Raw genomic sequence first — 67,500 nt, forward strand, 5'->3', positions numbered from 1 at the left:
GAAGAACGACTGACATTTTTCTAGAATCTGATCTCAGGTCAGAATGGATTAATCAGACCAGTGTGTGTCCAGTGGAAACCTCGTATGAATCTGATCTCAGGTCAGAATGGGTTAAAGAGAAAAATCCACACAAACCATGAAATGCACCTACTGGTAATTATATGTAGGCTATGTACCATGTACCATGTATGTACATGTAAGTATGTACACGCAATGTGTCACTGCAAAGATGTGGAATAAAAAAATGTAAAAAAAAAAGGAAAGGAAGAAGAGACAGAATACATTTATGAACTCAATATCTCTTTATGAGTGCATTATATGATACCCTGATGTACTGTATACTGTACATGTTATTATGCTTCAATTCAAGTTTAAAACCAATATTATAACCAATTAAATCTTGAATCACTAAAAAGGGAAAAAAAAGCAACACAGCAGAAAGATCTCAGTCATTCAGAAATAGTGTTTGTTCATGAGCTGGTCACTGGGCTCTCACTGTATCCAATGCATTCCACCGGACTTCCGGGTGTAGTTTGGCTCCCATAGAGCAACGAAGTCTGACGTCAATATTGGTAGAGGTCAAATGGAGAGCTTAATAATTCACACTTTAACTTCTGAATGTGGCTAAAAGACAAGAGGTCTGAGTGTCTTACCTGCTTCAATGTAGAAATCCTAAGAAAGGTCTGCTTTTGTATAAATCCTGTGGATTCTGTCCCGAGTCTGCTGATAAACACTTGCATTGAATGAATATGAAGACAGACTGACACGGCTCTGGTGTCCACTTCTATTATAATATATGATATATAGTATATTATATTCCTTCAATAGGGGGAGCCAGAGCCATGCCTTTTTTCTGGCAGATTTTGTCTGGTTTCCAGGTTAATGTTTGTTAAAGCATGTACTGCCTTGTACATACGTGTTAGTGTTAGGGTTGTAAGCAAGAAATCATAGAACCAATGGAACATAGATTGGTAGTAGGTGTCAGGGGTCATCAACAAGTCCGTACACAAAGATGTGTCCATGTCCGCGGCAATGTTTGAGATTTTTTTTAAAGAAATTATGAAACATTACATTTATTTCATTATAATGATTGTATATAAAAATATGTCTTCGCAAAATATTCACAATCGAATATTTCCTGAATGTGTATGAATTTATAAAGTGACATATTCAATTCTAGTCATTAATTGCCCCGCACCAACATCAAAGCACCTGTTTGATTGCCACATACCGTGTGCTGAGAGAGAGAGAGAGATAGAGAGAGAGAGAGAGAGAGAGAGAGAGAGAGAGATTAGATTCCTAATAACTGGAAATAGAAATAGTAAATTAAATTAAAACGGATCATTACTGCATCAAAAGTAATCAACAAACTATAGCTACTATGTATAACAACTTGTCAAACATTGGCCGAATTCAAATCAATTCTAATCAAATACTGTATAAATAACTTGTGAAAATAGACTATAGGATCTACAAGCGGGTACATTAACGATGACCATGTGGGTCCTAAAGAAATAGCCTATAGGTCCTATCAAATATCCTATTCGCTGCCTTCCCCATTCTCCGCCTATGGTTTCTGGTCATATTATTGACCACTTATTGTTTTTTTATAAAATGTCCAACACAAGATGGGATGGCGGTGACCCGTGGTAGGTGTAATGATACATCTTAACAGCGATACGATACGGATCACGATATAATGCGATACATGGGCAATATTGATACGATACGATAGGCAATTCAATTCAACGATTCAATGATTTGAAATTGACGGTAACTAGTTAGCAAATTACATTAAATATGAGTGAAACTTTGGTGCACCTGCTGTAGTATGAATCTGTGGATAGGTTTTTTAACTTTTTCTCTGCTTTCTAGTCTACGATTATAATCGTAGCTGAAGGTACTAAAGGTGCTGTCTACGTGCATGTTCGTAGACAACCGTATACTTATATGAAAGCGGTGACCGTCAATTTACCTTTTAGTTTTGCTCCAGTTGCTATGGAGAGCCTCTGTCCCCACCACCAGCTATTGGATTTTTTTTAATCCAGCTCCATTGAGCCTCCATTATAACAGGATCAATTGGTAGAGAATTCCAAAGAGTAGGACCATAATGACTAAAAGCACCATAACCTGATTTAGAGTTAATTATTTTTTATAGTGAGGAGACCTTTGTTGGATGATCTGATCGGGTTCTGGGTGGCAGGTATGGGTCGAGGTATGGGTCTGTCAGAAACATAAGGAGCTAAGCCATTATAGATTTAACAAAGTAGGAGAAGCACTTTAAAATCAATTGTTTGTTTCACTGGGAGCCGGTGAAGAGAGGATAAAATGGGAGTAATATGGTCAAATGTGGCTTGAGTCATACGCACATCTGTCCCTTTGTACGTGAAGGAATTTATATATACAGTACCAGGGAAAACTTCCATAGAAGAGGAAGGGACCGCACACTCCAGAGATGCTCAGGACAAGATTATTTTTGCTTCATTAGTTTGCACTATATTATTTGCACTATAAATATAGCTGCAAGCAGCGATGAGAGGTGCCAAAGAATGCAGCAATAAGAACAATATAATATGCAATATGCACAATACGGCAGCCAGCTGTGTTGTTGAGCAGCCTGCACCGCTCAGTTCACACGGGTGTGATGTGTCAACACCGGTGTCAAACATTTCAGTGAGAGAAAAGTCTGCCATTTAGTGTACTACAAAACGCCCAAAGGACATACCTGTTCACTGAAACAGGAAAAACAAAAAAAAGTCATTACAATAATTTAAAACTGAACAACAACAGACAAAATGCAATGCAATGCAGACGTCAGGCACATACTGTAGCCACCATAAAGCAAGGAGCAAATGGAACTGGAACACTCAAAAGCTCAACGGTTAAGGATTAAACTGTGATTTCATGCCGTACTTTTTATTTGTGTTTTCTCTATTCACTTGGTCATTAAGGTCCACAGAATGAGAGGCCTGCTCTGCCGAAAACATAGCGAAAAAAAGTTATGGCCATTTTCGTATACCACACCATAGACAACAAATATAAGGCAAAATCTCCCAAATTTCATCATGCTTTCTACGTGAAAATGTGACAATTGTCAAACTAGGGGGTTATTTCTAGGGGTGGGACGATATGGGTACCTCACGATACGATATATATTGCGATATTAGGCCCTCGATAATGATAATATCACGATATTCGATATATTGCGATATTTGCGATATATCGATATACTGTATTGTATGAAATTTCATCAATGATATATCACGATATCTGCAACTACAAAATACTTGGAACTGAAAAAAACTGTATTTTCGTACACACATAGCTGTCTATAGTGGTTGCACCACTCAAACACTAAATTAATACTCAATAAACTCCCCCTTTGCATCATACCCTCATCATAATACCTCACAAACACCACCAACTGACCATTATCACTGGCTATCATCATAATACCTCACAAACACCACCAACTGACCATTATCACTGGCTATCATCATAATACCTCACAAACACCACCAACTGACCATTATCACTGGCTATCATCATAATACCTCACAAACACCATGACCAACTGCCCATTATCACTGCAGGTATCATCATAATACCTCACAAACACCACCAACTGACCATTATCACATGGTATCATTATAATACCTCACAGACACCACACCACCAACTGACTATTATCACTGTCACCATCCAAATCACCATCCAGTAATTCAGTACTTCTGGTTGCTGTGGAATCTGAGAGTGGGATTTGCTTTATTTTAATAATCGATATTGATTATTTATCGCGGGGGGATGTATCGATATATATCGCAATATCGATATTTCAGCACACCCCTTGTAATTTCATGATTCTGAATCCATTCCAAGCATTTGTTTTGCACGAAAAACACTCCTTGGCCTAAAAACGGCCATAGCCGTCAGCACAAATGTGATGAGGTCAGCACATTTGGGCACATTTTAGTAGTCTCAGACTCAGTAGCAGCAGGTAAGATTACTTCTGCTCTCCCCACTCCACTTACACTCTTTACAGCGTCCCCAGTCTCCCTCAAGACACCAAAGACGTCCCAGGAAGGAGGCAGCATGTGGCGGGTGAACACCAGACGTGCCAGCAAGGAGGCAGAGGGAATGATGAGTACGGTTAGCAATGTTATTAAAGACCTGAAGGGAAAATACTGGTGGATGTCCCCCGTTAACTCATCCTCCCTCCAACCGGGAAACATCAGGACAGGGGGAATGTGGAGTGCAGGCTCCCCGCTCAGAAATCTGAAGAACGTCCCCAGGACGAAGCCAGTGGTCGCACCGTATCCGTTAGCGAAGGGACAATGCAGGACACAGATGATCTGCGGGAAGACTATGCAGTACAGCAGGTCTGCACTCATCAGCCACAACGCCATGACGCCTTCCCCAGCGAAGGCCATGCCGGTGCCAGCCAAGCCCACTAGCAGCACACTTAGCCGGATCACCCATGCACACTCCTTTTCTGATGCCTTGAGAGAGAGTGGAAAAATCGTGTTATTACAGAATGACGACATAGCTGAATTCATCCCCTATGCCCCATATAGTGTTTTATGGGGGACTAACCATAGATCCGAAGTCCCGTTTGTCCGAACATGCACTGCTCCCGTGCTTGCGGTTAGGTTTAGGTTAGGGTTAGAGATTTCGGACCAATGAACCTTCGGACTAATGACATGTTACCTTTATGGGGGTTCCGTCATTTTGTATTAGTGTCCGAATGTATAGTGTCGTTTCAATGTCGGGTGGATAAAACGTGATGTCTGTATGCATACATGTATGAATACATGTAATATCTTAATTACGTCACCAACAGCGAGTTATAACCCGACATTGAAACATATCTTAATTACGACTTTTGAATGGTATCAGTCAAAAGGGAGACATCGAAGAAGAATGACGGATGGGGAAGGAACAACATAATGGAATGTCAGAACAGGACAGCTCCATATCTGGAGATCTAAGGGTTTGAGGTTTGAGGTCAGATGTGCTCGTAGGGTATTCGTTTCACATTCGGGTTCTTGGAAACGCCCCCGCGCCACTGCGTTAGTTTTACTGAGGTTAGGTTTAGGTATAGTTTACTGTGGTTAGGTTTAGGTATAGTTTTACTGAGGTTAGGGTTAGGGTTCGGTTTAGGTATAGTTTTACTGAGGTTATGGTTAGGGTTTAGGTACTACACTCCCATATAGGGAGTGTAGTGTCCGAAATTGTCACTACTATAGTCCACTGCATATAGGGAGTATTGTCCAAAATCTTCACTATTATATTATAGTCCATTAAATCTGGATCCCCATATGGGGAGCAGGGAGTAGCTGGGATGAGTCACTGCATTCGGACATTTCCAGGTCTATATGTACAAATCACAATGCAATAGAAGAGCAGATCCAACCACTGTTCTACAGTAGTTATATTATATTATTAACACACTCTACTCATATGGAACTGTCAAAATAACGTTTTACTCAGAAAATATGGACTGCAGCTTTAATAGAGCACCTATTGCTATCACAGAAAAATCTCTTTTGCGTTGCTGAAAGCCCTACAGGTCCCAGATCTGTGCTTATAGACACAACAATGCTTTAGCATTTAAGGAAACAAAGTATGACTTTATTTCACTTACTCACTGCTGCATGCATGAAGACACAAACAGAAGCATGTGTACACATGTACACACAGACACATTGTTACATAATAGTTATAGTGCACATACAGCACAGTTTCCAACCTGCTTCCTGAGGTAGCTCTTGTAGATATTCTGAGTGAACATGGACGCAGAAGAAAGCATGGCAGAGTCCACGGAGGACATGACGGCTGCAGCCAATGCCCCGATGCCCAACACCGACACCCAGGACGGGGCGAGGTGTTGCAGGACCAGTGGAAGCACATTCCCTGCCTCCCCGCGCTCAAACGGAGGTGGAAGACCATACTCGGTCTGGTTCCAGTCTGAGAGGGGGATCCAGACATGCAAAGTGATGAGAAGATGAACTTTAACATTTTGTCAGTGGACCAGCAGAGGGCATCCCAATGACACATTTTTCATCATTGAGCAGTAAGTTGACAACATGTGTGAGATATATTCTCCTTTGTAGTTTGGGGAGTTTTTGGTAGTTTAAATAGGACATTCATGGCATAATATTTATATTATTAATAATTCCATGGAATTATCAATAATAAATATCAAAATGTTAAACTACGTCACTGTGATTGTGATGTGATTCTGAGAGGGTAAGTAATACATGTTTCGTAATAAATACACTGTAATTGTCAAACAATGAAACCAAAAGAGTAAATAAAACAGGAAAATAATACTTCAAAGGGCTGCATCAGAACAAAAAGGGTGGTGGACGCATAGATGTTTTTCACCTGGCATTAGCAGGAAATAAAGTAATCTCACGTTGAGAAACTCATTTTGGAGTGAATGATGTTTCTCTTGAACCCGCTGCTTTAAAAGAGAGTTCCGCACTATAGCCGTGTTTTACTGAATTCTGTTGATAATGTGTATATTAACATAATACACACGGCTTGTGTGGAATCCGCCTTTAAGAGAGACCGGGCCACACTGGAGAGAAACCCTATGGTTGTGCAGTGTGGACAACACGTCTCTATGATGTCACACCTTAAAAGCCACCAGAGAATTCACACTAATACTCACATTTTCGGACCCCCGCAGGGCATTTCAGTATAATCGACAGTAGGAATTGGCTTAAAAAAAACCACACACATTTTCTCTGTTCTGTTTGTTTCAGAACAAACATCAAATAATGGCTCATTTTCCCAATTTTATAACCCACAAAAAATCCGGAAAATGTCATTCGTATTTTGACATTAAATGATTCGTAAACTGTTAATGTTAAGACCCCCTCCAATATTCAATGTTATAGCCCACAAAAAAATCATCATCATCACTGTCACGTAGGTCACATCTATCTATCTATCTATCTATCTATCTATCTATCTATCTATCTATCTATCTATCTATCTATCTATCCATCCTTCCATAAATGCACCAAGTCTCTGTCTGACATTTGACACGCGCGTTCCACGTCGCCACATGGGGTGCCAGTGCTCGGTGTCAAGTCGGATGGACCCCTGGTTGTCCAGAACCACCACAAAAGGCCTCTGCCCGGGCTCTGGACAGGCCCAGGGTCAATATACTGTATATACTGTATGAATCAATATACTGACTGTAATATACTGTATGGAGCTGGCCTGTTCTGGCATCATTCTGACGTCTGCATAGACTCCATATTTGGCCATGCCTGACAAGGGACACACAATTACAAATGTTCTAATTGTACGTGCTCAATACAGCTTCACGTCCAAAAGCAAATGCTTCACACATCCCCACAGTGGCAAAGAGATGGCAATAAGAGAATAACATGTTCCACCACTTTTGTCGTTGGTATCTTATCAAATGGTATCTTATCAAATGCTGAAATGCCCCTGTGGCTTAGAGCCTACGTTGGCAAAACTAGAAGAGCCCTTCGCACACGTATCAGTGAACATAGGAGCAATATCAGATGTGGCAACGAGAGGAATCCAGTCACAGCCCATTTAGAAAAAAATGGGGCACAATATTTCCTCTTTAAAATACTGGGGTATATAGAGAAGGTAGAGAGACCCCCTCGCGGTGGTGACCACAATCGAGGGCTGAATGAGGAATTTGATGTCAAACCGTTTCTGGGTTTACGTTTTATCCTTTTAACTTTTGTGTATACTGTTGTTATTGGCATTTTTGTTGTCCTTATGCTATGTCCTCATTATTTTGTACTGTAATTGCAGTAGTACCTTACTATATGGTTTGCTATTATATTATGGTCTCATCTTGTAGGCAGTATTTTTTATCATTTGCAATGTTTATTTTGGTTTGCAGCTTACTATTAATTTTGTCTGCACCTTTATCAACTGTCTGCCCCTACATATCAAGTCTGCCCGCTCCTTAGAGGCCTTTAAGTATTTACGTAAAACCCATCTCTTCTCCCTGGCTTTCAATGTTTGACTGTGTACTGTTTGTGTTGCTTTGATTTTGTTTTGCTATGCTACTTGTGTTGATTGTATGTTTGCCTCATGATCGTGTACAGCACTTTGGTTGACCTTCTGGTCTTTGTAAATAAAGTTTGATTTGATTTGATTTATACTTTCCTTTTGGGTTCTAAAGAGTTGGCCTTAGAGACACTATTTCCCTTAGTCCTTAGCTTGACATGCCCTATTTGCTGATTGCAGCCTCATCCTTTTAGATGCGGTTACCGGTATCTTAAAATCTTGCTTGATTTTCCTCATTGCAACAGAGCTTGTTCCATGTTGACCTGCCCATATGCTGTTCACCCCACAAGGGTGAACGTTGTTCAATAACGGATTTCCCTGGGAGCAGAGAAACAGTGTGCGGACATCCCTTCCTTTTCATTGACAAGGGACACAGACATAATATCTGGGTGGGGCAAGCATGTCCAACTTGCATCGTTCCAAGTAGGCCAGTGCCCAACGGGCACCTCTGAGAGGTATTGTGCGGTGCAGCCATGCAGAGCCTAACCCTAAATTAATGAGGGTACATAATGTACAGATACATTTTATGAACAGGCAAAGTGCCATATGTGCTCATTTGGATTTAGGTCAGGGGAACAGGAGGGGCAGTCAAAGGCATTGTCAACCAGGACTAGTGCTCTATGCACAGCATCCACATCTTGTTATCAGACACTGGTTGCTGCAGTAACCTAGCTACCACTAGATACAGCATTGACTAGGTTTTGGAAATGTAAGCTTGATATCCATGTCCTCGGGCTTCATCGGACTTCCCATTCTCATCTTGGATGAGAGGATTTTACTTTGTACCTACTGGTGCAAAGGATATCACATATTATCTAACTCAAAATAAAAGTTTACAGAAATAAACGTTACTCTAGGGCAGTAGGTGACATAAAAATGGACAAGAACAATTGTCTGGTTGCCTACAGTAACCACACTAATAATTATTATTACCAGTAAGACGCCTGAGGTCGCGTGCACTGGCCATATATGGAGTGTGTCTTGAGTGTACAGGGTGTGATGAGGTCAGATCAAGATATGGAATGTCATAACAGGTCAGCTCCATTATGGAGAGTTTGATGAGGGCCCAGGTCCGGGCCTTAACTTTTGGGCCTGTCTAGAATTTGAATGGGCCTGTTGAGAACACTAATTCCCTTGAGTGTACAGGGTTTGATGAGGGCCCAGGCCAGGCCTAAATTTTCGGGCCTGTTGAGAACTCTAGTTTTCGCCGGCTTGTGGCCAGCTCGCCACACGTCGGTGCGGCTACATAGGTAAAGATGCGACTGGGCCTCTTACAAGCAGGCTGATTTGTCTTAGAACATCGGTAGAAATTCGGAGTTCGAGGTCTGAACCCTTAGTGGGACAAAAGTTGTGGATTTCAGCTCTAACATCATGTGTTTGTGAAGTACCTGCAGAAACAGCCACCGCTCCTATAATGACTGAGGGAATGCCCAAGATGACGACAATGATCGATGATGCAAAGCTCATGATTCGGGCCTGAGCAGGTGATGCAGCAGAAAGGACCCTCTGATAGAATGCCTGGCAGGACAGTCCTCCGAGAGCCTGCAGCAGGCACGCATGCATGCGCACACACACACACACACACACACACACACACACACACACACACACACACACACACACACCATAAAATAGGAAGTTGGACGATGCCATGGTCAGGTCCTCTGCATCAAACGGAGCTAAGCCAGTGAAGATACAGGCGATTGAAAGAAACATAATAGAATGGGTGTTTATGGTGCCGACGATCCAAGATGGTGCGACCCAGTGTTATACAACCCGATGCTAACGTACAGAAAGTAGCATTATGACTTGATCGCAATAAAAGCGCAATTGCCATTAATCTATTTTACGGCAATGGCGTTGAGGGTTTTATTAAATAATTAGCTTTAATTGACGTAGATCTAGGCCAATGACGGCAAGTGGGTTAATTGTTCAAATTGAGCATTTAAAACAAGTTATATGTAATATGTAGGCCTAATAGTAATATTAATGTATTCATTACTCTTGCTCAGACAGTAATATGTAATACAATATATTACTTTAAAATTAAGGTAATAAGTAATATATTCCAAATATAAAGTAATGCACCCAACACTGGTCTTAACCAGCCACGCATGTGTCAGACTGTTGAATGTCGGACCAAGACCAACGTATGCTCCCCCCCCCCCCCCCCTGGGGTGACTTACTGTCCCAACATAAAAATATGAAATGTGGACATTGAAGGATTCTGTGACTGACAATGCAGATATGTAAACACATATCGGCATACTGTACATGAATAGGATTTGGCGGGAAACAACAACTAACCAATAAGAGGAATTCATCGATCCATTTTCCAACATCCTCCGTCTTGAGCTCCCCCAGCCAGGGTGGTGAGTTTACAGGTGTGAGAGTCACATTAGATGATGAGGATGATGATGATGATGATGATAATGGGTGGATAATTACAAAGGGAACACACATCCACTGGGAAAGGCAAGGTACAACAGAACAAGGAAATAGGTAAACAGAAACCGCCAGTGAAGAAGTACTAATGCTATCAGGGATGGGGGGATGTACAGTAGATTGCATTAACCCTTCCCTTGTGTTAGGGTAATTTTTTACGCGTTTACAAGTTTAAATGCGTAAAAAATAGTCTCTAGCAACCGAACATGCTAGAAACATAATTCTATTTTCTGTGTAGAGACGTGCAGCTTTAAAGAAAAGAAAGAAATAAAATAAAATAAAATAAAAACAAAAACAGGAGATCCAGTGCATGATCTTTCGAACCCAAGACGCTCTGCTTCCGATCCAGGCTCTCTACCCATTCAGCTATGCCACCCCTGAACATCCATGTCTGCTCTCACCAGACTGATGAAGATGATCAACAGCTGGATGACATCGGTGTAGGCCACTGAGTACAGGCCTCCCAGCAGTGTGTAGGTGATGGCAACACCTGCAGACAGGACGATGGCGTAGGACGAATGAAGATCAAGAATCACACTGACTGTCCCACCTGCAGAAACACACAATACACACGTGTCCATAAGCCAATTGAACCCTATAGCGTCCCTACCAGGGGTGAGCTGGCGGTAGGGCTGATGGTAGTTCAAAGTCTACTGTACTGCCGCAATCTGGAAGAGTCAGGTTACCCGGATCAGCGAGCACCGGTCTAATATCAGATGCAGGGATGAAATAAATTATTATGTGACTGGCTTTGTGTATATGGACTATTTCTGTATAGGCATGTCATATGGTTCCATTTGGTGCATATATATTTATGAGTGCCTTGAATATTCTATGAATATTTGACTTATTCTGACACATACCAGGTGATCATTAATCGTCAATTTCAACCCTAAATTAGGGCGGAGCCAGGTTGCTCCACTCACAAACTGACGTGAGTGACACCACTTGACGTCGTCCTATATATCCCAGCACTTAGAAGTGCTGTTTCAGTATACCTGACGACGGCCCCTGAAGCTGAAATGTCATATTGTTTTCCGCTCTGTTGTCAATAAATTGTTTTGGGAGCTTTTAAAATGGTGTGCGGATCCCCCCCTGCATTTCGTACATGTATATATGGACATGGGAGAGAAATAATTAAACACTAAAACAAATATTTGCCCATTATGCATGTAAATAAAACTTATTTTTATATACAGTATATTGTGGGTTAATATTAGCTCTGGTTCATAGGCCTAATGCCCTTTGCTGCCGTTGCATTAAGGCTCTGCCACTCTTTGCTCTGAGCCCTCGCATGAAATGCAGACCAGCCTCTTGTCTGTAGCGGAAATATAAAAAACGCTTTACCTACTCACCAATACAAAGGCGGCTTGTGTAATTAGAAAGCCTACTTTCCTTAGTGGACACACTCTGAGCCCCCCACCACACGGATAAAATGTACTTTTTGGCCAGAAATGGATTGTCCCTGGAGGACCTGATGTTGATAAGCAGAGCTATAACGTATGACTGACCCAAGGCAGCCAGGATGCACGCCACCCACAGAATGTCACTGAGCAGACTGGGAAGCAGAAGGACCGTGGTGAATGTGTTGCCGTAGCGTTGCTGGAATGGATCCATCATCGTCACGTAGCGCTTCGACCTCATTTGTTTAGAAAAGAACAAGCCTCCTGTTGGGACACAACAGGAAGGTGATGCATTAGACCACGGGTTCACAACCTAGTGGGGATCGATGAATAATGTGCAACATTGTTTTTTCACTCAACAGTAAAAGTATGTAATTATAATGCCATGATTCACATCTGCATTCTGGTAAAACATATTCAGTCAAAGGTAGGATTTCATGCAAAACCAAATATTGTTGCTTTCGGTGCATAAATCAGTGCTACTGAACACCCTTTATGTTTGTGTGTTGATTAAAAAAAATATTGAACCAATGAAAAGCATTAAAAAGCACTTTGGACAAAACCTCTTAACTCCATTGGCCCCTCAAACTGTCTCCTTAAACAGCTAACGCCACGACCTCTACCCCTCTCATGGAAGAAATTGACAATAAATAAAGTTACAACAAATGTAAGGCACTTTAAAATGCCAACAGCCAGCATGGCAGCTGCGCATCCGACACAGGAATTGCAGAACATCTCAAATTGGCTCGAGTCGTCACAATTAACTTTAGATGTAAAAAAAAACAAAAAACAGTTTCAATGTGTATCTCAATCCGTAACAGGCTTGCTACGGATACCTTTGAGGTATCAAAAATGAAACTAGTTGACATGAGTGAAGTAAAATACTTAGGAATTATCTTGAATAAAAACCAAACATTTGAAAAACAGGTAAAGCATATATGCAAGAAGGTTAAACCAAATTAAAATTGTTTTTGTCATATGTGACCCCTTACAGTATTTTCACCCACAAGTCGGCTCTAATGAAACTGCACAATAGACCAAAAAAAAAAAAAACACAGTTGGAATGTTAAAGAATGTTTCCATCGGAAAGTCGTTTTAGTGTCATTAAGTCGTTGCAAAAATGTCTCTCTAAATGAAAGATTATTTGCGTATTTTGGGGGTGTGAACATTCCTGAACGTATTTACATAGAGTCGTTTGGATTGGATCTTTGTTCTCCAGCTCAAGCCGCCCGAGATTAGTTGCAGTGTGTTTCTGTGACACAATATTAAACACACCAACATCATTATTGTTAACTTGATATGATGCTGGATCTTGTAATAAAAGTATAAATTAAGTGATTACCCGTCGTCGTCCACTGAAGAAAAAAAAAGTTGCTGCCAGTTTTCTGTTTGTGGTCTCCACACCACACACAGCTGTGCGTTCTGACGAGATTGTTTTAGTTACTTGTCTATTCTCTGCCCTTTATTTCAGTGCACATGTAGCTATGTGTGGTTTAGCACTGTGTTTAAATCTTTGTAACTTTATTACCGTTGCATGCTGCTGCCTGATGATCAATACTGAACGAGTAAGACGCGCAAACGCGGGAAGCGAACGCAGATCGTAAATTGCAATAACAATTAGAACAAATTACGAATTAGCCATAACCAACCATATAAGGAGTCCCCAAAGCAGCTATACGTCCAAATATGGAGTGTGTTGCATCAATTACAAACAAATCACTCAGCTCCATATATGGGCACAAAAGCGGGACAGACAGACAGACACACAGACAGACAGACAGACAGACATGATCTGCTAGGTCTCATAGTTAGTGCTCACTGCGTTCGCAATGAATAACATTGCGTGTCCGCATGGTCAATATCGATATCCGACAATTATGCACTCATGCAGGGTCAAATAATCCAATTCCGATATATTACATTATTGCGACCGAAGGTCGTGTTTAATTAGAAAACTCACGTCACTCACATCTCCATATATGGTATCGCGCCTCATGACATCTCGTGCATGGAGACACTTAGATCTCCATACATGGATCTGACACCGTGACATCTTGTGACATCTCCATGATGCCCATGGAGACCCTTAGATCTATATGGTTGTCAGTCCATATGTCAGTCTGACATCATCAAACCCTCAAACACTCAATACATGTATATTAATATATATATATTGCCATGAACCCCTGGCCATACCCGTTTTTCCATTGTGCGATTTTGGTCAAAGTTCATCCCATGCCAAAGCGACAGCACTCGCCCAGCAGTCTGCCGTCACCCAGGCGGATGCATGCACGCGCCAATCTGCCCCAGCAGAGCGACCTCCACACTCTCACGGTATGAATACAAAAAAAGGTCCACACATGGGCATTCCCAGCCGATGCCGTTATGCCCATCCTTGGTTTGTCATCGATATTAAGCCCACATATGGGAATGTCAATATGGCGATAGTCTCATGATAACCAGTGTGGTTCATGCCGCGACGCGAGTCACACTTGCAAATGAACCAATTTGGTGCAATACATGGATTTCCATAATGTGGAGCTGATAGTCAGCTGATAGTCATGCCAAAGCGCCAGCGCTCGCCCAGCAGTCTGCCACCCAGGCGCATGCGCGCATGCGAAGTCGCTTCTCGCCATCAGGGCGTTTCACTGGTTATTGCGAATTCAGTGAGCACTTACTATGAGACCTAGCAGATCATGTCTGTGTGTCTGTCTGTCTGTCTGTCTGTCTGTCTGTCCGTGTGTCTGTCCCGCTATCCAAATATGGAGTGTGTTGCATCAGCAATCACTCAGCTCCATATATGGGCACAAAAGGGGCCAGGTCCACTCAGCTCCATATATGCGCACAAAAGGGGCCAGTGATTTGTTTGTTGTGGACCTGGCCCCTTTTGTGCCCATATATGGAGCTGAGTGACACTAATTCGTAATTTATTCTAATTGTTATTGCAATTTACGATCTGCGTTCGCTTCCCGCGTTCGCGCGTCTTACTCGTAGTATACATGTATATTGAGCTCATTGATTCAAAGCCATTTCAGTCAGAAAACTCTTATGGCTCGTACACACTGCACGATATTTGCTCCGCTTCTGCCGATCTGACGCAAGATCGGGCTTTGATGATCGCAGAGGTTTTGCTCGCTGTGTGTGAAAGGCTCTGCGAGAAGCTATAGCGCCGATAAAAGCACTCGCCGACGCCTTCCCGACCGCATCTGAATATCAAGCAGGGTTGTTATTTGGCTCTGTCGAGGACTGGACATCGTACAGTATGAAATGGGTTGCAATCGCGTCCAGAGAAGTCCTGTATTACAGCTAATGAGAGCACAGGACAGCTGTGCTCACTGACAATATGTCTGTCTGTCTGTCTGTCTGTCGTGTCGACTGTATCGATAGATGATCAGATGGCCTATATATAACCTTTATTCCTTGGGTAAATCCCTGTGTCGTACATGCAAGATAATGATATATTATATTATATGTTGCTGTCAAATAGTCTATAAAACCAACGCATTTCACTTGAATAATGTTGATAAAAAGTAAAAACGCATCGGAATCAACAGTGCAGAGCAAGCTTTTGTACCTTGTGCGCTGTGTGTGTTTGTTTGTTTGTTTGTGCACGTGTGCACGTGCACATACGGAGAGAGGTTATTTAATGAGTTATTTAATGAAAATCAAGATTTAACGCCCTGTCTCGCTATAGCGCACGTAGGCTATAGGCTATCACAAACATTTCACCCTGTGTAGCCTGGCTATTCCTGTGTGTGTGTGTGTGTGTGTGTGTGTGTGGCGTGCATGCAGAAAGAGAGAGAGAGAGAGAGAGAGGTCTCACGCTTGTATCACGATATCCTGCACGTGCGTGAGATGACAAAATGAAAAATGAAAAACAAATGATATAGCCTATATGTATCGGGTCTGGATCGCATCTTGGTGAACTCTTGCAGTGTGATGCCTTGTCGGCGACCAATCGTTTAGTGTGAAAGTCACAATGATATAATGACAGACGATTAAAAAAAGGTCTCCTCCAGTGTGAAATACATAACGATCTGATGACTCGCCGACAACTTTAAAACCCCTACAGTACGTGTAGGGCCATTAGAGTGAATTTAGAATATATATTTATTGAGCATAGATATATGAAGCATAGTTGTTCCCTGTAACATTCATATTTTAGTTAAATTATTAGCCAAGTAGAATTACAGGGAATGAATAAGACCCCCATGCATGCGGGGATCTAGAAACAGAGCCTGTATACAGGTGGATGCTGGGGAGGCGGTGGGATTTGCAAAAACGTCATGAGCAGCAGGTTGGCAGCAAGCGAGGCAGGGAGACAGTAGCAGCATTATTCACCTGATCACGTAGGCACGCTCATGAGTTGCCTGCCTGAACTAGCTCCTCAGGCTTTGCATCATTAACGGTCACATTACATTATTATTGCGTCAATATCGTTCAATACTGGTGAAATATCGGTCACTATCGGCGAAAAAATATTGGAAAGATACATGCTGCTTCTTACCTACGAGGAAGGTCAGAAAAAATGAAGGAGGCGCCATGGCCCAGATGACGCCACGGGAGGGAGTGTAGACTGCCTCGGCAGTACCCATGATATAGGCTCCTCCAACATAGGTGGCTGATGGTAAAGATAAAGCAGTTAACACAAAAGAGTATTAGCCACAGGCTCTTAATACTTTCCATTGGTTAAATATTTACTGCAGAAAACCCACATGGAAGACCACTTTCAACCTGGCATTCCTATTTTGGCAAAATGCTTAGCTCACAACGCATCACATCTTTTCAGTACTTTTGAACGACGCTCTCAAACGACGATGCACAAAGTACCAAATGTGTTTAATTTTTAAAGATGAAATGCAGATACTTTCATGGGAAACGGCAATCTCACAGAGAATTGTTGTTCTACCTAAAGCTAGGACCTGGCTAAGATATGTATGCACTTAATTTAGGAGAGAATATCTCAACTGTTCTTGGCTAACCCCCGGGAATAACTTGGGAACTGTGAAATTTCTATATCTGGGGCGAAATACCCGAAATACCACGCCCTTTTTAAAATGACACTTTAGGTGCTCAAAATACTAATGTTTGTTGATATGGTGTCCAAATCCAATATGGCCGCCAGTCCACAAACTGCAAAAGGTTTTGTCTAGAACTTTTGAACCAAATGAGCTACGTATGAATGCAAACTTGGAGTCTAAATCATGATTTTTAAATTAGAAACATTTTGGAATGCTTATCTGTATGACTGGGTGTGGCTGAACTCTCTATTTTGCATATTTCAAAGATGGTGACTATCTAACAATTTGTTTTACTTACCTTAACTCTGTCATTTTCTGCAAACTTGGTGTCAAGTTTGTGCTGTTTGAGCATTATAAACACATTGGAATGCTCATATTTATCTACCATCTAGAGCACTCTGATTTGCTTATTACAAATGCTGTATGGCCTATATAAAAAAAAATGTAACATGAAGTTTCATCCGGATTTGAGTGTAGAGTTGTTGGAGTTAAGATCAAACTGGAGAAAAGAAGCCACATGTGTCTTCTTCTTTTTCTTTCGTCTTCTCCCTTCAGGGGTTACCACAGCGAATCGTCTGCCTCCATCTAACCCTGTCCTCTGCCTCCTCTTTTCTCACACCAACTAACTTCATGTCCTCTTTCACTACATCCATAAATCGTCTCTTTGGTCTTCCTCTAGGCCTCCTACTGGCAGTTCCAACCTCAACATCCTTCTACCGATATACTCACTATCCCTCCTCTATATGTGTCCAAAGGTTGGACACATATGGGATAGTGAGTGTATCGATTTATGGTTACTAGCCCTTACCCGTTGTGAGATATTTGCCCCCCTCTTGTGGCCGTGGGGGGTACTGCGCCCGGGCGCATTGCCCATCGTGTGGTGATGTAAAAACAATATTTGTACAGTAAATATGACAGTTGCGTCTGTAAAAAGTAGCCTAGCCGGTTTCTGGGAGCGTGCAGGTTTTTATTGGCATGGAGAGATGTGTGCTAATAGTGTGGCTCGGTCGGAGATAGACCACGGATAAACGGCTGTAAACGGCTGTTTTTATTCACTAATAAATTCATTATTAATCATTAATGTGTCAAATGGGGAAAAGGGCTCCGTTAAGACCTCCATATAATTATGGTCCATGCCTGTGTGAAAAGTGGGAGTGATTCGTGCAGTTAATGATGAGATAACGCGCTGTCAGTGACATTCATTCAGACATTCTTTCAGACATTCGCTGAATTATAGTATGATGATATGTATATGGTCCAAACCACCAGGCTCAGTCTGGCCTCTCTGGCTTTATTTCCAAAACATCTGACATGTGCTTTCCCTCTGATGTACTCCTTCCTGATCCTATCAATCCTTGTTAGTACTCCCAGAGAGAACCTCAACATTTTAGTCTCTGCTACCTGCAGCTCTGCTTCCTGTCTTTTCCTCAGTGCGACTGTCTCTAAAACGATGTAATTTTATTGAAACAATAGAATAATAGCATAAGAGCATAATACTAGCTTAATAATGTATGCTGAGCATTAGTCAAAGGTGTATCAAATTTTAGCAGTATATTTAAATTAGAAACGCACACTCGTGCACGCAGCCGCACGCGCACACACACACACACACACACACACACACACACACACACGCACACACGCACACAGACACACACACACACACACACACCAAGGCTGTTGCCGAACATTCGGGGTTCGAACCTTCGCTCGTTAGGGTTGGCACTCAAATCTTAATTAATGCAGGGCTTGAACCTTTTTTTTTTACTCAAATATTTCACGGCAAGAATGCAATATGCATAATAAGAGTAGGCCTACTATGTTCATGTTGTGTTTACATGTTAGATGTTTAGATGTTATTAATAATCAGGGGGCACACAACCGATGCACCAGTGCGCATATGTCGTCAAAATGTTGTCTGCGCGTAGATCAAAGGCATGCAAGGCGCATTTGCGCACCAACAGCTGAGACAGTATGTAGAGAAATCTGACAGGCATTCAAAAGGAACTAAAATGTGATGTTAATGTCCTGTAAGCAGACTTAGAAAAATAATCACACCCGTGTGAACCGAGTGGTGCAACTCCCCTCTGTCCCCCCCCCCCCCTCCTCTCTCTCTCTCTCTCTCTCTCTCTCTCTCTCTCTCTCTCTCTCTATCAACAGTGCAGCACTGTCTCTCTCTCTCTCTCTCTCTGTTTCTGGCGCTCCTACTGGCCCCTACTGGTACATACTCGTGCTCATTAACGTCACTGTCGTCACATAGGCGGACACAGAGTCACAGAGATTGCTGTTCCTTGGAGTGGTTGCACCACTCAAAATGACTAATCATTACGTGGCTCTTATTTTGAAGAGGAAGTTAGTGCACAGGAAGTCTGTTTCAGTTGTAAACAAGCTACTATGACACTTTCCAAACGTTACGTTTCCATGTCCAAAGATTGGCGTATGGTCATCATCATAGCAAGAGCTGTAGCCATAGCAAAGTAGATGAAGCCATACAGTGGCTTTCTCAGTCCCTCTATGACAGGGGTGCCCACACTCTTTGTACCTGAGGGGGCTTTAGAATAGCAGCACTGGCGTTACATAATAAGACAAACACACTTGCCTACATATTCTGGCCAATCTTTGGACATGGAAATTGGAGTTGATCTTTTCAGGCTCCAAGGTGAGCGTGGGGTTTATGTGAGATTCCTGCACTCCTTTCCCATAGTCAGGGAAGGCTGATGTTGGTCAAACAATGGTAGCAAGAACCTTCCTCCTACTGATTCAGTTTGTCTAAAGGCCACTACATCCCAAATGTCATTACATTGGGCTGGTCAGTGACTCCACGGCTAAAATTTAGGAACCTTACTGGACTCATCTTGTAGATGCCACGTCATGCCAGTAAAGCTTGCACCATCCTCCTCCACTAAGGCTGCAGCAGTCATGTAGGCCTACTGGACACAAAGCAAATTCAGCAAGTTCTATGATCAGGACAAAACAAAAAAGTCGGAGCACATACAATGTGTGTGCCCGTGTGTGTGTGCGTGCGTGCGTGCGTGCGTGCATGCTCTCTCTACACTCAAATCTGGATGAAACTTGACATTTTTTATATAGGCCATACAGTATTTGTAATAAGCAAATCAGAGTGCTCTAGATGGATTGAGTCATAAATATGAGCATTCCAATGTGTTTCTAATGCTCAAAAAGCTAAAAATAGACACCAAGTTTGACAAAGTAAAACAAATTATAAGATAGTCGCCGCCATCTTTGAAATATGCAAAATAGATGTTCAGCCACACCCAGTTATAGAGATAAGCATTCCAAAATGTTTATAATTGTAAAAAAAAAAAACATGATTTAGACACCAAGTTTGCATTCATAGCTCATGTGGTTCAAAAGTTTTCAGCTGGCGGACTGGCGAGCATATTGGATTTGGCCACTAGGATGACATGTGTTGCTGGCTCGGGCACAGATTCAACAAACATGAGTATTCTGAACATTTTGAGCACCTCAGGAAATCTGTAGCTCCAACGGTTTAGATAGAAGATAGAGCCATGTTTGACGTAATCATTTTAAAAAGGGCGTGGTCATTTTCGGGTATTTTGCCCTGGATAGAGACATTTTTCTCTGATGTATGCCATACAAATTGTCTCACCTGTCATTGTGAAGATGCCAGTCCAAATGTTGATGTTGCGTCCTCCTATCATGGTGACTTCACTTCTGGATCCCACACATTTCTTCTCCTCCCTCCTGGATTTCTTAGAAGCCCAGACCCCCATCCCCAGGATCAAGGCATAGAAGACCAACGTTGCTACCAACCCAGCTATGTTTAGAGCCATCGTGAAACTGTAACACACAAATGCAAGCAGACAGCATGTGTTAACCCATTTAAGCCTGACGTCGAAATTAAAAAAAATCTTCGAAATCCTCACAGTTTTCTGAAAATCCATATGTTTCTGTATCAGTGGTTCTCAAAAAATGGGTTCCCGTACAGAATGGGTTAACATAATCGAAATGTCCTTGAGGCAATATATTGAATCCATACTGCTCCTGTTGCTGCCATCCATGGCTGCCGCTGCCACCTGTTACTATTCAGTGTAATGATAAAATGGATCTCAGAAATGTCATAATTAATGCTGATAAAAGCAGTAAATTCCATGTCTATTCACCGTTTCTTTTCCCCTGAGAGGACCATATCTGGAGAATGCATGGGACTGTCGTTAAACTGCACTGCACTGAATCAAAAGTAAATAACCTATTTTTGAGGGGCGCCCCCCAACGTATAATTTTCATTTTCATAATGGCTTCATGTGGCATGTGTCGCGATTATTTTTGACAGAGGGGCGGGGGCATTTGAACATGGGGCTAAATATTTGATTGAGCCCGCGAATTATCGCTGCCTTTAAGGGCAGCCGTGCGCTCTCCCAGACCCCAATGACAGGAAGCTACTCCTGTCCGTTGGTTAAAGGTGCTGATTTATTTATCTAAATGGAAAACTTTGTGTACAATGTACATATTCTCATAAACTCTTCACCAGAGCCTGCGGGGCAGCTTATGTCAATCTTGGTCACAACCAGTTATTCCCCTATTCCCAGTCGAGTGGTTCACTAAGACTGTGCTCGTCAATAGTGTCACCATCCACCTCACTCCCTCGGGGTAGAGTGCATTTTTACTCAGCACACACATGGCTTTTTTACTCAATCACTCACCAAGAGGTAATTCAGGGTAAAGGCAGAGCATATGAACATTTTCCGTCTCAGGCAAACAATATGGGAGGCAAAAAGTTTCACAGAAAAACAATCTGATGCAACGGTAGATGGACGTGGCTTGTCCCGGCTTGTCAGACCACCTAACGACTTTCCAGTCTCAGCATCTGCCCACTCAGCCCCAGGCTAAACGTATGTTCTGTAATCTATGCATTAGAGTAGTCACATTGTTTTCAGAAAGTATATAGGCTACCTAAAAGTTAATGCAAGCAGTTGACAGACATGTGAACAGTCAAGTGCACATTCTGCCTCAGATGGAAACCTATAGCTTCCTGCCTGACTGTCATTTTGCGCTAACGTTGACAAAACTATTTATTTTATTATTTTCACATTATTTATCTCGCAATATTTTGTAACCCATTTTTCATCAGGTACCAGTTGACTCGGCGCTACTCTCCCTCTGCCAACCTCAGAGGGTTAATTTATTGGAGGGGAGATGATAGTGGAGACATACATTCCTTCATACAGATAAGTCTAAGTACTGAATTTCTACATTTGTCCCTGTGCAGTCCATTGGGCTACTGATCCTCTCCACACAAGCAATGTCTGTGGAAAAATGAAGTTGTTTCATTGAGACACAGGTGTTACAGTAACTTCATCAGCAACTGTTTAAGTGACTAATAGGTCGACTCGAATTGTAGGCAAATAAAGAGCTTATCAAATGAAGAGCTTAATTCACACTAACGTCTAAATGTGTCTAAATGACAAGAGGTCTGAGTGTCTTACCTGCTTCAATGAAGAAATCACAATGGTCTGGAGAGACAGAGAATTGTATAAATCCTGTAGTTTTTGTCATGAGTCTGCTGATAAACACTAGCATTGCATGAATATGAATACAGACTGACAGACACGGCTCTGGGATTCCTTCAATAGGGGGGAGCCAGAGCCATGCCTCTGGTGATAAACCCACCCCATATTTGCATACAGGGCCCTTTTTTTCTTCTTTCAAATTATTTGTTCGGTCAAACAAAATGTATTCATAGTCATGATTTGTCAATTTGGCTGTTGGCTTTGTCCGAGGCTTAAATGTCTTTAAATACATTATTTTTGAAATGTCTACAGGAAAAATCTATGGGGAATTAATTCCTGGTGCCCTCGTCGTTCTGAAAGGGGCAGGACTGCAACGCTCTATACTGCCTCGCACATAGGGTTGTAAGCAGGGAACATAGAACCAATGGAACATAGATTGGTACAGTAGGCCTATAGTCGACTTGCCAGCCCATAGAGCCCCATTGTGAAACCCAGTTGAGTACACCAAAGTTTTATGTCAGAAATGTTGATTATGGGTTCCCAGCATGTAGAAAAAAAATGCTAACTTGCACATGTTGAGCAATTTTCATTATTTGCATAATAATTTTCTTTAATTAGCATATCACATAATATGGAAAATATAGGAATAGTCCCTGGCCTTACGATATTTCCGTGTATAATCGTTCACTTTGTGATGCAAACATGACATTCGGCACAAATACTCTGAAAAGACCACTCTTATGGAAAAAGCTGCTGGCCACTATTCTTTCAAAATGGCCACCACCTAAGCGGAGCAGATGGTGATTAAACCTCGTTCACTCTCTGATGACTCTTTTTCAAGGGTATTTAGGTGGGACTTCTCTCTGTTGTAGAGACCAGAAGAACACACACAATGGTATTCAGCTCTTTTGCTATATGGCATCGCCACCACTCAGTTTAGCCCAATAGTTTGCCATCCTTTACAACTTAAGGCACATTAATGCAGTCTGTTGTTCAGATTCAATGACTGGGTTTCCCAAAGGAAATATGCATAGTGAGTGGGCGAGTGGTTCTTCTCAACACAACAACACCCCGTTTCACTGTGAACATAGATATTCTATGCATAGATGTGCCACGCTATTGTAGGCCTGAGGCCTGGTATGGTACGCCTGAGGCCTATGGTAGGCCTGAGGCCTATATTGGTAGGCCTGAGGTCTACCATACCAGCCTGACTGGTCAATAAAATAATGCTGAATAAACTAGCTTGTATTGGTAACTTTAACTGCACAATAGCCTTCATTTAACTTCCTTGTGTATGCCTCTATTTATTAACCCACAATCAAATGTTATTCCATTTATTCACTTGCACAATGGGACAGTATAGCGTTTTCATATGAGCCTACATTTACCTTGCCGACATCACTTCGGTAGCTGACAGTAGGCTCTCTTATAACTGTTAAATAAATCAATAATAATATAAACTATATCCATGGTCGTTTTCAGTCGCTTGTGCAACACAAAAGTACCATTGTTTTGGTAATAGCCTACTGCAGGCGCAGCCATGCTGATTCACGTAATCGTGTTGGACAAAACTAACCAACGCTAATGGCTTAATGTACCTAGGATCCGCATTTTTTTTTTCAAACTGTCCACAAGTTGCGACGGACTCGACGGTACTATAAAACATGTTGTGAGTGATTATTGCAGCGCGCTGCGTCTGAGCCTCCTAGCTAGACACTAGTGCGTGTGTGCATGCGTGCAGTGTTGGGCAGTAGCTAGCTACAAGTAGCGACGCTACATAGCTTAACTACATTTATCAGTAGCTTGATGGTAGCGTCACTCCTTTTGAACCAAGTAGCGTTTTCTGTAGTGTAGCTATTTTTAGACCCAAGTAGTGACGTAGCGTCCACCAAACGCTATACGTTACAAATTGACTGTTAAATAAAGATTTGCACCTTTTTTTTTTCACCGCGGAACGTTTCTCACTGGGCGCATTGCTAGTAGTGATGCGCAAAAAGTACAACAACCACTCCACTCTCATTGAAAATCCGGTAGAGTACGGTTGTAAGGAGATGTATAGCTCCGTGTCTCTGTAACAGTAACACAGAGGAGGAGTAGACACAGAGCAGTGACAGTGTTGCCAACTTAGCGGATTTGTCGTCATATTTAGCTTCTTTCCAGACCCCCCTAGCGACTGAATTAGTGAAAAGCTTCTGGCGAGAAATCTAGCTTTTTTCCCCTGGTGAATTGGGGACAAATCGTGTTGACAGGCGCCAGATATGCGCCAGAGATAAAATCTTTTTTTTTTTTTTTCTCAGCCTCAAATCCGCGAAATTGGCAAAACTAAAAGTGGTCGGCGCGTCTAGTCTGGCTCACAGGTCACAGCAGGCTCAGTGGCTTCCTCGGCTCGGTTATGTGCACACTGCACAGACTGTCTACCAGTGCTTCCTCCTTTCTTGCTCTGCCTACTTGCCTAGGCGAGTGCGCTCCGGTGCGGTATTTCCGAACGCGCCCCTCGAGCTCGACAGAGCAAGAAAGGAGGAAGCACTGGCAGCTCAGTTTAGTCTGCTAGTAAAAATAAAATACACACTCGGATGCATAAAGTATTAACCTTCTAATTCCTGTATGGATCGGAACAAAATAGCGTTCTAAACATTAGTTGAATTGAGGTATGTTTTTTTTAAATATTACAATGAGTTTAAACGATGTGTTATCAAATGAAGAGATGATACAAACTAAGTGCACATAAATGACAAATGTTTTTCTGGGCTGGCTACATATTTTCGTTGCTAGGGGCGCCTAAAAGTCGCTAGGGACGCAAAAAAGTCGCTAGGGGCGGCGCGCTACGCGCGCGCATATCCCACCCCTGGCGACTTTTAGCGACTTTTCGAGGAGCCACTAGCTACTTCCGTTACTGGAGAGTTGGCAACACTGAGCAGTGAGAGCACGCTCTGCCTGCTCCTCCCTCCCAGTTCCACACACACGGAGTAAAGTGAGAAAGGACCAGGGCTAGAAGGAGTAACCTTGTAACCTAAAGCATTGCTGTTTTGCATCAACAAAAATAAAATCCACACTGAGAGGGACAGAAGGGGGCTACATTAGCCAACGCTACTCCTATGCTAACGCTGCAAACTTACAGCAGCTGTAAACGGTTCTTTGATTTTGTGTGTGTGTGTGTGTGTGTGTGTGTGTGTGTGTGTGCGCGCGCGCGCGGGTGCGTGCATGCTGTGTGTGTGTGTGTGAGCGTGTGTGCGTGCGTGCGTGCATGCATGCGAGCTCAGCCAACTGAATGTTTTCTAAAAGGACAACTTTTTTTTCCCCTCCTATTATTATTATTGCATTTTGGCTATGTGCAATAACCAGGGGCGGAAACTCCGTGGGTTCAGAGGCGCGACTGAATAGCATTGCCAGTATTTGTCTTAATATTTATTTAGTTGACAATAATTTAACTGTAGGCCAGTGTTTTGAGACATACAAGGCTGTATTGCTATAAAATTATGATCTTGAAAATGGCAAATTTCAGTGGTGGAGTAAAAACAACAATACATGGCTTTGGGGAGTTTGGGCAGCTCAAGCTCTCAACATGTCATGCTGCAATGTGCTGTGGGCTTTTTGGATAAATAAACTGATTGTTTTTCCCTGATTTAAAAAAAAAAATGTTTTAAGCCTGTGCCTGCACTTCGTACAGCACTATGTTCCATATTCTGCAACAGTAGCCTACATGTTTGCACTTTAATTAAATTAAAGCTGCATTTGGCATAAATGTTCTCCAATGCATTTAAAGGAATTATTGTGTTAGAATTTATGTTAATGTTAAAGGGACACTTCACCCTTTTTGCAAAAAAATATATGTTAATGACGTTTAGAAGCTTTAGATCACTTTCCTGGGGGTATTTATGTGTGTAATATGTGGTTTTAGATATTTTAGATTGTAGCAGTGAGCCTGTTGTCTCTGATGTCATGGACACTGGTCACACTACCTAGTATTGGGAAAAATGCAAAAAACTGATATAAAAAACTGCTATAAATCATTTGGAAAGGCTTTGTGAGTGTATTTCTGGACTTGGTGTTGTTCACATATGTGTTCTGTGACTGTGTATCTGGGAATCATTTATTGACAGCCTACACAACCTACTGAGCACTTTAAGAAAAGAAACCTAGTTTTTTACAATAGGCGAAAATGGGCAAAAAAATAAAGGCTTCATTATACTAAAATGGCCATAATTTTTTTCGCGATGTTTCCGGCAGAGCAGCCCTCTTATTCTATGGACCTTAATGACCAAATGAATAGAAAAAACACAAAAAAAAAGTATAGCATGACATCACAGGTTCAACCCATTTTCAAGAGCTTTTGGGCCTGTGGATCCCCGACTACATGGTTAGTGCTTTATTATTGAGGCTGTGAGCTTGAGCTCTGTTATGTCCGTCATGACAGGAAACAATGTTTTCACCTTTACCAACGCTAGAAGTTTGGTGGCTCTATCAGTGTCTGGTAACTGTGGTGTGGAACAATGTTACGTTTAAATGTAAAGTTGCCCAAAGCTTCTCTGAATACAGAACACATACAGTACATGTATTGTAGTGTGCACTGCAGCCCCAGTGGGAGGTAAAAGCCTGTACAGTAGGCCTAATACTTGCTTGCTGTACTTTAATTATAGATGAGAATATCTGGGCAATACCGGTATGATAATGAATTATAAAAACTCCATGTCCTCAAATTATTACATAAATAAAGAATGACATATAGCCTTCTCACTGTTTTGATGCATCCAAGTGTGCAGAATCTGAAGTGAAGTCAATGGAGATGAATGGACTTTATTTAGTGTAGAATCGGTCCATAGGCTACTACAAGGTAGCCTATACGTTTATTATCCACACTTTGAATGGAGCTGAATTGAAATACTATGGAGAGAGACCATGCAGTCTAATGCAAATTACGATGTCTAGACTATACAGTACCTTTGCACTGGGGGGGAAATACATCTCAAACTCAATAAGTCAACGTGACAACCTTGATTTAGCTACAAGCCCAGAGCACATACTTCCAGAAGTTCTGCCACTCTCAAAATTGTTTTATTTTATCTGGGGAATTGAGACAACTACACTACCACTATACTACGAGGTGAACTTTGATCTGATCAACTAGTCAAACCTTTTTTTGGAGGATTAGCAACTAGGCCCAGTCCCCCCCCCCCCCCCCCCCCCCCCCTCTCTGTATCAACTTACCTTTATTTGTACTTTCTGTTAGAAAACCCACTCACACACATAAACCACACTGGCTTGTTGTAGATGCGGCTCTTGAAAAGTCATACTGGGCAAGTGCACAACATGCATGTCCTGTCCTCCATTTTAATGCCAGACATAATCAGCAGAGGGGAACAGGCTGCAGTAGATCGAGCTGTGTGAAGTCTGGTTTTAGAGCAGATCTCAGATCTGTCTTATCCCTAAAATGTTGAGCGAACTTTGATCTGTTCAAGTAGTCAAACCTTGTGATTAGAGGATTAGCAACCGTGTGTGTGTGTGTGTGTGTGTGTGTGTGTGTGTGTGTGTGTGTGTGTGTGTGTGTGTGTGTGTGTGTGTGTGTGTGTCCTCTCTGTCCTCTCTCTCCATCACTCTCTCTCAAGTCTGGCATGGTGTAAATCTTACAACATCTTACGACATCTTACAACATCTTACAACATCTTACAACAACTAAAATGATCATCTCAACAAGATCTATACCACCATTGCTGAAAAAGTGAAAATAGTTTAAATATGTGCCTGAGGGGGCAAATGCACTTGGAATGGGAAATAGAGGGGGAGAAATCTAACAGTTTTTTTGTTTTTAATCTGTAATGCTACAGAAAACAAAATATTGCATTGTGAGTTTGAGCTTACTAGGCCCCTTTTGTCAATCAATCAAGTCACCTAACTCAAGTGGCATATTCCAAAAATAGTTTTTTATATGATTAAATTAAATATTCTTTAGGGACATGTCCTGTGTTCTATACCTGTACAGCCTTTGTGATCTACTGGTAGATCGCGATCTACCTTTTGGGCACCCTGGATGAGAGTGACTGTACATTCTTCTCTTATATTGATTATCTATATTGTGGTGGATATGCAGTGCACACACAGGACAGTTCATAATCACATGTATAAGTAACTGCGTTCTTGGCAATTCTTGCCCATGTTTAATATGGTTGTTCCTCTTACCATAGGCAGCATTTTCCTTTAATGCAATGCATCGTAAGTTATGTCTATAACTATGGATCTATGAGACCGAACGATGACCGTCACTCGGTCAGAACAAACGAATGATGCCCTCATCTTCCTCTTTTCGAGATCAATATATCAAAATAGTCATGCCCACATGACCCGTTAGGAGGCGGTCTCACCGTATAAGTTCCCACCGGTGCGGCCGGCTCCGCCTCCAGCCTCGAACGCCTCATAGCGTTCCGAGCGACAGGAGAGAGTGACGGTCATCGTTCGGTCTCATAGATCCATAGTTATAGACATAACTTACGATCTATATCGACCTCACTCTGACCGTCACTCGGTCAGAACAAACGGATGACTTATACCAACCGGGTCGCGAGGAACAGGGTACTCAGCCCCATCACCATCTCGCTGGGCAGCTGCAAGCAGCACGGTGGACCCCAGCGATCGCTGGGATTCCACGTTCAGTCTGTAAAACCTTGCAAAAGTGCAAGGCACAGTCCATGAAGCCGCTGCACAAATGTCCTCCATGGACACTCCTTTCAGTGCAGCCCAAGAAGTGGCCACCCCCCTTGTGGAGTGGGCCACCACATTCTCAGGGACCGGCTGGCCTAGATCAACATAGGCCGCCGAGATTGTGTCCACCAGCCAATGCGACAACCGTTGCTTGGACAAGGGAAGTCCCAACCTCCTGCCCCCATAGCAGACAAACAGCTGCGTGCCTGTGCCTCGTATGGCCTGTGTGCGATCCACATAAGCACGAAGTGCTCGGACTGGACACAATGTAGACAGGCCCTCCACAGTTTCCTGGGGGCCCAGAGCAGAACGCAATGCTGTAATTTCCAGCACTCGGTTCACCGTCTGCAGCGTAATTACCTTGGGCAGAAATGCCGGGTTAGGCCACAGTGACACCCCTGTGCCATCAGGTTTCCACCTCATGCAGTCCTGACTGACTGACAAGGCCTGCAGCTCACCAACGCGTTTGGCAGAGGAAAGTGCCAAAAGAAGTGCCGTCTTACGAGAGAGGGATTTCAGATCGGACTGATCCATCGGCTCATACGGGGCTCCCATCAAGGACCGCTGTACCAGAGGGAGATCCCCAGTAGGGGCCCTCAAGGCCCGTCCGGGGCGTAGCCGCTTGACACCAGCCATGAACTGAGTGACAAAAATATGCCTACCAACTGGTAGCCCATCAACCTCCTCATGCCGGAGCGAAATAGCGGCGGAATACACCCTGATGGTGCTGGCTGCTCTGCCAGCATCCAAGAGGGACTGGAGAAAACGTAAAACTATGGATACGTTGCAGGTGACAGGCTTCACCTGCTGGGCAGCACACCAGGCCGAGAAGCACTTCCACTTGTGGTCGTAACAGGCACGGGTGGAAGGCGCCCTGGCATTACGCATTGTGTCAAGGACGGCCTCATCTAGCCCCTGCGGGAGGGGCTCAGAAGAGGCCAGGCCCAGAGCTGCAGAGTCCTCGGCTTGGGGTGCCAAATCTGACCCTCTGCCTGGGACAAGAGGTCTGCTCTGGCCGGCAGCGGTCATAGAGACCCCTGAAACAGCTGAAGGAGGTCTGGAAACCAATGTCTCCCTGGCTGTTGGGGTGCGATCACTGAATTCTGTAACAACTCCGCCTCACCCGATGCAAACTTGAGGAATCAGGGGGAGTGGAGGGAAAGCGTATAACACGCCGTCTGGCCCCTCTCCTGACAGAGCATCCAGGCCCAAGGGGCCCCCCTGATCCGTCAGGGGGAACCATAGCTCGCAGTGAGCATTCTCTCGAGAGGCGCACAGGTCTGCTCGGGCCCAGCCGAAGCAGGTCCATATCTGTGAGACCACCTGTGGGTGAAGTCTCCACTCGCCGGAGAGGGGGCAGGTTTACCAGGTGCTTCATAAGCCCTTTTAACCGCATCCACTACCCAGTGGGATAGCCGCTGTTTAGACAGCGCGCCTCCTCTATTCCTTCTGCCGTAGCACACAAACAGTTGCTCTGAGCGTCTAATATCCCGTGTTGCCTGAATGTACAGTTGCAACGCGCGGACTGGACACATTAAGTGGGCCCTTTCCTCCACCTCGGATGTAAACGGGGGAGGATGGAATCCCGCCAACTCTATGGCCTGGTTAACATAATCGGGGGCAGAACCTTATAGGCAAAAATGACACATTTGGCTAAAGTGTGACCCCAGTGCCGCTAGCCTTCGACCGAAGGCATGCAGGGCTAATAGAAAGTGCGTGGAGCTCACTCACACACTTAGCTGTCGTAACTGCTAACAGAAAGACAGTCTTAATCGATAAAGAGCTCAAGGACGACCCAGCCATAGGCTCAAGGGTGCCCTGCTCAATGCCCGCAGGACCAGAGGTAGGTCCCAAGCTGCAGTACGCCTCACCCTAGGGGGGCGTAACCTCTTGGCACCATGCAGAAACTGTCACCCAGTAATGCGCACCAACTGACCTGCCATCAATATGGCCATGATTGAAGGATATAGCGGCCGTGTGCACCTTCAAGGTGGATGCCGCACGGCCGGCATCAGTAGACACTGTAAATAATGTACGTGTTGTATAGGGCAAGAGACTGGGTCCAGACCCCTGTCGCTGCACCATGATGAGAAAGCAACCTAGCAATTAGAGTACACCAACCTTGTGGAAGGGGCCCCTGCATTCCGCCAGGTCTCACATATTGAGGGGCCTAACCCACTCAAGAGTGACTGATCCCTTTCAGTGGCCATACCCAAAGCTGAAGGAGGCTCGGCGATGGATGCCACACCTTCCTGTCCAGCTTGGACAGGAGGTCTACACTTACTGGAGGCTGCCCTGGATCCCCGTCCAACCGACTGAGCGTTGAATACCCTATTCTCGAGGGCCACCAAGAGAACTCGTCGTCTGACGATCCCACCCTGTGAAGCACAGGGGGATCGGGGGAAATGCATAAAGGAGCGTTCTCGGCCAAGCGTTGGCGAGAGCGTCCATCCCGAGTGGGGCACTGGTCTCTGCCAGGCTGAACCACATAGGAAAATTAGTCGTGCCTTCTGAGGCGAATAGATCTATAGGCTACCCCGTGTCGATCCCAAATCAACTGTACCACCTGGGGGTGCAATCCCCACTCCCCAGGGGGCAGTCTCCGACAAGACAGAAGTCTGCCACAGAGTTTGCTCTGCCTGGCAGGTGCATAGCCCTCATCGAGGGAAAATAAGGAGAAGCCCACGTCCACAGGCGATGGGCTCCCCCTCAGGGACTCCAAGGAAACAGTCCGGAGTTCTAGCACATTGATATGGCGTCCTCTCCATCGAGAGCACCATCCCTCCTGGACTGACCTCTGCCATACCGCGCCCCACCCTTGGGGCGAGGCATCATCTCGTCTCACCGGGACCGAGCCGAGAGAGACTCCACTCAGCAGGTATGCATTGTCCCGCCAGCGGCGGAGATAACCAAGGCACCTGCGAGTGACTCTGACCTTGACCCGCCTGTGTAGACAGGGGTCCATGTGAAGGCCATTGAACCACCTCTGTAATGGGCGTAGATGTACCAGCCCCAGAGGAGTGATTGCTGAGACTGCGGTCAGCATGCAGAGTCTGAGCTATGTAGGACGGTCAACCTCGCCCCTGGGCGGAAAGACCGCAGGAGGTTCTGTAATTCTCTCCACCCTCTGTGCAGTCGGTCGTGCCTGCATCGATACCGAAGCTAGGGACATGCCGAGGAAGGTGGTCTGTTGCGTTGGGAGCAACGAGCTCTTTTCGAGGTTTACGGTCATGCCCAGTACCTCCTAATAATAATAATAGGGAGTCACTATCAGGCTTCCCCCAGTTAGTCATTAGCATCCCCGAATACCCCTCTGCTTCCGGAACAGTGGGGGACGAGTGAGCCTGGGACACCGCCCTGAAGACACCCGCCGCAGAGGCGGACTTCGGGGCTGTAAGTGTCATACTCAATAGCTTCGCTGCCGATAACACGTGCAGCACCAGTGTCTCAGTAGCCGCGACGTCTGGAGCGGACTCCGTGTAGAGCGCAGATCTGGTGCTGCCTGACACAGAAGCGTGGTCCGCCCGTGGCCCGCTAAAAGTAAGGGAGCCAGGTGTATGGATGGAAGCACATCTGGGTCATCCTCCGGGCCAGGCACCCCCCCGTAAGGGGGGTCCATGGCTGCCTGACAACAGCAGCAGACGTAGGAGTCCATAGTAGCTCAGTTACCGCCCACTCACAGTACGCAAACGTACCTAGGGATATGCAGGAAACCCCAAACCGCTTGCGAACAGCAGTATCAGGGGCCGCAATATACATATATATATACCGACAAACAAAGCCTACTCACCGTACGTGCCTATGGCCAGGCCCCGGTTCTGGGCCGGGCGCTGACTGCATAGGGCAAGTCGATGGCAGCACCACAGGGGTCCTCGACGTCCCGCTGCACATGGGCTCTGCCCAAACAAACGGGACATTCCCGGTGGCCGTAACGGGGGTCCATGGCTGCCTGACAACAGCAGCAGACGTAGGAGGCCATAGTAGCTCAGTTACCGCCCACTCACAGTACGCAAACGTACCTAGGGATATGCAGGAAACCCCAAACCGCTTGCGAACAGCAGTATCAGGGGCCGCAATATACCGGTAAACAAACCTACTCACCGTACGCGCGCGTACTTGAGGGAGCAGAACGCCGAACCCAACCCGCTGCGAACAGTGTGGTAACAGGGTAATACTAGGCGAACTCAAACCACCCACTCACTATACATAAACGTATGAGAGGGGATTTAGGCTAACAAAAACCAACCCTGCCAGCTGCGTACAGCGTAGCACCAGGGGTAGCGAACAGCAATATGCACAATGTATTACAGTATTTAATCAAACGTCCACTCCCTATACGCGAACGTATGAGGGGGAATAGTTAGCATAACAAACACAACCTATACATAAACGTATGAGAGGTGATTTAGGCTAACAAAAACCAACCCTGCCAGCTGCGGACAGCGTAGCACCCGGGGTAGAAAATAGCCGTCTGCCACACTTTATAAACAATATTAGCCAAACAGCGTCTACTCACTATACGCGCACGTATGAGAGGGACTGATTGTAACAAGGAACAAACCCTGCCCGCTGCGGACAGCGTAGCATCAGGGGTAGTAAATGGCAGTATGCACACAATACTAGCAACGTTAATCAACGTAACTCACCGTACGCGAACGCATGAGAGGGAATAATCAGCAACACAAGAACCAAACCCCGCCGGCTGCGGACAGCGTAGCATCAGGGGTAGTAAACGGCAGTATGCACCAATACTAGCAATGTTAATCAACGTAACCCACCATACGCGAACGTATGAGAGGGACTAGTTGTAACCAAACAAGCCCTGCTAGCTGCGGACAGCGTAGCACCAGGGGTATTAAACAGCAGCATGCCAAAATAGGTAACAGCCTTCCATTTCGACATCCCCCCACTCCGACATTGACTTCTAATTGTCGGAGTAGCGGTATGTTTCCCTTTCCGTAAACGACCTGCCATTCCGACAGTGTCGGACTGGCAGCATGGCACTTTATTTATTTTTTCAAGAGTCCCGTCATTTCGACACGGGCACGGCCCCATTTCACAGGTCACACGCATAATAATATTGCTTCCACGGTGACAGTTAAGCTAGGCTACTATATAGACAACCCCCCCTGTCTATCTGCACGCAGCACGCACATCTGAATATCAGAAAGACTGTCCTCGACAGTTAAGCTATAGGCTACCATATAGACAACCCCCCCTGTCTATCTGCACGCAGCACGCACATCTGAATATCAGAAAGACTGTCCTCTTGACAGTTAAGCTATAGCACGCAGCACGCACATCTGAATATCAGAAAGACTGTCCTCTACTCTTTCCATCTAGGCCTATCTATCTATTTGCAGGCAGCATGAACATAACGGATCCAATAATTATTATACTGACAAACAATAAGCATTGACGGACAAAGAGCCAATCGAAAGTCCGTGCATATAGTCAATAAGATGGTTATTATTATTCATATTATTATAATGACAAACAATGATTGACTGACGGACAGAAAGCCTTCTTGAATGATGCCCCGCTGAAATAATATCAAAACGAAATCATAATGCTTGTATAACGTCCCATGTATTGTATTCTAATCATTATCATCATAATAATCATATTGTGGCACCCATGTGTCATGCGCAATTAGGACTAAGTAGCTACAAATAACATAGCAGGCACAGTGACAACTGGATCAAGCTCGCGCCTCGCGGTCACAGTGCGCCTTGCGCACCCGTTATTTTTTACCTAAGAGAGAGAGAGAGAGAGAGATGCAAACTTCCATTCCTTCAGTAAATATACCCCACCGGGGTTAAACCGAGCTCTCTGCCTCCTCTCATTCACCTTATATGGTCAGCCTGACCGGTGACCATTACCTGCTCACCCCTGTCAGTCACTCCCACCTGAACAATACCCCTTGAGACATTCTTTCAAAAGTATTTAAGTTATGATTATTCCCTTTGGTTTATAGATTATGAAATGTAGAATCAATTGTTTATCCTGCTTACTGCTTAACTGTCTATTATATTTTGCCTATCTTATTTGATTAACATGAAGTTATGAATTGGAGATTTTGAATGATTTGACCATGACTTATTTGACTAGCCTATATGATTTCCTTATGAATATTTACTCCTTATTTTTATTGAAATATTAATTTAATTTGCTATTATTTTGTAGTTTATTGGATGTAACTATAAATACCAAGAGTTTTAAATTTTCTGTACAGCACACAGACTTCATTAAATATGCCCAGTAGAGGCTGAGTAGCTCTCATGTCCTCCTTGTAAAGTCAGCAACCTGACACTGCTCTCTTGCCTGTTCACCCCCTGTCAGTCACTCTGAACTTATACAACTCATACTTTCAGTGATGAACATGTCAAACTGTTTTTTTGCACTACACCCATACTCCACAAATTGTGACAAAGTCAATGTATATGATTTGGTTCTTACCACAATTGTATGTGTATATTTTTTAAACCAAATATCACCCTGGTCAAAATGACCCACAAACACTTGAATCAAACAGAATTTAAGTTAAGAAAAAAAAGAAAAAAAGGCATCACAATGTCATCCCACAATTAGGGGCAGGGCTACTCAACTTTGATGGCTCAGGGGCCACTCAGCAAAATACAAAAAACAACCTTTGAACCAAAATATTCAAGAAAAAAAAAAAAAAAGTTTCCCTCCGTCCCTCCATCGCAGGCATGCAGGACATGGTGGTGGTGGTTTACTCAATAAAATTGACCACGAGGTGCTGGACAGCGTCCCAAAATTGTTCGATGGTCCTCTGACCCCTCCGGTACTGCCTCCGCAGCCGCGTCAGCCTCTCCTCCTGCCTCCTCCACTTTCTCCTTTGAGGCGGTGGGCGGCGGGCGCTCACCGCGTTCAGTCATCCCACACAGGGTCTCCACCAGGCGTTGTTCATCCTTAAGCCTTCGGATGAATACCCATATGGAGGGGTGGCGTCGGTTCATGCTCGCGTTCCATCTGTGATGGAAACCTGAAACAATCATAGATGTTTAAATACAGCACACAAGGCATGCGGCCCATTGACATTTTTTCATACATTGCTCAGTGACATTTAGCTAATTGAACCAATTCTGCGTGAGAAGATGCACAGATGTAACCTCACTTTTGGCTTATCAGTGCCCTTCTGTCATGATGCCATACGTCTCTATATTGAACCATATGTCATCATGACAGAAAAAGGACTAGTGGGAAAAGCTTTTATTTTTTATTAGGCAAATCTTTCCCCCAATATGATGACACTTTTTAGTGTACAGTATCATGATTTATCTTCAAGCAATAACGTCCGGTCACCTCCTGTCTCCTCACAAATTGTAAAGAGAATATTTAATGTTACCCATTACAGTAAAGAAATTAGTTGTTACCTTCCACGCGGTTGTTGGTTCTATTGTCAGACCCACGTCTAAAGACATTCCAGACGGCTGGGGGGAAGATGGCGTTCCTCCCCACATAGGTGTGGTCCATGTACTCTATGAAGTCAGCCAGTTCTGGGTGCACACGTGTCAGCCGTCTGGTCTGTCGGGATGTGGCCATGAGCTGGAAGTTCTGGCGTACAACCGGAAGAGGCAGGTACCCAATGGCCATGGCCTTCCTGAGCCAACCTTTGAGCGACTGGTCGCGCTGGTATGGAGCTACAAAAGTTGTGTAAAGAGATATAAATTAACTCCCTGAAAATGTACAGATCAAAGTACTAAATTGCATTGGTATAAACATACAACTCACAATACACTAACTACCTACATTTACACACATTTTGAGGGCACAATGTATTAATTCCAGATATAATATTGTATATATGTACTGGGACATTAGCCTACTAATATTTTCATGAACAATCAATATATACACACCATAATGGGAAGTAACACACACACACACACACACACACACACACACACACACACACACACACACACTAGAGGGGTTGCTAGAGGCCTAATAGACTAGTAAATAGTAAACACTGCCACTGACCTGACAGGCCAAGCTCCTGGATCTTGCGCCACAGGCTCTGGCAAAAATGGAAGTAGCACGCTGTGGTGCGGACTCCTGGTATTTCAGCACGTAGTGCATTCATTGCAGCCATCTCAAAGTCCGTCACCACTCTGGCTGGCTCCCATCTTTTAGATTTATGACAGGAGGGATGAAGGATAGATAGAAACACAGACAGACAGATAAATGTGTTACTCTCATTTCCCACACGAAATATAAAGCAAGGATACAGTGAATGTGCACACGCACGCACGCACGCACGCAGGAGGACGGACAGACAGACAGACAGACAGACATTCTCAGACACACATGCACACACACATAGCCTACCGTTGTCCAGTGACTCGGCGGACCTTGCGCTGGATGTGCCGTAGCACACTGCGGTACATCTCTTCAGTTTTCCCACTCATCAGAACCATGCAGAAAGGGATGGCCCTCTCCCCCATGTACAGGCCATGGACCGTTACAAACTGATAAAACGGCCTAGGGCACGTCTTAAAAGTCCCATCCATGTAGATCTAAAACAAAATTTAAATATTTAATTCCTACATGACTAGATGTTCATGAATTTGTAAATGAGCAAACTTGCTTACAGTATTGTGGAAAATAACTTTCTGAAAAAAATATATAGTCTAGGCCTAGGACCTGGCTCAGATTTGTATGCCCTTGATTTGGGAGAGATAGAAATTAACTTTTGGATATCACCATGAAACTTCACACGTTGGTTACTGGCATTAATACAAATACTTTTTATATTACAATTAAGTTTTCATGGTATGTTAACATACCGGTATGCTAATGAGGCCTAATCAGATTTGATCAACTTTACCAGTTAGGGCTAAGATAGTATTAATATATTATATATATTATATATATATATTATATAAACATATTATAACAATTAGCCTTTTGACTGATTTTCATGGGGGAGGGGTTCTTACCTGTCGGCACTGGGCCAGCTTCATGTAGTTGTCGTCGGTCCCGAAGACGAGGTAGTTGAGGGTCAGATTGTGCTTCGACAGAAAATCGTCGCCCCCCCAGCTCGCGGCCCATTCTCCCTCCACAGCCACGTCTCGGAGGGTATTGGGGATGGGGGGCATGAGGCTCGCCCGTCTCCGCTCAAGGCGCGACCTAACGGCCTCAAATGGCGGCATAGCCGCAACATTTGGTGCCTGGGCCAGGATCTGATTAAATAACATTATAGGGTTATGTTTTGTTCATATAATTGACTTGGAGAATAATGAGAAAAATAACAAAAGCATCATGCTACAGATTATGTCTTTACCCTGTCATAGACCCTTCTGGAAGGTTGGGATGGATCAGCGGCCACGTGGCGTAGCATTTGCTCTATAAGAGCAGTGGTGGCCACCAAATCCGCCTCCTCTTCATGACCATGTTGGCCAGGAGCATTAATTATTTCAATGTGCGGATCATCCGCGTCGACATTGAAATTATTAGTGGTCACATAGACCCGACAACCTCGACTAGCACAACGCCAGTAAATTATTTCGGCCCGAACCTTGTTACTGAGGTAACGGTAACCGTCCATTATCATGGCTCTGCCACCCCGACTGTTAGCAATCTGCATGTACGCCATCATGTACACCTGTTAGTGGCTGTCTTGGAAAGAAAGTGAGGCCACGAGGTACTGTCCTTTATACTATCCCACACAGCTGATATGAGTAAAAATGATGGAATTGTAATTGATCGCAGTTCTGCGCTAAAAGTGATTGGCCTACACTAATTCATACAGGTGATGTGTGTAAGTAAAACTGATTGCCCAAAATGTAGTATGGTTAAGTTTTGCTAGATGCAGGCTTCACAGTAGTGCGGATATCAGACAATTGTGGACATATATCTTGGGCCGAATTTTCTAAACACCATTTGGGGATTTAGCAATGCACAAGGGTTGTTCCCCCGCCAAAGTTGCTCTCCTCGAGTCTTCAGACACCAGCCCTATCCATAAAACATCTGCGCTTCCCGTTACATTGGGCATAGGTGTAGTTTGGGTGTTACAATATTTAAACCAATGCCCTCTGCTCTGCCCATGATGGGCAATGGAATTGACACTAGTACATTTAGAATATCAGAGATTTGAGGGGAATTAGGAGAGAAGGAGAGCTCTGAATTTTGCCTACTGTGCGCCCAGGCAGGGATGTGCAGCATGCGCTAAATGGCCCATGGTTTATCCTGCTATGGTGGAAAGATTCATTCATGAAGGATTCCAAATCCTCATCACGTCTGTGAAAGATCAAATCCCCCCCCATTTAAATCATTAATAATACATTAATAATTTATAACTAATAATGAATTGCTTGAGCTGTATATTTTAAATATAAGAACAGTTTTGCACATGCATAGGGGCTGGACTTTACGCACCGTCTTTACGCACGTTGGATTTACTTGCATGCATGCAACATAAGTGATTATCTATCTATCTATCTATCGTCCACACTAGATGTGTGGACACATTGAATGAATATTATTGATATGAATATTAGGCCTCTTCAGCTCACCGAAAAGCGCTCATCCCCACCGCAGGCGTCCATATAACAAATATGCATATTAACTTGCATTTTAACAGGAGCCATTTGCAGGGGGGGGGGGGGGGTTCGTTGGCTGGCTGTATATATTCTATAAACTTTCTCTTTTAAATACATTTGATTGGAAACCAGCATAGTGGAACAAGAGAAATTCACTGTAAGACACAATGGCAGTGGAAAACATTTCCACAAGGATAACTGTTTAACTTCACTAGTGCAGACGCAACTTGTTGTCAGCTGTCTGTCTTGTCTTGTCTTGCTGCTGATACTGACATTAGGTGCACTAGACTAGGCTTGTGAAAAACTACAAAAAGCAATAATAACAACACCACCAATAATAATAATAATAATATAATAATACCTTTCCCCCCTTAACATTATTCTGAATCTGAATATTATTGTTTATGGCCTGACTAGAAGGAGCTGAAATATAGGCTATATGTGCGTGTGTCAGATCAGCGGGCTTTATAAATCAATAACGTTACCTGACCATGGACAAAACATTTAAAAGAAACAACAAACCATAATGCTTTGGTATAGGTTATATAAAAGTTAATAATATGAGTCATGACTGTCGTGTAGGTCTACATTTTGCATGGGCTGGAGAGCGCACCAAATATTCCCATGGTAAAGTGCAGTGCTGATCCAAGCAAGAACTCAAGCATTGTCTTATTATGACAACATGACAGTTGAAATGAAAACCTGCATGTCATCCAGCATAGGCTGCCAATTTACAATGACACGTTGGAATGTGTTAATTCCTCGCGTTTGATATGGTTGGTCACTGTTCCATAAATTAGTGCCAATAGGAATATTTCACCATATATTTCCTCAGTTGCAATTCTATTCCCTACTGTTGGTCTTTTGATTAATTAAACCTTTATGGTGATTATAGTTGAGATTAAGGCTTAGTTAAGCTCTGGGCATATGAGCAGCAACACTGCCTCACATTAGGAGGCGTTCAACATGTAAAACGCACATGAAAAGCAAATATTTCAATTTATAAAGGAGACTCTTTTTGTTACATTAAACACATGAAAAGCAGACAACTTTTCAATAAATATTTTTTATAAATAAATAAAGGTAATTGATTTTGCACAGTTATTGTAATAACAGAAGTGCAAAAATAATCAACATTATGGGTTATGGCCACTCCGGTTGGGTTTCAGAAGTGTGTGAGTGATAAATGTAAATTATATAATTAATATGGCCTGCAATTGTAATGCTGCCGGAGAGAACCACAATGTTATATATATATATATATATATATATATATATATATACCGGTATATATATATATATGTGACCATGGCACGTCAGTGCGCCCCAGCCATGCAGTATTGGTAGGAACTTTTACTTAAGTAAAGAATTTGAGTAGGCCTAGGCCTACTTTTTCCACCACTGCGCAGGGTGGATGGAGGTCCCAACTTCGATGCTGACGGCCCCAAAGGAGGTCTAACACCGGGGCTCCACCGGGCGCGTCATTGTCGCGTCTCCGTCACGGTCACAGGGAATGTGCCCTTTTTAATCAAAGGGTGGCTCCACTGCCCGCGTTGCGTTGCGCCCGGTGGAGCCCTGCCGTCACCCTTGGCCAAAGTCATGTCGGAATGGTGGGTCGTTTAAAAACTATGGAATAAAGTGCCTCCACTCCGACAGAATATGTCGAAATGGTGACATGTCGGGATGGCGCCATGTCGAATTGCCGACATGTCGGGATGGCGGTATGTCGAATTGCCGGCATGTAACCTGTTACGTGTTGTGCAGCGGCTGTGTGTTTTTTTTTGTTGACGCTTGGCTCGTCGACTAGAGATTATGTCACGTTCTTAATTCCCTATGAGAGAACACTCCAGGAGGAAAACCAGGCTGCTTACAACAAGGTTAAATAAATTCACACATACTCACTCTCTTAAAGACTTGGAGTGCCATTATTTTGGTAGCCTACTTTTTCAGGATACAACACGATTTGTTTTGTTTTTCTTCTTACTAATTATTTGATCAGCCCAAAACATTGTAATTATTGTCATGATTTGTCACGATCCGAGTTGGCTTTGTCCACGGCGTATAACCGTCTTTAAATAAATACTTTTTGAAAATACTATGGAGAAAATGAACGGAGAATCATTTCCTGGGCCACTCGTCGTTCTGAAAGGTGGCGGGACTGCGACGCTCTATAATGAACTAGTGTGTCTGGGTTGCACTCATGGCTATAGGGATGCCATATCATTGTCCTTATTATTTAATCGGTTTTGCAGCAGCAAAGGAAAGAAATGTAAAAATTCATCAATGAGTTCAATATACATTTACATTGTCTAGTACCTCTAGTCTAGAACAAAAGCCAAATCAAATATGATGTAAAAAATAAACTTTAAAATGTTCTACATTTAATTTGTGTACTCATTCAGAAAAGGATATAGGCTTTTTATTGATCGATCGCTTGTCAGAGGATGTCAAACACAGCAGAAATATCTGTCAATTCAAATTACTGCTCAAGCTTATTCTCTAGTCTAAATACAGTATATCACAGGATAATTAGTATATTGAATTATGAGGGTAGGACAGTAGTGAGAATGATAGCAATGATATATGGCGGTATCGGTGGTAATAGTTTGTTTCTTTTTTTTATTGATTTTTCTTTACGACATAGTATTCTTAAAACAATTATTCACATATATTTTTTCATACACCCAAATCGCAGCACAAACACTAAAATGAAAATCTTCAAAGAAACAACAGGATATAAATTATGTCCCTAAAAACAGAAGAAAAAAAAAACACAACTGAATATAATCAAATACACATCACAGTTCCTCACCCCCAGCCAACAGCTGACAACTCAAGTTAACCACTATTCATCCAAAGCCTCTTCAATGTCGTTGTAGTAATTGTTAATTCAATTTGACCGATGATGATTATGGTATTAGAAATAAAATAAAGTCAATTTGCTTCAATCTGGGAGATCTGCTTCAATCTTTGAGATCAAAATGAAGAGGCTAGCTATAGCTCTATAAATAACTACACACATCATATTAGTTTAGTACAAAAAAGTAAAAAATAAATGGGTGTTTGAAGAACCAACTGAGAGCAGTGGAGATAATCAAGAGCCTGTTGATTCTTGTAGACTCACTGAAATCACATTAATTGGCCTTAATTAAAGTTGAGTAATATTTTTTTAGGGGCCATGTCTGCATCTGTACTATTTATGGTACAATCTTTTGGCTTGCATCGGCCCCGCATTGTTTCTTCAGGAACAATATTTCTAGTCTATTATTTAATGTTGTTATTTGAGGGTGACAAATCATATTCTCCCTGTCCTAGAATAGGAGATGGAAAGAAGGTAGGCTACCTGAATGCTTTTTTCCACTTTAACACTACCATATTGACTAGTAGGCCTATGTCAATATCTTCTAAACAATTTAACATAAAACAGCCTACAGGCAAATGAAAATTTGACAGAGAAGGATGAGGCTGGTTGGGCACTGTGTCAGGCACCCAGAACTAGAGGCAAGTAAACTGACTCTATGGGAGCCAACCCAGGGCAAATGGTAACCGCAAGGTTGCCAGTTCGAACCCTGTTGGCTCCCCCAGAGTTGGTGTCGAAGTGTCCTTGAGCAAGACACTGAACCCCTAATTGCTCCTGATGTGCTGGTTGGTGCCTTGCATGGTTTCCGCCGCCATCGGTGTGTGAATGGGTGAATGTAATGCACAATCTCTGTAAAGCGCCTTGGATAAAGGCGCTACATAAATGCACCATTTACCATTTAAAGGAAAGAAGCACACCACCTACGTAGACGCACTGTGACGCTAACAACTCTGTAGAGTTCAAGAACCTGATGTTAGATATAGGAAAGTGTGGAGGGCTGCGATCCAGGAGTCCTTATAGTGTTGGCTAGACCTCACTCTGGCTGTAACTAATAGAAACAAACAAATGTGTTGTTTAACACTTTGCAGATCATGTTCACAAAGTTTGCCAGTTTTTGAGCGGTGTCTAACCGTTCCAATGACTGGCCGTGTCTGTCTGTCTGTCTGAGGTACGACCCATTGACCCCGGCTGCAGCTCATTGGGGTGGTAGTCTAGTCATAGACTGTAAAGAATATGGACAAAGCGTTCCGCGGGTCTAACGTGAACGTAAAATGAAGCCTGTCAGTCCTTGCAATGGAAGTCGCCATCTTTCTAGATCCGTTTTGGCCCAGCTCAGGCCAGCTGGCCCATTGGCTGGCCCAGACAACGAGGCGGGACTTCCCCCTTCTTCTTCGTTGGTTTTTATTTTGACTCGAGTGGGTGGGGGATCCCGTTCATAGACTGTAACGGTAGCCACGCCCCTCAGAACATGCACGACTTTATGGTCATTTTTTAAATAAATGGGACCATAATTTTCCAAAAAGAATATTATGACATTAGAAATTAATTTCTGTGACTCGGTCACAGATATAAGATACGTTTGGAATGCCATCAAAGGGTTCATTAGGAATAAATCTATAGCATTTTCTTCAGGGGTGAATAGAAGACAATTAAAAACTATATCAGACTTGGAACATTCAGTCAAAATTAATTGAGGAACAACAGAATAACTTTAATAGAGAAAGAGAACGACAATTAGTTAAGACCACATCTGAATTAAATACATTAATTACAAAACGCTCAGAATTTCTGGTGCATAGAGCTAAACAGTCTGATTATTTGGATGGAAGCAAACCAAGCTTTCTACTCGCTAGTAAGATACGTTATAATGAAGGATTAGCTGATATAAATGAAATTTTTAATGAAACTGGCACACTGTTAAATGACCCCGCTCTTATAAATGCCGAATTTCAAAAGTTCTACAAGAAGCTATATACATCCAACACTACCAACACAATAGAAATGGAAACCTTTTCCACAGGACTAGACCTTCCTCATTTATCCCTCACCGAGGTAGAATGTTTAGAAGCCCCTTTAACACTTAATGAAATTTATGACGCACTGAAATCGATGAATTCCGGAAAATCCCCTGGGTTAGACGGCATCCCTCCAGAGCTATACCAGACGTTCTGGCCTGAAATCGGACCTATACTACTAGAAATGTTTCAAAAAGCTACTAGGGAAGGAAATTTCCACAGAGATGTAAATACTGCCATTATATCTTTACTACATAAGAAAGGGAAAGACCCTAACAATTGTTCCAACTATAGAGCAATATCATTATTAAATGCAGATGTGAAATTGTACGCTAAGGTCATATCAAGACGACTAGAGACTGTACTTCAGACTTTGGTAAATCCGGATCAGACAGGGTTTGTAAAAAATAGATTAGCTTCAGACAACATACGTAGATTACTTCACATTATACATCTTGCGCCAAATATAATATCTCCATGTGCCATACTTTCAATTGACTGCGAAAAAGCATTTGATAGTTTACAGTGGCCATATTTATGGTATACATTTAAAAAAATGGGCTTTGGAGATGGGTTTATAGGCATGCTACAGACACTCTATAATAACCCAACTGCAATTGTCCTTACTGGAAACCAATGCTCAACACCACTCAGTATTGCAAGAGGCTGCCGCCAAGGTTGCCCAATCTCCGGATTATTATTTATCATCTCTTTAGAAGTCTTAGCACAAAAAATTAGACAATCAGAGAATGTGAAACCAATAGTAGTACAAAATACATATCATAAAATATCAGTATATGCAGACGATTTATTGCTTTATATGAATGAAGTGTCCTCCACACTACCTGCTGCATTAGAGATATTTGAACAATTTAGTAAGATATCCGGTTACAAGATCAATGCAAACAAATCAGCCCTTTTACCATTAAACAAGGCAATGATGGAGACCCAAATAGACACTACAATCCCCATAGTGCATTATTTTAGATATTTAGGCATTGACATATATGCTAATTTAGAAACAATAATATCAAAAAACTACAAACGACTACATAACGCAATCAAAGATGACTATGATAAATGGGGTAAATTAAATCTTTCAATAGCAAGCCGTATATCAATTGTGCGGATGAATACACTACCCAAAGTACATTTTTACGTGAGTATGTTACCCTTAGAAATACCCCACGGGTTTTGGGACAAGATAAAAACAGCAGTATCAAAATTCATCTGGAACAAAAAGAAACCAAGAATAAGTACAGCCATATTAGAACATAGTAAGGAGTGTGGAGGACAAAATCTACCCAACTTTGAACTGTATTACATATCTTTTACTCTTCGTCCTTTGCAACATTGGTTTTCAGATGAAGGCCAGACGCCTTGGGTTCAGATAGAAAAAAATATTGTGTTACCATTTTTACTGAAAGATACCTTGCTCTGTAACCTGACTGAAGAATATTGTATAGAAAGGTTTGGTCCTATTATTGCTCATGCTGTCCGAATATGGAAACGTACAGAAAACATACTTAAATGGCAAAACCCATGGCACAAAAATACGCCAATATTTAGGAATAATCATTTACTCATAGGCCAAAGACCCATCATATTCCATCAATGGCAACGGTGTGGCATTAACATACTTCCGGACATGATGAGCAATGATGGACTTATGTCATTCCAAGAACTCAAATCCAAGTATAATCTGCCTGGCTCCTCCTTTTTCTTTTATTTACAGTTACGTACTGCAATGCGTACATATGGAGTACCTTGGAATAGCATTCCCAAACATCCAGTTATCGAAATGATTACCTCAGATATTAACAAAGGCTTTGTTTCTCATGTATATGGAGAATTACAAAAAGTGTCAAATACCTTTATGGGAATTACCACAATATGGAATATAGACCTGAAAGATTATGGACATGTAGATTGGAAGAGAGTGTGGAACAACATTACTATAACCTCTCGTAATTATAACCATCAGATGATGCACTATAAACTAATACACAGATTCTTTCTAACTCCAAGAAAACGCTGTCAACTCCAATTAGTACCAAACCCAGTATGTAATTTGTGCTCATTGAGAACGGTGGGCACATATGTACATATGTTCTGGGAGTGTCCCAAGGTCAAGACATTCTGGTCTCGGGTAGCTAGGACCTTATCTGAAATACTTACAATGGAGATACCCTGCCTCCCTCAGATTTTTTTGTTAAACGATGATTCCACACTCTCAATACCAGTCATTAAAAAAAAAGTATTCTTTGCTGGAACTACTGCTGCAAAAAATCTCCTTGTGTCTAGATGGAAACCTCCACATAGTCTTGCTGTAAAAAAAATGGAAAATACTATTTCTGAATGTATTGGGGTTGGAAATATCAATTGCGAGAACGAATGGAGCAAAAAGGCAATCTATTGATGCACTTACAGAGGCTGTAGAAAAGGTCAAAGCACAACTATAATGCCATAATGTAACTATGTATGTATGTATGTATGTATGTATGCTGTATGTATGTACACATGCCTACTTTTCAATCCTTATTTATAAGTCTACCAACCTTATTTATTTATTATTATTTATTTATTTATTCTTAAATGTCAAATTAACTGATGAAATGTCTGTTCTTGTTGCAATGATAATTGGAACCTTGGGGAGGGTGGGGCGATGGGGGAATTGTAATGAAAATGAAAAATGCTTAATAAAAACTTGGTCACAAAAAAAAGACATTAGAAATTAATTAATTAATTAAACTAGTGACTGGAAGCAAAAAGTATTCATGACCATGTTTATTAAGGTAATACAGTCTAGGTGAAGTTGGGCCCAAATACATGGACTTCTATGGGGCTATGGGTTTTTCTGGGTCCAGTGACAGCGCCACAACAGGCCATTATATGAACTTTCATTTCCTTAGTGGCTTCACAAAATATCCGTCTGACTGCCCCCCTGGTGGTAGTACAACCATAACTGCAGCCATGTTGTTTTTTTACTCACTGCTTGTGCTGAACCATTTCCCATACTGCTCACAGGTGTAGTAGGGATACTCTCTTGTATGAATTATCTGGTGTCGTTTGAGAGTACTGCTCTGGCTGAAGCCTACCCCACACTCACAGGTGTAGGGCTTCTGTCCTGTATGGATTCTCTGGTGTCGTTTGAGATGACTGCTCTGGCTGAAGCTTATCCCACACTCACAGGTGTAGGGATGAGCTCTCTGGTGATGTTTGAGATGTCTATTTCCGCTGTGGATATGTTTGAGTTGGGCAGGAAAGACATCTGGGATGGAGAATGAGGACTAACTTACTTTACTTTAGTTGTTCATTTGGACGGGTGCTGCATATTAATGAACATTACATACAAATGTAGCCTAAATACATATTTCGGATTTAGCAGCGATTTCCATCAGTAGTCCCCAGACATTTAACACTAAACAGTACTTAAATAACAAGACACGAGAGGACAGCATACAAATACAGTAAATTTAAAAAAATAAGAAATTGAGTCTTATGTGATCACATGACTGGTTGTTTAACCAATATTTCAATTGCCCTTTAAAAGCTGTGAAAGTGGGGATTTCCCTCAGTGTGACAGGGAGCTCATTCCAGTATTGACAACCTTTAGTCCAGCAGCCAACAGGCTTCTATTGTTTAAAGTGCAAAATCTGTATTATAGTCTTTTTTATTGGCCTAACATATTGTCTATATACATACATTCATAAATCCACTTGCTGACCGGCTGTCGGGATTGAGCTTTTTTTTTTATATATATAGGGGTTAATATGTGACCCTACCAATTAACATCCTATATAAAGGCAAAAATGTCCAACTTTCCTCATGCTTTAAGTAGCATGTGACATAAACTAGGGGGTTTTCATGATTCTGAATCCATTCCAAGCATTAGAGTTTTGCACAGAAAAACATTCCTTGGGTTCAGGTTCAGGTTCAGGTTTATTTGTCATTTGTATAAATACAGAGTATACATACAATGAAATTTGTTTTGCTCAGAGCACTCTCTCAATCTTACATACACAGGACAACAAAAAGACGAAAAACAGGAAAAGAAAGTGCAAGTGAAATGAAGTGCAATACAGTTCGAGGTCAGCTGTTCAGCAGCCTGACTGCCTGGGGGTAAAAACTGTTACTGAGACGGGTGGTACGAGATTTGATGCTCTGGTAGCGTTTTTTGGAAGGGAGTAGTTTGAACAGGGTATTTGCGGGGTGGCTGGTGTCTTCCATGATGTTATGGGCTTTTTTCATACAGCGCGTGGTGTAGATGTTATGGAGACTGGGTAATTCTGTAGTGCCGATGATTTTAGCTGCTGTTTTGATGGTCCTCTGCAACCTATTGCAATCCTGAGCGGTCGTGTTACCGTACCACACTGTGATGCAGCCAGTTAAGACACTTTCAATTATACATCGATAAAAATTCACTAGACCTTTAGTACTTAAGCCAAATTTTTAAGGCGCCTCAGAAAGTACAGTCGCTGCTGCGCCTTCTTGAGGATGTACTCGTTGTTGAGTGACCATGTAAATGTGTCTGTGATGTGTATGCCCAGGAATTTAAAGTTATCAACTATGTCGACAGATGACCCTTTGATGGAAATGGGGGTGTGGATACCTTTGGACTTCCTAAAGTCTACAATGATTTCTTTGGTCTTATTGGTGTTAAGTGAGAGGTTGTTGTTATCGCACCATAGAGTTAGATCCTCTATCTCCCTCCTATAGGCCCTCTCATCACCGTCGGTTACCAGTCCGATCACTGTGGTATCATCCGCAAATTTAATTATGATGTTATTCTCATATCTGGCGACACAATCAAAAGTAAACAAGCTGTACAGCAGAGGACTGAGGCAGCAGCCTTGGGGCGCACCCGTTCTGGTGAGAATTGTGGATGAGGTTCTCTCTCCTATGCGCACACACTGGGGCCTACCCGTCAGAAAATCAAATAGCCATTTACAGATGGAGCTGCCCACACCAAGGCCACTGAGTTTCAACACTAATTTAGATGGTACAATAGTGTTAAATGCGGAACTATAGTCTATGAACAGTAGTCTGACATAAGAGCTTTTCTTTTCTAGATGTACCAGGGCAGTGTGCAAAGCAAGAGAGATTGCGTCATCCACAGATCTATTTGAACAGTAAGCAAACTGTAGGGGATCAATAGTAGCGGGAATGATGCTCTTGATATAAGAGATAACCATTTTCTCCAGACATTTCATGAGAACAGATGTCAAAGCAACAGGTCGGTAATCGTTGAGACAGGTAACAGGTTTTTTCTTGGCAATGGGTACAATTATTGTTTTTTTAAAACACAATGGCACCACGCACAATGACAGGGATAGGTTAAATATGTCTGTATAGACCCATGACAGCTGGTTATAGCATGTCTTAAGGACACGACAGGCTATCCCATCTGGCCCTGCAGCTTTATGAGCATTAACTTTTTGAAACGCTTTACTCACAGTCCTCTGCGCCACCTGCAGGTCCACCGCCTCAGGTGCGCTCTGCGCCGTAGCTGGGTCCGTGTTGTGAGCCTCGAAGCGGGCAAAAAAGTTATTCAGCTCGTCCGGTAAAGACGCGGAGGTGTCAGAATCCGCATATTCATCCAGACTCGTGGCAGAGTCCTTGAAAATGGTCCAATCTGTCGCATCAAGACAGCCCTGGAGTTTGGTAACGTGATCTGTGGACCAGCACTGTACCGATCTCACTGTGGGCTGCTCACACTTCACCTTCTGCTTAAAGGCAGGGAGTAGAAGCACGGCCAGGTGGTCGGATTTCCCAAAGTGAGGGCGCGGTAGCGCTCTATAAGCAGCCTTGATGGTGGAATAACAGTGATCGAGAGTTTTATTCCCTCTGGTTGGGCATTTGACATGTTGGTAGTACTTTGGTAACACAGTTTTCATGTTACAGTGGTTAAAGTCCCCCGCCACAATTGATACGGCCTCCGGGTGTATATTCTCCTGTTTGCTAATGACGCCATACAGCTCATCCAACGCCTCGGCTGCCTTGACTTCTGGCGGAATGTAAACAGCCGTTAGCAATACACAGGGGAACTCCCTGGGGAGATAGAATGGTCTGCATCTTAATGTCAGATGTTCTAGTACTGGCGAGCAGTACTGTGAGGCAATAACCACATCGGTGCACCAAGTGTCATTAATGAGGAAACAAACACCACCTCCCTTTGACTTGCCCGTGACCGTCCTGGAACGGTCAGTGCGGAACACGGAAAACCCCTCCGGTTGTATCGCCCTGTCGGGTGTGTTTGAGCTCAACCACGACTCTGTGAAGCAAAACACACAGCAGTTCTTTATATCCCGCTGTGAACGTAAGCGGCTGTGGAGGTCATCCAGCTTGTTCTCATCGAGAGACTGAACATTAGCGAGCAGCATACTGGGGATCGGGGGTCTGGTAGGTCGTCCTCGTAACCTCACTAGGACGCCACCTCTCTTACCCCGTCTGTGTTTGTTGCTGCTACGTGGCGGGGTATCCGCGTTGCTATTGTTGTTGTTGTTGTAAAGTTCTCTCGGTAAATACCGCGGCTTCCAATCGCTGGGAACATCCAATCTTATGTCCAGTAATGTCTTACGGTCATAAACAAGAGTGCACGAAGAGACAGAGACATAAAACATGAAGACAAACAATAAGATGAGAGCTACTCTGAGCGTGTCGCCATAGTACGGCGCCATCGAGCTGACAGCTGGGTTGCCAGGTCTGACAGGTGTGTCAGGATCTCCAAAAAGAAAAAAGAAAAAAATCAAGTTTGGAGCTAGAATACCTGCATTAGAATGAAGATAACTAGCTTATTTTTTTTCCCTTCTTTTTTTCCCCTACCTTTGGACCTTTAAATCATATCAGATCTTATAATCTATGACTAAATTTTTGCCGACATTATGACAGGTAATTCCTGCTGTCAAAATATGCCCCCCCCCCCAGTCAAAAAACACTTTGTTTGAAATAGACACTCATGCTTTCCAAGGTGTGATTTGGGCTCACATGCCCTGTGAGGGGGGGCTAGGCTACTACCTGTCAGTGGGGAGTGTTGGCTGGGAGGAGGAGTACTATCCCTATCAACGCGCACGCAAACGCACGCTGCACGCACGCTGCACGCACAGTCGCGCACACGCACACACACGCGCACACACACACACACACACACACACACACACACACAGTTGGAAGCCTCCACCGAGTACCGACAACATTTCTGTGCATCTGCTTTCTGTTGAAGCTGAAAGAAAATTGTACAGAGACATAAAAACATGTACACACCTATTATTCTGTATAACTTTATCACAGGCTGCTTCAGCATGGCTCCCTGGTCCATCTGTTGCTTCTCTGACGCAGCAGCTGGAAAGCTGTCGGACGACATCTCTCTTTTAAAAAGCCCAAATAGTTTAATATCTCCGTCTTCGGTCCACTGTGATGGTCCACGTCTGCTCTGCTTCCCGGTTCAACTCTCCCCCAGATCAACACGGGACAGAACGGTGCTTACATGCAGGACCAACCCACTCTCTCTCTCTCTCTCCACCCACTGCTGCTGTAGCACTCACAGAGACACACATGGGCGGAAATAACATAGTGGTGGAAAGCAGTGGTTCCCAAACTGTTTCATGTCCAGGACATTCGAATTGCAGCCGTCCGTATAGGTGCCCTTTGAGAGCGGTTTGGAAGGAGTCAAGGGATTTGCATGTCTTAATGACTGTTGGTAGGGTGTTCCACTTTTTGGTGGCATAGGAGCGAAATGAATGAAGTCAGCCAGTAGGCCTATACCATGTTTTCCAAATGCAATCGGCAAATATGCATGCAATTATGCCTTATTTTAGCAGTTGTCTAAATGTACGTGCGTGTGGGCAACATTGACGATGGAGAGGGCCACTATATTTCCACACTCACTCCAGAGGGCCACTATAGTTCCACACTCACTCCAGAGGGCCACTATAGTTCCACACTCACTCCAGAGGGCCACTATAGTTCCACACTCACTCCAGAGGGCCACTATAATTCCACACTCACTCCAGAGGGCCACTATATTTCCACACTCACTCCAGAGGACCACTATAGTTCCACACTCACTCCAGAGGGACACTATAGTTCCACACTCACTCCAGAGGGACACTATAGTTCCACACTCACTCCAGAGGGCCACTATAGTTCCACACTCACTCCAGAGGGCCACTATAGTTCCACACTCACTCCAGAGGGCCACTATAGTTCCACACTCACTCCAGAGGGCCACTATAGTTCCACACTCACTCCAGAGGGCCACTATAGTTCCACACTCACTCCAGAGGGCCACTATACTGTAGTTCCACACTCACTCCAGAGGGCCACTATAGTTCCACACTCACTCCAGAGGGCCACTATATTTCCACAATCACTCCAGAGGGGCCATACTGTAGTGTAGCGTACTGTACTGTACTGTACTGTACCGCAGGAGGGGTCTGCAATAGTTTTCACATAAAGTCCCATGTTTTACTTTTTGTGATAGTCAGTGTGGCATAATATACCATATCTAAATTAAATATTCCCAACTGATTGTGATTGTCCATATATATATATATAATCTTTATTTCATACAATAGTCCATATACATAAGATCAACGTACAAAAAATCAAAAAGACAAACAACATGAAAAAAGGGGTAAAAGCGAACAGTCAATACAATTCAAAGTGCAGTAGTCACAGTGGAACATATTCAAGCACTGACCTATCTGATCAGCAGCAGGCTGCTGAGCCAGTGTTTGCGCAGCCTGGACGTGACCCGGTAGCAGCTCTTCACAGGGTTTGTTAGTGCCTCTATGATGCTGTTACTGGACACCTCCAGGCGTTGCATAAATTTGTACATGAGTTTTCTTAGTAACGCATCACATGTGGGCAAACCAACAGAGGTGAACAACTGACTGGCACTGTGCCACCTGGGAACACGTAGGAGTAACCTCAAGGCATCATTATAAGCCACTCTGAGCCGTTGCATGCTCTTTACTCTGTATGTGGACCATAGATGGGCTGTATACAGAGGGGTGACATACGATCTGAACAGTGCACATTTAACATCTGCTGAGCACATAAAAAATTTCCTTAATAGCATGTTGGCCTGAGCATATATTTTGCGACACTGTCGCTGGATGTCACTGTCATCCCTGAGATCCTCAGAGAGGATGTGTCCAAGGTATTTTAATTCCTTGGACACAGCTAGAGTGGCATTTGCGAGACAAAAAGCTGGAAAGGTGGATTTCCTGTCCTCTCTAGAGCGAACGATCATGATACAACTTTTTTTGGCATTGAAAGTTATATCATGCTCTTTGCCATACTGTGAGCATATTTTCAGCAGTTGTTGTAGCCCTGCAGTATATGGGCTAAGTATGACCAAATCATCTGCGTACATAAGATGATTGATGATACCTTCCCCAACAATACAACCTGTTTTACAGTCATTTAGCTGCCTAGATAGGTCATCCATATACACATTAACTCCATAACTCCATATACACATAACAACCTTAGAAATATTGTTTTGGACATCAGGATGCAATGTTAATGGACTCAGAGCAATAACCCACCTACTGTATAGGCCTGTCTGTGTCCCAGACTCCATGTCACTTCACCTATAGACCTGTCTGTGTCCCAGACTCCATGTCACTTCACCTATAGACCTGTCTGTGTCCCAGACTCCATGTCACTTCACCTATAGACCTGTCTGTGTCCCAGACTCCATGTCACTTCACCTATAGACCTGTCTGTGTCCCAGACTCCATGTCACTTCACCTATAGACCTGTCTGTGTCCCAGACTCCATGTCACTTCACCTATAGGCCTGTCTGTGTCCCAGACTCCATGTCACTTCACCTATAGACCTGTCTGTGTCCCAGACTCCATGTCACTTCACCTATAGACCTGTCTGTGTCCCAGACTCCATGTCACTTCACCTATAGACCTGTCTGTGTCCCAAACTCCATGTCACTTCACCTATAGACCTGTCTGTGTCCCAGACTCCATGTCACTTCACCTATAGACCTGTCTATGTCCCAGACTCCATGTCACTTCACCTATAGACCTGTCTATGTCCCAGACTCCATGTCACTTCACCTATAGACCTGTCTATGTCCCAGACTCCATGTCACTTCACCTATAGGGCCTACCAAAATCTCCCGGAGGGGGCGTTAACATATGTGTCACAGTCAGCGACCATCCGTGTGCGTTCTAATTTTGAAACACCAGAGGGAGTTCAACAAACGAGTAACTTGCAAACTGACATCTCACAATGGTGCAGAGTTGCTCAGTATATAAGTGCAACAGCAGGTCAGATCGAGGGAAAGAAAACGGCATTGGATTTTTCCTCTTTCCAGCATGGAGACGGAATCAAGGAACCCAGATGGACGATCTCACAAAGAGACGTAGGATGGCTTGGATCTCGGCTTTACGGTGCACAGACATAACTTTCGACAAAGTATCTAAGCACAAATGTGTTTGTTCACGTCATTTTCACAAAGGTAAATTATTACCAAAAACATGAAACTGTTATTTTTTCCAACTTAAAGTAATTAGTAATGCAAGTAGGGTAGCCCAGCTGTGTTGTAATTTGTTCCACATGCACACGAAGTTCAATCTGTGCAGATTGTGAAGGAAACCTCACACTAATGTTTCCAATGGGCTCTAAGGCCCTCATTTATCAATCGAGTGTAAAATCTGCCACAGATTCGAGTGCAGGTTTCGTAGTACACCCACGTCGCCACGGCATTTATAAAGTGATCGCAAACAGCTGATCCTTCCTTAATTTCGTTCTGACGTTAATAAATGTGACGGCTGAAATCTATCGGGCACGCGCTCGTTTTTGCGACCTGAACGTTCTGGAATACGTCCTGAAACCATGGTTACATGGACTTGCTGCCCCAGCTCTCTCATACACACACAGACGCACGCACGCACACGCAACTTGCAACTTGTTGTATCTTAAATAAATAAACCTGCGTGAATTAAATAAAGCTGTAGGTCTGTTTCTCCTCTCGCTTCGCTTCCCCCTTGCTGCCCGCCTCACCCCCCCCCCCGCACGCACGCTGACGCACATATCGCAATTTGCAAGCAACTGTCACTGTGTGTTGTTAGTTGTACAGTTATATTAAATTATTAAAGTATTTTAAATTTAATATACAACAAGATCTATTAGTGAACGAAAACCTGAACCTGTGAACCATGAATTAAATAACAAATAGGCGCGCGCGCGCGCACACACACACACACACACACACACACACACACACACACGCTGCTGTTTTGCATAGGTGCTGCTCCTCGATCCTGATCCTGTCTGTCTGTCTGTCCGTGACACCGTGATCAACTGACCATGCACGTTCGACAGTCTATTTAGATTGCCTCACAGTCGCTAGTCGCTGCAGTGGATAGGCTGTCAACTCAACTCAACTGTCAATATATGAATGTGCAGCTAAAACCGTAGCCCATGTGGCTGGCACTGGAGGAGTGGTGGTGGTGGGCTGGCTGGGTAGCCTACATCTCCGATGCGGTTCCCACTTGCGCTGGCGGTACATTTGGCATTCGAGCGGCGTCGGGTTTATTAAACGAGGAGGAGATTGCACATGTAACTCCAGAAAGACATCGGCCTACTGTAGATTAGGCTACAGTATATAGGCTACCCATGCATGTTGGGACTCTCCGCAGCTGCAGGCAGCACTGCACTATAGGCTATATATACTTTCCAACGTCATGGAAATATTCCAGCACAGACAGCCCAAATCCTCGCATGTATGCGCTCATGCAAAACACTGTTTAAATGGCTTAAATCAAGTGCGATTTTAATTGTAAAGTTGGAAAGCTCCTATAAATTTAATATGACACAAAGACACATCTTGTAGGTCCATTCCTTTTTTCTTTTTCTTTTTTTACATGTAGCACATATACATACAGTTTTATATTAACATTTTAGGAGTGAATACATATGTTTCGATGCCTTTGGCAGCCTCTCAGCTAGTCAAACAATGCTGCTCCGCCGTTCTGCGACAGAAAAACATGCGTACGCCAGCTGAGGAGCAAACGTGGATTTTGAACGTTGTCACGTTCAATTTCAAGCTTTGGCGGAAATGGTAAATGTCAAAAATGTCGGTAATTTCGGCGTGCACCCATATTTTGGCGTACGCACGGTTGATAAATGAGGGCCTAAACCTTTCAGTTAAGGCGAGACACCCCAGGTGAATAGGGAAAAAAAGTTAAATAATAGCTATCACAATGAAACTTCTCCAGTTGATTACTTATATTAAAACTAAGATTTTTTGTATTACAAGTTTTCTGAAATTATATGTTTAAATATGCAAATTAGGCATTATATGCGCAGATAAATCGCAGATAAATCTGAAGATCGGATAAAGCCAGGTTCAAAATTATCATTTCATTTTGTTGACACATTAGAGACAAAGAAAATTACACATGGGATTTTTGATATCTCTAATTATCACTCCACAAATCAGAAAATAGTGTCAACAGGCATAAAAAACCCAATTTTCGGCATTTTTTTGGTATAAAATGTGATGTAAATCAGGCTGTGAATGATATATCTGATTTATATGTGTAAATGTCTGCGGAATATAGTTATGAATAAGACTGGAAAGTTTGGTGTATGTGAGTTCAACTGAAGTGGAGATTCTTTGTCCCAAGTATGAGGAAAACTCATTTTGAGAAAACGGCCTTTAAAGATTTGTATTGTAAAATTCCAAAACGTTTTATTTGAAGCCACTATTTTGAGACAAAATATCTCATCCAAACCTTTGCAACAACATATAATGGCATATATCATTGGAAAGGTCTGGACCTCAAGCTGACTGTGGTCTGATCCAAATATGGTCACTTCCTTTGTACCAACAACCAATCATGAAAATAGAGATGGTGGCTTTTCACCCCGAAAAACGAGCTGTCATTGGCTAAAATAAACTATCCAACTAAACATCTAAATCTGTATTTTAATGTGTATTTTGCTTTAATTTGAAAGAAAACATGTTTAGGAAGCAAAATATAAAAAAATAAAAAAAATGAAAAATCATGATTTCACCTGGGGTGTCTCACCTTAAGTTCATCCTGTTCCCCCCAGATGATTGCATGGAGAAAAAGAGGGAAATGTTAACCTATGATCTAGCATTGCAGATAACAGAACAAAGCAATGTTGTTGTTTGTTGTTGTTGTTTGATGAATTGAACAATATTGGACCCTCTTGTAAACAAGTGTAATGCTTTATGGTGTCGTCCACTCACAGTTAACAGTCTTTGTATTGAGTTTGTGCTTGAAATGTACTGTAATTCTGTTAATACAATACTGTTTTGATATTTTTTGATATTTTTTTGCTGCTTATGCCTTTTATTGGTTTTTTGAAGGGACAGACAGTAGGCTGACAGGAAACGGGAGAGAGATGGGGGAAGACATGCAGTAAAGGCCGTGTCGGGCTCGGGAGTCGAACCCGCGGCACACTGCGACTGGATTACCAGTCTGGTGCCCAGACAGTTACGCCACCGCCTGGGCCAATACAATACTGTTAATACATTTCAATCAATCAATGTTCTCCATGGAAATGTAGGAATTAGATCCGGACTGGGCACCTTCACTACACCTGGGGCACACAGAAGGACTGGGCACCTTCACTACACCTGGTGCACACAGAAGGACTGGGCACCTTCACTACACCTGGGGCACACAGAAGGACTGGGCACCTTCACTACACCTGAGTGTACACAGAAGGACTGGGCACCTTCACTACACCTGGGGCACACAGAAGGACTGGCCACCTTCACTACACCTGAGTGTACACACTTAACATGAGTTAATATGGTGAAGTGGTTGGGACTTGGGAACCAATGGTTTAGGCCAAATACATTAGGATCACATCAGGCCCGTAATGTTGTCTGACAATAGTTTCCTGGATGTTAATTGACCGGCTGCAGTTATTCAAATCAGGTGGCACTGGTTCATGGCGACAGGCCTCGCTGGGCAACATCTCCTCGTCCTAGATAGAAGCCACATTCCAGGTCACTAACATGTGACTAAAACTCAAATAGAAAAGACTATGACTAAAACTCAAATAGAAAAGACTATGACTAAAACTAAAATAGAAATTTGCTGCCAAAAACAACACTGCTCACTGTTCCACATTAAATTATGTCTCGTTCATAAGCAAGAAAAAAAAGTAGCAAAATGATTGTAATGCAATAAATGCATTGTCTGTTTTGCATTGAGAATAGAAAATAGAATAATAATATTATTCTATTTCACTCGTAATGTATGGCCTATATTCTATATCCTATATTATATAGAATATAGAATAATATATTGTGGGAGGTCGGGTGGGAAATACAACTCAGAGTGCAGTTTCAGGGGTTAGACACACGGTGGCGCCCCTTGCTTTATTTCTCCAACAGGTTCAAACAAAGTCAGTTTTCACAAGCAGAACTCAGACAGTAATATTCTTTGCATGAGGTCCCGGTTCCGAGGCGGGAGTCGTCACTGCAGAGGATGAGAGGGGTTGTTAGCATACGGTCAGAGCACAAGGTAAGTACAGGGTTGGGGCCTGAGACTCCGGTCTAGGCAATCTACCAACCAGACATTTGTATTAAAACCCCCTGACTGCCGTTGTCGTACCGACACGGCCACCCACTAGATAGAGAGAAATAAGAATCTAAAGGCTTGTGTATCTTCCTGTTGGCCGAGCCTAAGGGGCCCTCAGTACCATACTCACCCGGTACCATACCAAGTACTTTTACTCTAATTACTCACCCCCCCCCCCGTATCCGAGTACTTCTACTCTAAAGTACTCTTCTGTGCCCTGTGGGTAGAGAAAGATACGCACCACCTTACCTATACCTCTGGGGGGGAGCCTCCTGACCTCCTCAGGAACCTGGAAAAGAAGAAGAGAGAGTTATACAAATGTCTAGTTGGTAGATTGCCCAGACCGGAGTCTCAGGCCCCAACCTTGTACTTACCTTGTGCTCTGACCGTATGCTAACACCCCCTCTCATCCTCTGCAGTGACGACTCCCGCCTCGAAACCGGGACCTCATGCAAAGAATAATAACTGTTTGAGTTCTGTTTGTGCAACTGACTTTGTTTGAACCTTTTGGAGAAATAAAGAAAGGGGCGCCCTCGTGTGTCTAACCCCTGATACTGCACTCTGAGTTATATTTCCCACCCGACCTCCCACATTATGATGAAATAAATATATTGTAATTTTGTCTCATCTTGGTAGCCCGCACCAGAATGTAATTCAGCTAGATATAGCTCATTACCTGCTCAACAGTTGTACCTGATTAATTGATTCTTGTATTAACAGTTTGTATAGAATGGGTACAGATATATATTAGTGATGCAGAAAATATTCGGCAGAAAATGGCTAAAAATGCATTTTCGACCTATTCGGTTTCGGCCCAAATAGGCAGAAAATATATCACCGAATAGTGTATGCAATTAATGCATTCAAAAGAGCTGAATACATTTTTTATGGATCCATAATAGTGATTATTATTTAAGTTAAGTTTTGCCATAACCATAACATAACATTTGTAGAATCAAACTCAGGTCTTAATGGGTTAAGTGGGGATACTAAAACAGCGATATTCAGTTACACTTCATACCGATGATACTGTGCGGGTGTAGGTATGTTAAGTGATAACCACTTTCAACATGACATTATAGGCAAAAGCTTTCTAAATCTTTCAAATTTTCCAAACATCTACAAGCTTGTAGGTCAACAATCTTTGCTATTTGTTGTACAACAAAGTATATAGTGCTTAAGTGGCATTCTGGACTAGACCTGTCTGGCTGGAAACATTGTGGTTGCAAGGACTGACCTTCTGACCTTTCAGCTACAGGACTGTGTCACAGTCATTACCCACACACACACACACACACACACACACACACTAGAGTTCTCAACGACGCAACATAGTAATTCCTACACAGGTTGTGCTTATAACCACGCCCCCGGCGCACTCATCAATGTTGCCATTGATGAGTGCATTGTTGTTTTTACTTTGAAAGCGAGATTACAGGTTCTACCTTCTAAACTTAATCTCTCCATCTGGTTTCCAGGCAATCATGCTCCTCACTGTATCCATCATGGCCATGAACAAATAGCTGAAACCATGTCCCACATCTTAAATGGTTGCCATGTTTACAGGGGCCTTTACATATGTAGGCATGACAGAATAGTGGATTTGATATCGAAAGACATCTCTTCCATTTTCAGGTCCTCCATCATGCTTTATAAGCATTCTACTGTGAAGCCGAGGATGTTTAACCTGTATGTAATGATGATTCTGTGTCCTCTAACATTTCAGCTAACACCCCTGATGTCATTGTTGTAAATGAAAACCATAGAGAGGTGTTCATTCTCGAGGTCGGCTGTACCTTTGACTACAGCCTGGAAGAAGCCTTTCTAACCAAAGTGCTGAAGTATCAGCAGCTAATGCAGACCATCTCACAGCTAGGCTACAGATGTAAACTTTTAGTTGTTTATCTTTGGCAGCCTAGGGCATGTGCATAAGTTGGTTGTGAGGGGCTTACAAATGGCCGGCCTTTCCAAAAGGAGAGCCAAGCAGTTAGCGAGGTATTGCTCAGTTTCAGCCATTATAGGAAGCCGCTCAATTTGGAGGAGGCGTTGTTTCCTTTATCCATGATTTATGTCTGCTGTCCTGTGTCTGACATGTCAGCTGTACTGTATGTAACGATGCTTTGCCGTCCATGCACGTTGTAACTGGCTGCTCTCCCACTGTCAAACTGCACTGGCAGTGTTTATGTCCTTTGTACAGTAACAAGGTATTCCTGTACTTTTCATTATGTGGACATAAATAAACATTTCAAGTGTGTGTGTGTGTGTGTGTGTGTGTGTGTGTGTGTGTGTGTGTGTGTGTGTGTGTGTGTGTGTGTGGTCAAGCTGTCATATGCAGGCGTGGAATTGAAAAGCACATGGAATGCTGAGCATGTTCTAAATGTCTTCCTGGTCAAATCCTGCCTAAGGCACCAAATCACTCAGGGCTGACACTCCCAATGCAGGTCTGCATTGTTTACCGGTAGCCAGGTAGTGTATAAGACACTGCTTGCTACAGGATCTACACTTCGTCTTCTCCATCATGGAGACTGCTGGCGTTTTCCTGATCGTGCTCTTATGCCTGTGTTCAACCAACACCGGCCTGGAGTGGCAATGCATCAACCGCCACTTTGACGACCAGGTCACAGGTAAGGATGATGGAGAGGCTGATGCTTATCATGGTTAGATACTTCACACAACACGACACATAGTGAAAATACTATATGGAGAATCACGCACGTCCTACCAACACGCAGACAGACATGCGTGTCAATCACTCCTCACTGACAAACATAATGCTACCAACACGCACGCACCACTGACAAACATAATGCTACCAACACGTACACGTACCACTGACAAACATATGCTACCAACACGCACCACTGACTCATCTCTTCTGATGGAATCATGCACTAACCACTGATGTGTACGGGTCCGTCAGATGGAAAGAGAGAGAGAGAGAGTGTGTGTGTGTGTGTGTGTGTGTGTGTGTGTGTGTGTGTGTGTGTGTGTGTGTGTGACATGGTTTGGAAGGTATGGGTGTGGCTGGCTGTGTGAGTGTGTGACCTATATTGACAGCCATGCATTTTGATACAAAATACAAAAAAATTATCTAAATACAAAATACATCTTCCATCCCAGCGAAATACAAATTACAAAAAAGTGTATTTCAAATACTGCCCATCTCTGATGGGCAAAAAACATTGAAAATGTATTTTGATCCAAAATACAAATACTGGGTCAAAAAAATGTATCTAAATACAAAATACATCTAATTACTTCCATCCCAGCGAAATACAGATTACAAAATACAAAAAAGTATTTCAAATACATGTATTTCAAATACTGCCCATCTCTGTGCACAGGCCATGTTTGTCAAAAGGCAGCCTGATGTGTGTGTGTGTGTGTGTGTGTGTGTGTGTGTGTGTGTGTGTGTGTGTGTGTGTGTGTGTGTGTGTGTGAGAGAGAGCACAGAGGTTGGCCCTAAATTCTCTTGGTTGCATAGGCCAATTAGTGCTCGTATACCGCTGCTGGGATCGCTCTGCTCCTCTGATTTAGCTACAGTGAATGAATGAATGAAAAACTTTATTCTGAACATAACAAGTCAAAGAATTAAAAAATAAGTGCAATATAGAAAACAAAAATAATATTCCCAGAGTATAAACAACAAGAAAGAAAATAAAAAACAAGCCACACTGGCCGCAAGTATAATTATTATCTAATCTTCTTTTTTTAATCTTTTTTTAATTATTTTTTAAAACTTTTGTATGTTCAGAAGGGAGTAGGTTGAAGTCACTTTTATAAACCTACCCCTTTACTGCTTAAAGGGTAAGACCACTTTTTTTTGAGGTTTGGGTTGTGTAGTTACTTTGCCATGATGCAACTCCAAATGTGGACAACAAATGTGGACAAGAAATAAAAAAATAACTGCTCCAGTGATTAGAAATTGATAATTCAAAATATGCTCCTCATTGACTTACATTGTAGCTAAAACAGCTCTCAAAGTCACTCTTTTAGTACGTAAACAAACACAAACTAAGTTGATTCAGACAATATAGAGCATCACCAAAACTCATGTGGTTTTATTTTTTCATAAAAATTTTAGATTCCTGTTGATTTGTCCATTTTATTGTGAAGAAAACCCGGACTGGATCCGTGGATCCGGATCCAGATCTTCAAATAGTAAAATCAACAGGAATCTAACATTTTTTATTAAGAAAATAAAACCACATGAGTTTTGGTGATGCTCTATATTGTCTGAATCAACTTATTTTGTGTTTGTTTACGTACTAAAAGAGTGACTTTGAGAGCTGTTTTAGCTACAATGTAAGTCCATGAGGAGCATATTTTGAATTATCAATTTCTAATCACTGGAGCAGTATTTTTTTATTTCTTGTCCACATTTGGAGTTGCATCATGGCAAAGTAACTACACAACCCAAACCTCCAAAAAAGTGGTCTTACCCTTTCATTTCAGCGTCATCGCTTGACGTCATCTCATAACTACCAACATGGTATAAACTAAAACATTCACAACAGAGAAACCAAGTACATTAAATAATGTAATATATGTCATTGTATATGCTCTATAATGTATTCTATTCTATATATCATATTATGATCAATACAAAGTATTAATATATTTCATATAATACATACATGTGGTATATTATATATATATATATAAACAATCAATTAAGTACAATTATCTAAATGATAAGTCTGTGTCTTGTAACTCTTCCTCTCTATACCTCTTAATAATGTATTCTTTATATCTTTTTTTGAACTGGTTCACACTTGGCCATTGCTTGAGTTCCACATGCAAACTGTTCCATAGTTTTACTCCACAGATTGAAATACAAAATGATTTTAGTGTTGTCCGAGCCACTCTGGTTTTTAAATGTAGTTCCCCCCTTAAATTATAGCCCCCCTCTCTATCAGAGAACATCCCCTGAATATTTCCAGGTAGTTGATTATTCCTTACTTTGTACATTATCAGGGCAGTTTTAGTTTCTATTATATCCATGAATTTTAAAAGATATTATTTTAAAAATAATATATTAGTGTGATCTCTATATCCCGCATTATGTATAATTAGTTACTTAATAATAAGTATAGTTATTGCATTAAGTGAAGTTTTATAAGTATTCCCCCAAACCTCAGTACAGTAGTTTAGTTATGGCAAAACCAGGGAACAGTGTAGCATACGTAGTGACTTATAGTTCAAAAGGTGCTTTGCTTTATTTCAAACTGAAATACTTCTAGATAATTTATTATATATATACTTAATATGAGACTTCCAGTTAATTCTATCATCAATTATTACACCAAGACATTTGTTTTCAGAAACTCTCTCAATTTCAACACCATCTACCTGTATATTAACTTTATTATCTATTTTGTAATTACTGAATATCATTATCTGTCCTGGCTTTGCAGGGTTGGAGGGAGAGCATTTATTTTGTTAGTTTTTGTGTGTTGATTAATTGTGAATTAATGTGAATTGTAATTCACTTGTCATAGTTTTTTCCTCTTAGTTTTCTGTCTGAATTGGTTGGTCCATTTTGTTATCAGTACATATCTTGTGAGAGCTCCGTGTGGGAGCTGTTTAAAATTTGAAATGGCAGGAGTAGTCTTCACCAGGCTGGTGCAGCTGGGAGACAGTGTTGTATCTGTCAGGCTGTAGATGGTTGGATGTGTAGATTTTGGTTTTATCCTGTCTAGTATGCCATTTGTCTCATCAGGCCGGAATGGCTGGGAGGCAGTGTTCGTTTCCCCTGTCCTTCTGACATATGGGTCGGTTAGGGAGGGGGGTTTGGTCCTTCTGACATATGGGTCGGTTAGGGAGGGGGGTTTGGTCCTTCTGACATTATGCGTCGGTTGGGGAGGGGGGTTTGGTCCTTCTGACATATGGGTCGGTTAGGGAGGGGGGGTTTGGTCCTTCTGACATATGGGTCGGTTAGGGAGGGGGGTTTGGTCCTTCTGACATATGGGTCGGTTAGGGAGGGGGGTTTGGTCCTTCTGACATATGGGTCGGTTAGGGAGGGGGGTTTGGTCCTTCTGACATATGGGTCGGTTAGGGAGGGGGGTTTGGTCAAGGACAATGCTGGATGGATAGGTGTGGTGAACTGGGAGGAGCCTCCACCCTCTGTTTCATTCAGGTTGGCCTTATTAAAGGGAACTGAATGACTGCATTTTGTATGTTGGATCAGAAAATGTATTATGTTGGACAACGTGAACTGTGTTTTGTCATTTTCAAATCTGTCCTGTTTCTGTCTTGCATCTACCTTTTATCCCTGTTCCTCTATTCTTAAATGCTTCAAGAATACCGGTAATCTTAGTTGCTGATAGAAGGCCTGGTGTGCTGGGTGCAGATTGAATTGGTTGGGCTGAAATTAATTTTGGAGTTTGTCTTAATGTTGGTTCATAGTTATCTTAGGTAAATTATGTCTGGTACGTTGGTTACATTGGTTTGGTTAAGTTGGTTTGGCAGGTGTATGGTTTGCGCAGATTATTGCTGATTGTTAAAATGTGTATGTCTCTGTTTGCCTTGTGGTAAACTGGTCACTGGTGTGTCAAAGGTGGCAGCTTTAGATGGTGAAACATCAGTCTTTTAACATCAGCAAGCATATAGGTTGTCTCTATTTTGTATTTGTATTGGTTTGCTGTTTGCATCTAAATTGGGGGGGGGGGGGGTGTAAGTCTGCGCAAATGCTTCGGTTTGGTGTGGGAAACATCAGCCAAACATGTGACTTTGGTCACATTTTCGAAGTAATATGATTTTCTATGCTAAATGATACTTTGGTTATTGGATGAGATAGATTGGATGATGGATGAGTGTCTCGGTCCCTTAAAGGAGAATTCCATACTAAAAGGCTTTCTTACCTTTCTTTGTAGTTGTTACGTTGTAGTTGTTACGTCCCAACCAAAGAGGTCCAGGTGTTATTTTGTGCAAAAGCTCCTTATTGGCTGTTTCCCCTACCATAAGCCCTAAATGAATTGCATTGAATTGAATGGGAATTGAATGGGGCTATGGGGTGTTGTGTTCATTCATTGAGGGCTTATGGTAGGGGAAATAGCCAATAAGGAGTTTTTGCACAAAAAAACACCTGGACCTCTTTGGTGGGGACGTAACAACTACAAAGAAAGGTAAGAAAGATAAGAAAGCATTCTAGCATGGAATTCTCCTTTAAGGGTCCTCGCTTTGTAGGGGGAGGTTGTCACAGCCCCTGTAGTTGGCCTACTAGGGCCTGTGTGTATTACATTTCCTGTAGACCTACAGTATGCATTTGGCTTCCCACAGGTTCTGAGTTGCAGATCAGGTGCATTGGGAGCACCTGGCCAGTGTTCCCAAGGTGCACTATAAATGGCTGGGCGTTGGCCACGCTCAGTCTCTCTCTCCTTCCATGAGAGCAGCAGCATCTTTGCACCGTTCAACACCGCACACTACACCCACCACACATCCACTCACTGACACTACTGATCTACTGAATAACACACTACACCCACCACACATCCACTCACTGACACTACTGATCTACTGATTAACACACTACACCTTAGAACTGTAGTATTGTTTGTTTGCTTCTTATTAAGTTGGTTATATTGTAGTTTAGTTTTAGCCAGATTTAGTGACAATTCATTTTTATCAAACTTTTTTAACTTGCATAATTCTGAAGTGACCAGTTCCAATAGCTTGTGTAGATTTTTTCCGGAGCAAAAAATATTAGTGTCATCTGCGAAAACTACCATTTTCAATATATTAGATACATCACACATATCATTTATATACATAATAAACAATTTAGGACCCAATACCGACCCCTGGGGGACTCCACAAGCAATGCCCAAGCATGAAGAGACAGCCTCACCCAACTTCACAAATTGTTTCCGGTCACTTAAATAGCTTCGCACCCAATTTAATACTCTTCCTCTAATACCATATCTTTCCAATTTATTAATTAATATGTCATGATTAATAGTGTCAAATGCTTTTTTAAGGTCTATAAATACCCCAGCTACATATTTATATTTATCTATGGAATTAGTGATCTCCTCAATGGAGTCCATTAATGCCATCGCTGTTGATCTGTTAGCTCTAAATCCGTATTGACTGTCACTGAGTAGACTGTGTTTAGTAATGAAAGAATCTAATCTGTTGTTGAACAGTTTTTCTAACATTTTGGAGAATTGTGGAAGTAATGATACAGGTCTGTAAGTTGTGAAGTTGTGACTCTCTCCAGATTTTAACAGTGGTATGACTTTAGCTATTTTCATGCCGTTTGGAAATGTACCAGTTTTGAAATGATAAATTGCAGATGTATGTTAATGGTTTAGAAATCCCTCCAATTATCATCTTTACTAGTT

General features: G+C 42.7%; 1 protein-coding gene across 1 annotated transcript; it reads right to left on the reverse strand.

Moving 5' to 3' along the window:
- Positions 1-3,929: 3,929 nt before the first annotated feature.
- LOC308334110 (high affinity choline transporter 1-like) lies at positions 3,930-28,872 on the reverse strand (the record flags this gene model as incomplete). Its single annotated transcript, XM_080790698.1, has 8 exons — positions 3,930-4,499; positions 5,750-5,967; positions 9,456-9,609; positions 10,375-10,533; positions 10,914-11,062; positions 12,024-12,179; positions 16,423-16,536; positions 28,785-28,872. The coding sequence occupies 8 exons, from the start codon at positions 28,870-28,872 to the stop codon at positions 3,930-3,932; spliced, it is 1,608 nt and encodes a 535-aa protein (XP_080646824.1).
- Positions 28,873-67,500: the final 38,628 nt, after the last annotated feature.

This window comes from Protomyctophum bolini (assembly GCF_963924005.1).
Source record: "Protomyctophum bolini genome assembly, chromosome: 19".
NCBI classification, from domain to species: domain Eukaryota; kingdom Metazoa; phylum Chordata; class Actinopteri; order Myctophiformes; family Myctophidae; genus Protomyctophum; species Protomyctophum bolini.